This window comes from Chiloscyllium plagiosum, unplaced genomic scaffold, assembly GCF_037043375.1.
Source record: "Chiloscyllium plagiosum isolate Xiang-an unplaced genomic scaffold, Cpla_swu_hap1 HiC_scaffold_24, whole genome shotgun sequence".
NCBI lineage: Eukaryota > Metazoa > Chordata > Chondrichthyes > Orectolobiformes > Hemiscylliidae > Chiloscyllium > Chiloscyllium plagiosum.
The window spans coordinates 46,171,687-46,233,912 of NW_028270162.1; the positions used below are offsets into that span (position 1 = coordinate 46,171,687).

Consider the following 62,226-nt stretch of genomic DNA (forward strand, 5'->3'; position numbering starts at 1 on the left):
TTTACTGTAGAAAAGGATATGGAAGATATAGACTGTAGGGAAATTGATGGTGACATCTTGCAAAATGTCCAGATCACAGAGGAGGAAGTGCTAGATGTCTTGAAAAGGCTAAAGGTGGATAAATCCCCGGGACCTCATCAGGTGTACCAGAGAACTCTGTGGGAAGCTAGAGAATTGATTGCTGGGCCTCTTGCTGAGATATTTGTATCATCGATAGTCACAGGTGAGATGCCGGAAGACTGGAGGTTGGCAAATGTGGTGCCACTGTTTAAGAAGGGCAGTAAAGACAAGCCAGGGAACTATAGACTGGTGAGCCTGACCTCGGTGGTGGGCAAGTTGTTGGAGGGAATCCTGAGGGACAGGGTGTACATGAATTTGGAAGGGCAAGGACTGATTAGGGATAGTCAACATGGCCTTGTGCATGGGAAATCATGTCTCACAAACTCGATTGAGTTTTTTGAAGAAGTAACAAAGATGATTGATGAGGGCAGAGCAGTAGATGTGATTTATATGGACTTCAGTAAGGTGTTCGACAAGGTTCCCCATGGGAGACTGATTAGCAAGGTTAGATCTCATGGAATACAGGGAGAACTAGCCATTTGGATACAGAACTGGCTCAAAGGTAGAACACAGAGGGTGGTGGTGGAGGGTTGTTTTTCAGACTGGAGGCCTGTAACCAGTGGAGTGCCACAAAGATCTCTGGGTTCTCTACTTTTTGTCATTTACACAAAAGATTTGGATGCGAGCATAAGAGGTACAGTTAGTAAGTTTGCAGATGACACCAAAATTGGAGGTTTAGTGGACAGCGAAGAGGGTTACCTCAGATTACAACAGCATCTGGACCAGATGGGCCAATGGGCTGAGAAGTGGCAGATGGATTCTGGATCAGTGGTGCTGGAAGAGCACAGCAATTCAGGCAGCATCCGAGGACAGGCAAAATCACCTGAATTGCTGTGCTCTTCCAGCACCACTGATCCAGAATCTGGTTTCCAGCATCTGCAGTCATTGTTTTTACTAAGTGGCAGATGGAGTTTAATTCAGATAAATGTGGGGTGCTGCATTTTGGGAAAGCAAATCTTAGCAGGATTTGTACACTTAACAGTAAGGTCTAGGGAGTGTTGCTGACCAAAGAGACCTTGGAGTGCAGGTTCATAGCTCCTTGAAAGTATCGTCGCAGGTAAATAGGATAGTGAAGAAGGTGTTTGGTACGCTTTCCTTTATTGGTCAGGGTATTGAGTACAGGAGTTGGGAGGACGCGTTGTGGCTGTACAGGACATTGGTTAGGCCACTTTTGGAATATTGCGTGCAATTCTGGTCTCCTTCTTATCGGAAAGATGTTGTGAAACTTGAAAGGGTTCAGAAAAGATTTACAAGGATGTTGCCAGGGTTGGAAGATTTGAGCTATAGGGAGAGGCTGAACAGGCTGGGGCGGTTTTCCCTGGAGCTTTGGAGGCTGAGGGGTGACCTTAGAGGTTTATAAAATTATGAGGGGCATGGATAGGATAAATAGACAAAGTCTTTTCCCTGGGATTGGGGAGTCCAGAACTAGAGGGCATAGGTTTAGGGTGAGAGGGGAAAGATATAAAAGACACCTAAGGGGCAACGTTTTCACGCAGAGGGTGGTACGTGTATGGAATGAGCTGCCAGAGGATGTGGTGGAGGCTGGTACAATTGCAACATTTAAGAGGCATTTGGATGGGTATATGAATAGGAAGGGTTTGGAGAGATATGGGCCAGGTGCTGGCAGGTGGGACTAGATTGGGATGGGATATCTGGTCGGCATAGACGGGTTTGACCGAAGGGTCTGTTTCCATGCTGTACATCTCTATGACTCTATGACTCCAATTCACCAGAAGGTCTTCCTATCCTCTCACCACAACTTTGATTTATGAAAATGTTTTGGAGAAAGGTGAGCATCTGTGCATTATTTTCTCATGAACTAACCTCTGATCTTCCAATTCAAATCATTGGTTCAGTCAATGGGGAGGTTTGAAGATTCGGCTTTGCAGCTTTTCAGAGATTATACAACGACCAGTCACTAACTTGGTGCTAGGCAAAAGTGAGGACTGCAGATGCTGGAAACAGAGTTTAGATTCGAGCGGTGCTGGAAAAGCATAGCAGGTCGGGCAGCATCCGAGGAGCAGGAAAATTGACATTTCGGGCAAAGGGCGATTTTCCTGTTCCTCCGCGCTGCCTGACCTCCTGTGCTTTTCCAGCACCAATCTAATCTCGACACTAATTTGATGCTGAAAACCGCAGGCCAAATTTTTTGATCAAGGGTTGCGTTGTGAATTTACAGGAAACTATATCCTCTGGGACTTGGATGTCAACCACAGTGGGCAGAACCTGAATATCGGAGTGAGGCCATTCAGGTGTGGACTGGAAGTGCCTCTCAAAATCCCTAAAGCGTGGAAGCAGGCTATTCAGCCATCGAGTCCACACTGACCCTACAAAGAGCATTTCACCCAGACCTACCCACAGCCCCACCCCTATCCTTGTAAACTTGCATTTCCGATGGCTAATCCACCTTGCCTACACATTCCTGGACACTATGACCTAGTGATATTATTGCTGGACTGTTATTCCAGAGATCCAGATAATGTTCGGGGGACCTGGGTTCAGATCCTGCCAGAGCAGATGGTGGAATTCGAATTCAATAAGTATCTGCAATTAAGATTCTGATGACGAACTATAAATCTATTGCCCATCTGGTTCACTAATGTTCTTTAGGGAAGGAAATCTGCCATCCTTACCTGGTCTGGCCTACATGTAATTCCAGACCCACAGCAATGTGGTTGATGCTCAACTGCCATCTAGGCAATTAGGGATCAGAGTAAAAGCTTTCTAGCCAGGGACACCTTCATTTCCACGAATGAACTAAAAATATTTAGCAGGGCCAATCCACCTAACCTGCACATCTTTAGACTATGAGAGGAAACCACAGCATTCAGAGCAAACCTATACAGACACAGGGAGAATGCGCAAACTTCACATAGACAGTTGCCCAAGGGTGGATTGGACCCAATCCCTGGTATGGTGAGGCAGCAATGCTAACCAGTGAGCCACCGTGCCACATTAAGGATAGAGGAAACCGGGAACTCACTGCCCAACTGAAAACTTTGAAACAGAGATTGATAGATGTTTGTTAGGTCTGAGTATTTTGGGTTACAGAACCAAACGTGAGGAGATGGGCTTAAGATACAAATAAACCATGATCCAATAGAGTGGAAGAATAGACTTGAGAGGCTGAATAGTTTCTATGTTCCAAAGCTGTAGGATGTAACCTTGAAATGATCAGAACATTGTGTAGCACATTGACGTTGGCAGGAGTTCAGGAGTTACCAACATCCTGTATGTTGGAATGTTCCAGGTGTTCCACTTGCAAAGACTCCCATAATTGTACTGTCTGACCATAACTAATCCATAATTAATAGCCTAATTGTCACAACTACTGACATGCTTCCTTTGCAATTCAAAGAAGAATTACCTATATTTAATGTCTTACTTGCCTCCTTTGACTCCATCTTGTGCTTTTAAAATTGTTAGAACCTACATGGGTAGATGATCCGTTTGACTAGAATCTTCCATGATGACATCATTTCAGCAACAGGAACAAGTCTGACATAATTCTGCAAAAAAAAACAAAACACCAAATGATTCCCCTCATTTTTGTTTAATGATGAAGAGATTCATAATTCTGGAAAAATCCAGTCAAGAGCAGCACAGTTCAGAGGCAAATGCTTTGGGTCCATGTGTCTAAATCCCAACCATATCAGCTTTTAGCATTTAAATTCAATTAAATAAGTCTAGAACTAAAAACTAGTTGTGACTATGAAACCATTCGTGATTGTCATAAAAACCCATTTTGTTCACTTATGTTTAGGGAGAGAAGTCTGATGTCCTTACCCAACCTGACTTACGTATGATTCAAGACACACAACAATGTAATGGACTATTAGTTACCCTCTATTATAGCCAAGCAAATCACTCAATTCAAGAGGGACAGGCAACAAATACCAGTCTTGCCCATGTCCCACGCAAGGCCCATGTCCCACGCAAGAATAAACATTAAAAATCCACTTCAACATTTACAGAGGAACCTCGATTATCTGGCATTCAATTATCCAAATATTGCATTATCCAGTAAGATTGCTAGGTCCCGATGCTTGGCTAGACTACATTATCCGGCATTCAATTATCCGGAATTCGATTAACTGAATGAAATACTCCCCACCCGTGTCCTTCAGATAATCGAGATTCCTCTATATTGCGTTTAAAATCATCTTTTAAGCTGCAGCACAAAATGTTTTGAAAGAATCAATAAAAGCTTCACTAACTTAGAGTCATAGAGATGTACAGCATGGAAACAGACCCTTCAGTCCAACGCGTCCATGCCGACCAGATATCCCAACCTAATCTAGTCCCACTTGCCAACATCCGGCCCATATCCCTCCAAACCCTTCTGATTCATATACCCATCCAGATGTCTTTTAAATCTTGCAATTATACAAGCCTCTATCACTTCCTCTGGCAGCTCATTCCATACATGTACCACCCTCTGTGTGAAAAGGTTGCCCCAAGGTCTCTTTTATATCTTTCCCCTCTCACCCTAAACCTATGCCCTCTTGTTCCGGACTTCCCCACCCAGGGAAAAGATTTTGTCTATTTATGCCTCTCAATTTTATAAACGTCTTTAAGGTCACCCCTCAGCCTCTGACGCTCCAGGGAAAACAGCCCCAGCCTATTCAGCCTCTCCCTATAGCTCAATTCCTCCATCGTTGTAAATCTTTTCTGAAGCCTTTCAAGTTTCACAACATCTTTCCGATAGGAAGGAGACCAGAACTGCACACATTTTCCAAAGTGGCCAAACCAATGTCCTGTACAGCTGCAATATGGCCTCCCAACTCCTGTACTCAATACTCTCACCAATAAAGGAAAGCATACCAAACGCCTTCTTCACTATCCTGTCTACCTGTGACTCCATTTTCAAGGAGCTATGAACCTGCACTCCAAGGTCTCTTTGTTCAGCAACACTCCCGAGGCCCTTACCATTAAGTGTATAAGCCCTGCTAAGATTTGCTTTCCCAAAATGCAGTACCTCGCATTTATCTAAATTAAACTCCATCTGCCACTCCTCAGCCCATTGGTCCATCTGATCAAGATCCCGTTGTAATAAGAGGTAACCTCCTTTGCTGTCCACTATACCTCCAATTTTGATGTCATCTGCAAACTTACTAACTCTACCTCTTATGCTCATATCCAAGTCATTTATATAAATGACAAAAAGTAGTGGGCCCAGCACCGATCCTTGTGGCACTCCACTGGTCACAGGCCTCCAGCCTGAAAAATAACCCTCCACCAACATCCTCTGTCTTCTACCTTTGAGCCAGTTTTCTATCCAAATGGATAGTTCTCCCTGTATTCCATGTGATCCAACCTTGCCAACCATGGGGAACCTCGTCGAATGCCTTACTGAAGTCCACCGCTGCTCTTCAAAAAACTCAATCAAGTTGGTGAGACAATCTCCCACCCACAAAGCCATGTTGACTATCTCTAATTAGTCCTTGCCTTTCCAAACACATGTACTTACTTCACTAGCTTCTATGTTGAATACATCGCCGTAGAGGAAGAAATTCCTGGAACATAGGATAGATTTCAAGATCAATGTATTGCGGAACCAACTAGAAAACAGGTCATCCTAGACTGGTATTGTGTAATTAAAAGGGGATAATTGGTAATCTAGGTCTGCAGGGTCCCTTAGGGGAGAGTGACCATAATATGATAGAAATTTTCATGAAGGTGGGCAGTGTCGCAGTTGGTTCTGAACTCAGAGTACTGAATCTTAAATAAAGGAAAGTATGAGCGAGTTTTGAGAAGATTTGTATGATGGTATAAAACTATAATGGTATGACGCGCAACCTGCCCAAGATAAATTGGGGAACATTACTTAAAGGAGAGGTAATGGAGGAAATTTAACAAGCATGTGAAGGAACTGCAACAATTGTTCAGTCCTGTCTAGCACAAAAATAAAACGCAAAATATATCCCGACCATGGCTAATAAGGGAAATTAAAGATAGTTTATATTCATGAAAGGAACATACAAATTGCCCACAAAACGCAGTAGACTTGAGGACTGGGAGCAGTTTAGATTTCAACAAAGGAGGAAGAGGACAAAGACATTGAATAAGAGGGGGATCATAAACTTACATAAGAGTAAGTTTGTGGGAGAACATGCATAAGGGAAAGGTTTAAAGGAGATGTGCAAGGTTGGTTTTTCTTTATGTAGAAGGTGGTAGGTGCCTGAACATGCTGCCATGTGGGAGAAGCAAATATGTTAGCAACATTTAAAAGGCATTTGAACAGACACATGTACAGGCAGGACATAGAGGGATACAGAGCATGTGCAGGCAGAGGGGATTAGTTTAAAATGGCATCATGGTCAGCACAGAGAAGATGGGCCAATGGTCCTGTTCCTCTGCTGTACTGTTCTATGTTTGATGACAGTGTATGCTCCCTGTCTCAGTATCAGGGTTATCAAAACTGTGGACCATCATCTTCCCACCTCCCTTCCTCACAATTCTCACCGAGGGGTCATGGCAGTTTTCAAGTCTTGAAAATGAGTCACAGTAGGGACAAAGGTTTGGGAAATGGCAATCGCTTCTGGGTTGGAAGCCACTTCTAACTCAATGTAACTTTTTTAAAAAGCAATTCATTCAAACATATTCAGTGTACTACGCTCGTTCATTCTTTATGACGCATTACTGCAACAATGTCCAGTACTCTTACCATTGCTGTTAAATCTATCTTCTGTCACTCCCCATATTGAAGTAAATTTAATCCATTCATGATAAGTCAGCAGCAGCGCACTGAAGGCTAATTGAAACAACCGGCAGTCCAGAGAGTTCTTCCTGATGAGGGAGTCTTAAATCAACTAGACGTAATTAACAGTGTAACAAAAGTACAGTACACAGAACAGCACCCTCCTCCAGGCACGCAAGCATTTAAGGTATCCCTTAGAAGTTTGAGATAGGGAAGTTAGGTGTCGTGCACTTTGCCCTGAAATAAAGGATTTCTGGTTTCCAACTTCCTGTTCTCCTGGATCATGTGATGACTCGTTGGAATGTTTGCTGCACAGATCTAGGCATGTTCTGCCAGTTCAAATTAGCCAGCGCAAAATTAGATTTAGCTGACTGCTGAAACATGAATTATGTACAGCCCTTACAGGGGGAGCATTTTTAACTCTATCCCACTATATAAAGCAAAAGTTCCATTTGGCTGCCATCTGTTATGCCACCTACTGTACAAAAATGTAAAGTTTGTATTGAGTGCTGCTTTCCGATTTTTCTCAGCGTGTTCCTTTGCCAGGAACTTCCGCATCAGTGCGGAATATAATAGGTTGCAATCCTGGTCATAAATGCATGATCGTATTCACGCTAAAAAGTAAAGACCACAAATGTTAACTTTTTAAAAAATACATAGATAATTAGAATCTTGGTGGTAGAGTCATAGAGATGTACAGCACGGAATTAAACCTTTGGGTCCAACTTGTCCAGATATCCTAAACTAATCCAGTCCCATTTGCCAGCACTTGGCCCAAATCCCTCTAAAGCCTTCCTATTTAAATGTTGTAATAGAACCAGCCTCCACCGCTTCCTCTGGCAGCTCATTCCACACATGCACCACCACCCTCTGCATGAAAAAGTGGCTTCTTGAGGTGGATTTCAAATTTTTCCCCTCTCACTCTAAACCTACACCCTCCAGTTTTGGACTCCCCTATTACAGTGTCAAGAATATCAGGAAAACTCTCAGGTTCATCAGGTGGTCCCGTAAGTTCACAATCTAAAAACGGCAAACTCAAAACTGTAACCACAACATTTTATACTACTATAGCGCCTTTAAGATAAGGAAGGGGCGAGGCCACGGAGGGATTTGAAAACAAGGCTGAGAATTTTTCAAATCAAGATGTTGCCTGACTGGGAGTTAGTGCAGGTCAGCGAGCAAAGGGGGAAGAGTGAAACAGAACTTTTTCTAAGGCGAAAGTGAGGACTACAGATGCTGGAAACCAGAGTTTAGATCAGAGTGGTGCTGGAAAAGCACAGCAGGTCAGGCAGCATCCGAGGAGCAGGAAAATCGACGTTTCAGGTATAAGCTCTTCATCAGGAATGGAGGCAGGGAGCCTGCAGGGTGGAGAGATAAGTGGGGGGAAGGGTGCTGGGGAGAAGGTAGCAAAGAGTACTTTTTCCAAGTTAGGACACAAAGGCAGTAGAGTTTGGATGATCTCAAGTTTAAGTAGTATAGATTGTGGTAGATAAGCAGGAATGGGTTGCTGTAGCCAAAGCTGGAGATAATTGAGACGTGGATGAGGGTTTAAGCAGTACATAGACCAAGACAGGGGTAATTTTGAAATGTGTTTACTGCCGAGAATCCTTCTGACATACACGAGTAGGTCTCACGTTGTACTGTTAACAGTCAAATGATAGGATTTCTTCGAACAACCATAGAATTACATTGAATTCACAGAACAGAAACAAGCCATTCATCCTCACAGCTCAATGCTAAGTGAGTTGGCAGGACTGTGGCAGATGGAATTCAGTGTAAGCAAGTATGAGGTTATCCATTTTGGGCCAAGAAAGGATCGATCAGGGTACTTTCCAGATAGTATGGAGTCAAATACAGTGGTTGTCCAAAGACCCTTGGGTGTTTGGGTACATAAATCTTTAAAATGTCACAACCAACTGCAGAAAATAATCATGAAAGACGAATGAACTGTTGGCCTTTATATGTAGAGGCTTAGAGTACAAGGGTGCAGATGTTATGGTGCAGTTGTACAAAACCCTGGTTAGACCCCACTTGAAGTCCTGTAAGCAGATCTGGGCACCATACCCGAGGAAGGATAAATTGGCCTTGCAGGCAGGTTTACAGGAATGACACCTGAACTTTAGAGGTTAAGTTATGAGGAGAGATTATACAAATTAGGCCTCTTTTCTCTAGACTTCAGAACGTTAAGGGGTGATCTGATGAAACTCTTCAAGATATTAACAGGAAAAGACAGGGTAGATAAAGATGAATTATTTACATTAATTGGGGATTCTAGAACTCGATGCATAGTGCGAAAATTAGGGCCAGCCATTCAGTAGAGATGTTGTGAAGCAAAGGATAACAGATATTTGGAATTCTCTTCCACAAACAGCAGTGGATGCTCGATCAGTTGTTAATCTTAAATCTGAGATTGATAAACTATTGTTAAGCAAAGGTATTACAGGATCTGGGTCAAAGACAAGTCTATGGATTTAGGACATAGATCATTGAATGGTGGAACAGGCTAGAGAAACTGAATGGCCTATTCCTGTTCCAATTTTCCTGTGACTCCAACCAACAGAGAGTTTGCCCCTGGATACCCATTTTTTCCAGTTTTGCTAGGGCTCCTTGATACCACTCTCGAAAGAGACCTTGATGTCAAAGGCTGTCCCTCTCACTTTCCCTCTGAAATTCTGCTCTGAGATACAGGCTACTGGCCTAGATGGGATTGAGGTGACTAAGGAGGAGATGTTAGCAATTCTGGAAAGTGTAAAAATAAATAAATCCCCTGGACTGGATGGGATTTATTCTAGGATTCTCGGGGAAGCCAGGAAAGCGATTGCCAAGCCTTTGGCTTTGATCTTTATTTTGTCATTGTCTACAGGAATAGGGCCGGAAGACTGGAGGATAGCAAATGTTGTTCCCTTGTTCAAGAAGGGAGTAGAGACAACCCTGGAAATTATAGACCTATGAGCCTTACTTTGGTTGTGGGTAAAGTGTTGGAAAGGGTTATAAGAGATAGGATTTATAATAATCTAGAAAGGAATAAGTTGATTAGGGATAGTCAACATGGTGAAGGGTAGGTCATGCCTCACAAACCTTATTGAGTTCTTTGAGAATGTGACCAAACAAGTGGATGAGGGTGAAGCAATTGATGTGGTGTTTTGGATTTCAGTAAGATGTTTGATAAGATTCCCCATGGTAGGCTATTGCACAAAATATGGAGGCATGGGCTTGAGGGTGATTTAATGGTTTGGTTCAGAAATTGGCTCGCTGAGAGAAGACAGAGGGTGGTGGTTGATGGGAAATATTCATCCTGGAGTTCAGTTACTAGTGGGGTACGGCAAGGATCCGTTTTGGGTCCACTGTTGTTTGTCATTTTTATAAATGACCTGGATAAGGGCATGGAAGGATGGGTTAGTAAATTTGCGGATGACACTAAGGTCGATAGAGTTGTGGATAGTGACAAAGGATATTGTAGGTTACAGAGAGACCTAGATAAGCTGCAGAGGTGGCAAATGGAGTTTAATACAGGAAAGTGTGAGGTGATTCACTTTGGAAGGAGTAACAGGAATGCAGAGTACTGGGCTAATGGTCAGATTCTTGGTAGTGTAGATGAGCAGAGAGATCTCAGTGTTCAGATATGTAGATCCTTGAAAGTTGCCACCCAGGTCGATAGGGTTGTTAAGAATTCATACGGTGTGTTATCTTTTATTGGTAGAGAGATTGAGTTTTGGAACCGTGAAGTAATGCTGCAGCTGTACAAAACTCTGGTGCGGCCACATTTGGAGTATTGCATACAGTTCTGGTCACCGCATTATAGGAAAGATGTGGAAGCTTTGGAAAGGGTTCAGAGGAGATTTACTAGGATGTTGTCTGTTATGGAGGGAAGGTCTTACAAGAAAAAGCTGAGGCACCTGAGGCTGTTTTCATTGGAGAGAAGAAGGTTGAGAGGTGACTTGAGACATATAAGATAATCAGAGGGTTAAATAGGGTGGACAGTGAGAGACTTTTTCCTTGGATGATGATGGCTAGCACGAGGAGACATAGCTTTAAATTGAGGGGTGATCGATATAGGACAGATGTCAGAGGTAGTTTCTTTACTCGGAGAGTAGTAAGAGCTGAAAATGTGTTGCTGGAAAAGCGCAGCAGGTCAGGCAGCATCCAAGGAACAGGAGAATCGACGTTTCGGGCATAAGCCCTTCTTCAGGAATGAGGAAAGTGTGTCCAGCAGGCTAAGATAAAAGATAGGGAGGAGGGACTTGGGGGAGGGGCGTTGGAATTGCGATAGGTGGAGGGAGGTCAAGGTGAGGGTGATAGGCCGGAGTGGGGTGGGGGCGGAGAGGTCAGGAAGAAGATTGCAGGTTAAGAAGGCGGTGCTGAGTTCGAGGGATTTGACTGAGACAAGGTGGGGGGAGGGGAAATGAGGAAACTGGAGAAATCTGAGTTCATCCCTTGTGGTTGGAGGGTTCCCAGGCAGGAGATGAGGCGCTCTTCCTCCAACCGTCGTGTTGCCATGGTCTGGCGATGGAGGAGTCCAAGGACCTGCATGTCCTTGGTGGAGTGGGAGAGGGAGTTAAAGTGTTGGGCTACGGGGTGGTTGGGTTGGTTGGTCCGGGTGTCCCAGAGGTGTTCTCTGAAACGTTCCGCAAGTAGGCGGCCTGTCTCCCCAATATAGAGGAGGTCACATCGGGTGGCCACACCCGATGTGGCATCTTCTATATTGGGGCCCGATGTGGCCTTCTCTGTTGGGGCCCGATGTGGACGAGAGTGGAATAATGTAGGTTAGGTGGGCTTCAGATTGGTTCCACGAGTTGGCGCAACATCAAGGGCTGAAAGGCCTATATTGCGCTGTAATGTTCTATGTTCTCTCTTATCCACATGGAACCAAGGCTGTAATGAGGTCAGGAGCTGGGTAGCCCAAGTGGAACCCAAACTGAGTGTCAGTGAGCAGGTTATTGCTGAGCAGGTGTTGCATAATAGCACTATTGATTACACTTTCCAACACTTTACCGATGGGGTTGTAAATGGCCAGGTTGGATTTGTCCTGGTTTTTGCATACAGGATATTTTCCTGTGAAATTTTCCACACTGTCGTGTAGATGCCAGTCTTGTAACTGTACTGGAAGGGTAAGAGGTTAGGTTTAGACAACTGGGATAATGTGACTCTCTTGAAGAATATAAGGAGTGTGGGGGCATTCTTAACAGGGAAATCAGGAAGGGAGAAAGGAGATATGAGATAGCCTTGGCAGGTAAGGTTAAGGATAATCCAAAGGGATTCTACAAATACATTAAGAGCAAAAGAATAACTAGGGAGAGAATAAAGATCAACAAGATCATCTATGTGTGGAACCACAGGCAATGGGAGAGATACTAAACAAATATTTTGCATCAGATTTTACTGTGGAGAAAGACATGGAGGCTACAGAAATACATAAAAATTAAGGGAATTCAGAGAAATAATATTGATGGCTTGAAAACAGGCCACATTACAGAATGTGGACAATAAACATAAGGGTGGATAAATCTCTGGGACTGATCAAGTGTATCCCAGGATGTTGTGGGAAGTTAGGGAAGAAATTGTGAGGCCTCTAGCAGAGATATTTTTATCATCTACAGCCATAGGTGAGGTGCCAGAGGACTGGAAGGTAGCAAATTTGTGCCTTTATTCAAGAAAGGCTGTAATCAAAAGCCTGGGAATTATAGACCAGTGAGTTTGACATCACTAATGGGGATTCTGAAAGACATGCTTTGGAAAGGCACAGACTGATTATGAATAATCAGCATGACTTTGTGCATAGGAAATTGTGTCTCTCAAGCTTGATGGAGTTTTCTGAGGATATAACAAAAGAGATTGATGATGTCAACCTGATAGAAGGTATCTACATTGACTTTAGTAAAGTCTTTGACAAGGTTCCAAAAGGTCCCAGACTGATTAGTAAAGTTAGGTCACATGGGTATGAGAGCGCTAGCCAATTGGACACAAAATTGGTTTGAGGGTTGGAGATAGAGGGTTCTTTTACGAACTGGAAGCCTGTGACCAGCAGCCTTCTGCAGGGATTCTGCAGAAATTCCCTTAATTTTTATATAAATGATTTGGATGAGAATATAGGAGGCATGGTTAGTAAGTTTGCAGATCAAAATTGTGGTATAGTGGACAGGGAAGGAGGTTATTTAAGATTACAAAGGGATCTTAATCAATTGGGCCAATGGGCTGAGAAGTGACAGATGGAGTTTAATTTGGATAAATGCAAGGTATTGCATTTTGGTAAAACAAACTGGGACAGGATTTACACAGTGTGGGTGGTGTTGTAGAATAGAGAGACCAAGGGATTCAGGTACATAGTTCCTGAAAACTGCATCACAGGCAAACAGGGTAGTTAAGAAGTGTTTAGCACACTTGCCTTCATTACTCAGACCACTGAGTAAAGGAGTTGGGACCTCACGTTGAGGTTGAATAGGACATTGCTGAGGCCACTTATGGAGTGGTGTGTACATTTCTCCCACCCTGTTATTGGAAGGATATTATTAAATTGGAGGGGGTTCAGAAAGAATTCACCTGGATATTGCCTGGACTGGAGGGTTTGAGTTATAAGAAGAGGCTGGATAGGCTGGGACTTTTTTCACTGGAGCACAGGAGGTTGAGGGTTCACCTTATAGAGGTTTATAAAATCATAAGGGGCATAGATAAGGTGAAAAGCAAAGGACTTTTCCCTCGGGTGGGTGAGTTCAAAACTAGATGTCATATTTTTAGGGTGAGAGGAAAAAGATTGACGAGGGATCTGAGGGGCAATATCTTCACACAGAGAGTGGTTCATATGTGGAATGAATTGCCAGAGAAAATGGTAGATGCAGGTACAGCAGGATTAGGTGAATTGCTTTTGCAGAATTGAAACCATTCTATGATGGAATGAGCTGGCACAGGCATAAATGGCTTCTTGATAGGATGTATGGTTGTAAGGTTAAACAAAATAGCAAGCTAAATCTCAAGATTGATAAATTACAAGTGTAGGCTTGCATCTCCTTTCTTCATTGTGTGGTGTGTTAAATTGTTGCTGACTGTGGCTGCTTAAGGTGCTGCTTAGGATTGTAGCCCTCAGCAGAACATTTATAACACTGTCTACTAAACATGTATGTGCAACATCAGCTTTTAATGTTTCCAAAATTTAGAAACTTTAATTAACACTTTCAAGGAATTTATCCAAATACTAAATCTGACTCATTGATGACACTGACACTTTGAATGATCATGTTTATAATGAGCATTGCCGGAAATTGTATTTGATGACGACATAATCAACTGGTTTTGTTTTTTTTTGTTGTCAAGTGCTAAGATTGTGTTGATAAATCTTATTACGTTATGTATCCAGAAACTAAAATTACCACCAGACTGACCACAATTGTATCACGTCTAGGTGAGACCTCACCTCTGGAGTACAGTGTACAGTTTTAACATCCTGACCTGAGCAAGCGCATACTCACCTGAGAGGATGCATTGAAAGTTCATTAGACTGTGAGCTTAACTTTGGTGCTGGCAGACCTTCTGGAAAAAAATATTCAGGTTAGAATTAATAGTCATGTGGAAAAATGTGAGGTGATTTGGAGGAGTTAGCATGAATTTCTTAAATTATGCCAAACTAAATTGTTGGAAAATTTTGAAGAGTTAACCTTGGTGCAAGGTTTGTGAAGGTTTGTAGCTCAGGTTGAGGTTTAGGGTGTAGGTTTGCTCACTGAGCTGTAGGTTTGATATCCAGACGTTTCATTACCAAGCTAGGTAACATCATCAGTGGCGACCTCCAAGTGAAGCGAAGCTGTTGTCTCCTACTTTCTATTTATATGTTTGTCCTGGATGGGGTTCCTGGGGTTTGTGGTGATGTCATTTCCTGTTCGTTTTCTGAGGGGTTGATAGATGGTATCTAGATCTATGTGTTTGTTTATGGCGTTGTGGTTGGAGTGCCAGGCCTCTAGGAATTCTGTGGCATGTCTTTGCTTAGCCTGTCCCAGGATAGATGTGTTGTCCCACTCAAAATGGTGGTTTTTTTCCTCCGTGTATAGGGCTACGAGGGAGAGAGGGTCGTGTCTTTTTGTGGCTAGCTGGTGTTCGTGTATCCTGGTGGCTAACTTTCTTCCTGTTTGTCCTACGTAGTGTTTGTGGCAGTCCTTGCATGAAATTTTGTAGACGACGTTGGTTTTGTCCATGGGTTGTACTGGGACGTCAGCACTGATTGTTCTGCAGGTTTGCTTTTAAATATATTTTGTATAAGCCGAAGATCTTTCCAACTGCTTTCAATATCAAACATTTCCCCCTCAAATCTCTGTATTTAAAAGTTTTAGGTGTGCTGGTGTAATGTTCTGGGCAGATTGAGGTTGTCTAACCCAAGTCATCGATTGCACTGTCAATATTAGAGGCTATAACAGAGGGTCCAGGCAGTGTATCCCTGACCTCTGAGTTTAAGTTTCCCATCTGTACACATGCATGTGTGTGCATGTCAGGACTTCCTCTAGATCCCAACTCACAACAATGGCAAAAGATGTGATCTATATGGATTTCAGTAAGACATTCGACAAGATTCCCCATGGGAGACTGATTAGCAAAGTTAGATCTCACGGAACACAGGGAGACCTAGCCATTTGGATACAGAACTGGCTCAAAGGGTGGTGGTGGAGGATTGTTTTTCAGACTGAAGGCCTGTGACCATTGAAGAGCCACAAGGATCGGTGCTGGGTCCTCTACTTTTTGTCATTTACATAAATGATTTGGATGCGAGCATAAGAGGTACAGTTAATAAGTTTGCAGATGACACCAAAATTGGAGGTGTAGTGGACAGCGAAGAGGGTTACCTCAGATTATAACAGGATCTTGATCAGACGGGCCAATGGGCTAAGAAATGGCAGATGGAGTTTAATTCAGATAATTGCGAGGTGCTGCATTTTGGGAAAGCAAATCTCAGCAGGATGTATACACTTAATGTTAAAGTCCTAGGGAGTGTTGCTGAACAAAGAGACCTTGGAGTGCAGGTTCATAGCTCCTTGAAAGTGGAGTCACAGATAGATATGATAGTGAAGAAGGCGTTTAGTATGCTTTTGTTTATTGGTCAGAGTACTGAGTACAGGAGTTGGGAGGTCATGTTGCGGCTGTACAGGACATTGGTTAGGCCACTGTTAGAATATTGCATGCAATTCTGGTCTCCTTCCTATTGGAAAGATGTTGTGAAACTGGAAATGGTTCAGAAAAGATTTACAAGGATGTTGCCAAGGTTGGAGGATTTGAGCTATAGGGAGAGGTTGAATAGGCTGAGGCTGTTTTCACTGGAGCGTCGGAGGCTGAGAGGTGACCTTATGGAGGTTTACAAAATTATGAGGAGCATGGAAAGGATAAATAGACAAAGTCTTTTCCCTTCCCTAAACTAGAGGGCATAGGTTTAGAGCGAGAGGGGAAAGATATAAAAAAGACCTAAGGGACAACATTTTCACACAGAGGGTGGTATGAGTATGGAATGAGCTGCCAGAGGAAGTGGTACAATTGCAACATTTAAAAGGCATTTGGATGGGTATATGAATAGGAAGGGTTTGGAGGGATATGGGCCGGGTGCTGGCAGGTGGCAGGTGGGACTAGATTGGGTTGGGATATCTGGTCGGCATGGACGGGTTGGACAGAAGGGTCTGTTTCCATGCTGTACTTCTCTATGACTCTATGATGTCTCAACATTTGTGTATTACCCCAATTGGAGTATTGAGTCAGCTTGGTCGGGTACACCTTTGGACCAACCTGACCATGCTGACCAGATATCCTAACCTAATCTAGTCCCATTTGCCAGCACTTGGCCCATATTCGTCCAAACATTTTCAATTCATATACCCATCCAGATGCCTTTGAAATATTGTAATTGTACCAGCCTCCACCACTTCCTCTGGCAGCTCATTCTATACACACACCACCCTGTGCATGAAAAAGTTGCCCTGAAGGTCCCTTTTAAATCTTTCCCCTCTCACCCTAAACCTATGCCTTCTATTCTGGACTCCCCCATCCAGGGAAAAAACCTTGTCCGTTTACCCTATCCATGCACTGATTTCAGCTCACCTAAACAGTGTCCTTCTTAAACCCACTGTAAACCAGATATGTTTTTGTTTCCACCACTTTTCAGAGCATTAACCCCTTCTACACCTGTGGTTTGGATGGGAACTTGTAATTGACAATGTATGTATGTGCTGACAGCCCTTGCACAAGTTTGTAGAGATCATAGAGTGAGAATGTAATATTGAAGGCACCTTGACAAGGAGGCAGCAGTTCAACTTGTAAATGGTGTATTTTGTAGCCACATGCTGCTGGTGTTGGATGGAGTGAATGTTTAAGAAACAGGGTGAAATGTCAGTCAAGCAAGTTAGTTGATCTGGATGGTGTCGAAAATTCTTGAGTGTTGTTGGAGTTACACTCATCCAGGCTGGAGAGAATTCTTTCACACTCCTAAATGCTTTGTGGCAAACAGTGGAAAGTCTTTGGATTCTCTTGTCAGGTGTGTCACTGACTCTGAGCTACTCTTGTAACCACAATGTATAAAACCGCAGTAAAACATGATGACTAACTGTTCACCAAAATAGCACAGATATGCAAAATAATTGGTAAAGTAGCCAGGAGAGGATGGGAAGTTTTCTTTTAAAAAACAGTAATTTGCAATGAGCTGGAATGCTCTGTCAGAAAATTGACAAAGCAGATTCACTAGTAGTTTTTCAAATGAGAATTTGATTTCTATGTTATTTATTTATTTGTTTATTTTGTTCATTCATTGATATTCATTTAGGCAGAGTACTTCAACAGTAACCCCCTGGATGTAGATCGGTGGGAATTGGGCAAATGTAATACTATTGCACGTCAAGGAAATACACAAAGAGAAGGCAAAATGCCGTGGATGCTGGAAATCTGTTACCCAGCTGGTCTGGCTGCATTTGTGGAGAGAGAGTTAATGTTTCAAGTCCAGCAAAGACTTGTCCTCAGAACTCAAAATGTTAACTCTGTTTCTCTCTCCACGGGTATTGTCAATCTTTCTGAGTTTCTCTCCAGTGCTTTTTGTTGTTGAAGGTAATCAGTCTTGGTTGGTTTGGAAGTGGTCGTTGGCTGGCTTATGTAGAATGAATGTTAATTGCCATTTTTCAACCTGATCCTTGATGTTGCAAGGGGCAAAGGCTTCTTCAGTATCGAATACATTGCCTATGTTTCATCGACAATCATCAGTGAACATCCCCACTTCTGTCTTTACAATGGATGGAAAAATAAAGCAGTTGAAAATGGTGATTGGTCCTCATTGGTGTCATGAGGAACTCCTGCTGTGGTTCCCTGGAGTTGAGATGATTGGTGTCCAACAACCACAACAATCTTACTTGGTACTAGTTAGTTCTACAACCATTATAAATCAAAACGGTTACACACCAGTGATCCCCTTTATTGTCTTCAGATGCAAGTTTGGTATTATATATAGAACAACAAATGTAGGGTGGCACAGTGGTTAGCACTGCTGCCTCAGAGCGCCAGAGACCTGGGTTCGATTCTGGCCTTGGGTGACTGTGCAATCTCCATACAGACATTCTCCCAGTGTCTGCGTGAGTTTCCTCTGGGTGCCCTGGTTTCCTCCCACATTCCAGAAGATGTGCAGACCAGGTGAATTGGCCATGCTAAATTGCCCATAGTGTTAGGTGCATTAGTTAGAGGTAAATGTAGGGAAATGAGTCTGGGCAGGTTACTCTTCGGAGGGTTGGTGTGGACTTGTTGGGCTGAAGGGCCTATTTCCACACAGTAGGGAATCTAATTTAATCTTTTTGAAAAAGAATACTCAACATTGTCAGTTACAGAAAATCAACAGTTTTGGAGAAAAGCACTATTGAGTTGAATAACAAACCACAATTTAGGTTAGTAAGCTGCACAGCTCAATTTGCATATGAATTACTTAGTTGATTTTTAAACCTTATTTACACCAAAAACTGGGTCTAGTAGAAATGAGCATATTTCTGCAACTTGATTTTCTTTCATTCTGATTATAAAGATTTGATTCTACATTATACGTTACTGGATGGTTGTTATTCCTCTTTGGATTGAGGTTAATGCTGATCCTGATCCAAAATTTCTAGTGGAACTTTTGGTGGATTAAATCAATCAAGGATTTAATCCCAGAAATTACCACATTGCCAAATATAACGTATACACCATGGAAAAAAGACGACTTATTTAGTTTATACTTTTGCTTTGAACGTCAGGCTTCAGAATTCTCAGTTGGCCAAGCAAAGATTAAATATCTGTCTCCACCACAAGATCTTGCTTTATGGGCATGGGGCAGCAGTTTACTAGAGTATTGTAAACCTTGCTTCTTTTTCCTGTCTTCCAGACAACAACCATAGACACCTGAACTCCAAGATCCAAAGTTTCGGTAAGCATTCCTTCTTCATTCATTGGTCAGCCTTGGCTTTGTGATAAGAACTATTTTTCCTCAAATGTTCAAACCACATTTAAAATAAAAATTGAGCTCTTTAATAATCTGGGCTAATGTATTCAATACAATTCCAGTCACAGACTCTTCATACATTTGAATGGGACAAAATATTGAGTAAAACATGAATTTAAATAAGGCAATGTGCTTTACTTTAATAACTTTAGTATTTTGTCTGCCCGCAGTTTGGCAAAAATTTAACTCTACTGAATTACAAATACATCATTTCCTGTCTATACACAAGACTTTCTTTCAGTCAGTTTTTAACTTGTCTTGCTCATCGTGATGCCTAATTCTTGAATTCAGATAGTCTGTTATTAAGTCTGAGTTCTGATACATCAACACACCCGTTAGCGTTAGCCCGATTCCAGCGTAGCTTAACGCAGTCATCTCGCTGCCAAAGAGGACTTGTGAAATGACAAGGTTTCCAACCATGTTGAGGTTGCCCAGAACATGTAGAGTGACAGCAGAGGTAAGTGTGGTGACACAAAAGCTTGCCAGGTTGTACAGGACTGAGCCTAGGCAGCTAAGAAGGATGAATATCCAAAGTTTGTTGTCATACTTGGCCGATGATTCCCATTCATTGCCACCCTCCAGCAGTAAAGCAGCTGAAATAAGGATGCAGAAACTTGGGATGGACATCAAATAGAGCAGGATGACAGAGTTGATCTTTTCTTCCTGAAGCAGAATACCTGGAAAACATAGAAAATCATGAATGTTGCAATACAGGGCTCAATGTGGAATAGACAATTTTACATTAAACACCAACAAAATATTACTAATGGAGACAAAGGGGGAGCTTGAGGCAGAGGCACTGAGGAAGTGGACAAAGGACAGAATCTGAGGCAGAAGCAAAAAAAGGGAAGTGAAAAGTTCAGTGAGTGCTGAAAAAGAGATACTTAGAACTGACTTTTCCAGCATTTTTAACGGCAAATGTAAGCCTACACTTTGGAATCTATTTCAATTTTCAAATGAACCTGAGCAGTTTCCAAAGTGTGTCTTTCAAAGATCAAGGAATTCCTCATTAAAAAGTTTCTTTGAATCACCAGTCACTGCATCTAAGCTGTACGGTGTTTCCATAGCAATGACTCAGCACAGCAAAAGTTATGTTTCCCTCAAGGCACATAAAAAGTAAGTGTGGAAAAATATATGCTGACTATACCCAAGTTGAGAAATGTTTTATTCAATTCAGTAACCATGAAACCAAACTGTGTGGGAGGTGCTGTGGGTGAGATCCTTCCTGAAAATCAGGACTGTAACTTCATACATAACATCTGCTTTCACTAGCTGTTGATTTGCCAGTAATGGTAACAAGTTCCTTCCTGAATGATATTCAATGATGAAAGTGACTCAATAAATTTAAAAGCAAACATGTTTCTCATCTGTCAGTGTTGATTGTGAAATATAACTGCAATAGGACTTTGTTTGCTACAAGCAATTTTTCACAGTCAGGTCAATTAATTAAATTGTAACAATAATAAGCCCCATGCAAATAAGCAGAGCTGTTGTGTAAACAGGGATGGGACATGGATTATTGAAGACAAACCACCTGATGAGAACAACGATTGTCAACGGCAAAGTTTATGATTCCCAATTAGTATTACTTTGTTTTGATAAGTTTCAAACTATCCTTATCCAAGAATGGGAGATTGTGAGCAGAGGTGGAGTGGGTGAGAACATCCCTCAGAACACTGAGCCGGTCAATTTGACAAGGGGTGTCAACCAAGTCATGTTTCTTCGAGCCAGGGCTGTTCATACCCAAAGGGAAGACAACAGCACCACCACAATGCAACAACAGCCAATAAGAGAGTCATAGAGATGCACAGCCCTTCGGTTCAACTTATCCATGCCAACCAGATATTCTAAACTAATCGAGTCCCATTTGCCAGTATTTGGCCCATATCCCTCTTCAAAAAACTCAAGTTACTGAGACAAGATTTCCCTCCCAATAAGCCATGCAAACTATCCCTAATCAGTCCTTGCCTTTCCAAATACATGTAAATCCTGTTTCTCGGGATTCCCTCCAACAACATGCCCAACACCGATGTCAAGCTCACTGGTTCATAGTTCCCTGGCTTTTCCTTACCACCTTTCTTAAATAGTGGCACCACGTTAACCAACCTCCAGTCTTCCAGGACCTGTGACTATTGATGATATAAATATCTCAGGAAGGGCCCCAGCAATCACTTCTGTAGCTACCCACAGAGTTCTGGGCCACACCTGATCACGTCCTGGGAATTTATCCACCTTTATGCATTTTAAGACATCCAGCACCTCCTCCTTTGTAATATGGACATTTTTAAGATGTCACCATCAATTCCCCCACATTCTATATCTTCCATATCCTTCTCCACAGTAAACACCGATGCAAAAAACTCGTTTGGTATCTCCCCCATCTCCTGTGGCTCCACACAGCTGCTGCCTGCTGATCTTTGAAACACCCTATTCTCTCCCCAGTTACCATTTTGTCCTTAAATCTATTTATAAAATCCCTTTGAATTCTCCTTAACCCTATTTGCCAAAGCTATCTCATGTCCCCTTTTTGCCCTCCTGATTTCCCTCTTCAGTATTTTCCTACTGCCTTTATATTCTTTTAAGGATCCACTCAGTCTCTGCAGTCTATACATGACATTTGCTTCCTTCTTTTTCTTGACCAAAACCTCAATTTCTCTAGTCATCCAGAATTCCCTACACCTACTAGCCTTGCCTTTCACCCTAACAGGAACATACTGTCTCTGGACTCTTGTTCTCTCATTTTTGAAGGTTTCCCATTTTCTAGTTGCCCCTTTACCTGCGAACATCCACCCCAATCAACCTTTGAAAATTCTTGCCTCATACCATCAAAACTGGCCTCCCACCAATTTAGAACTTTAACTTTTGGATCTGGTCTAACCTTTTCCATCAGTACTTTCCAACTGATAGAATTATGGTTGCTGGCCCCAACGTGCTCCCCCACTGACATCGCTGTCACTTGCCCTGCCTTATTTCAGACTAATCCCTTTCTTCACTATCACCCTAGATCCCACCTCCCCCTCCCCTTACCAGTTTAAATGCTCCTGAGCAGCTCTCACAAATCTCCCTGCCAGTATATTGTCCCATTCCAATTCATGTACAATCCTTCCTTCTACCCCAGAAGAGATTCCAATGATCCAAAAATGTGAACATTTCTCCCCTGCACCGACTCCTCAGCCACACATTCATCTTCTCTATCCTCCTATTCCTACCCTCAGTAGCTCACAGCACTGGCAGTAATCAGATATTACTACCCTCGAGGACGTCTTTTTAAATTCCTGCCTAACTTTCTAATTTCTCCCTTCAGAATCTCATCCTTTTCCCTTCCTATGTCATTAATTCCAATGTGCATAATTCCAATGTGCTCTTCCCACTCCCCTTTGAGAATATTCTGCACTCTCTCAGAGATATCCTTGATCCTGGCAACAGGGAGGCAATACACCATTTTGATTTCTTGCTGTCGACTACAAAAATGTCTGTCTGTGCCTCTTACTAGAGTGTCCCCTATTATGAACAATCACTTGGAACTGACATAACCCTCATTACATTAGAGCCATTCTCGGTATCAGAAACTTGGCTATTCATGCTACATTCTCCTGAGAATCTATTACCCCCTACGTTTTCCAAAACAACATACTTGTTTTAGATGAGGATAGCCACAGGAGACTCCTGTGCTACCTGCCTCTCTCTCCTACCGTTCCTGGAGTTAACCCATCTACCTGACTGTATCCACAGTTTTTCTCCCCTCCTATAACTGCCACCATCACACCCCTAGCTCCTGTAAATTCCTCATTGCCTCCAACAGCTGCTCCAACCAATCCATGCGAGCTGATAGGACCTGCAACTAACGACATTGCCTGCAGACATAATCATCAGTAACATGGAAATTTTCGCTTATCACCCACATCCAACAGGAACAGCACATCACTCCATTAAAGGGCATCTTTGCTCCTTAACAATCTATACACTCAGAAAATAGCACTGTCTTACAGTGTTCCAGGCTAATTTAGCACTACGTTTTATATTTTAAAAATTTAATCAAGAGTCAAATCTCAATAAAACATATAATCAAAAAAAGAACCCACTGTACTCGCTAGTGTAAATTTACAGCAAGGATACACTTAAATACTATGTACTACTCTCTCGTGCTGTGAGCTCTCCCCCACAGGTTCCTCCAAGGTCAAGTGTGATTTTCGCTGTTGTTAATTTTTCTTAGATGCACTGCAATGTCCAGAGATACTTGAACCCAAACAGCAAAGGCAGTAGATGTGCAGATTCACTGCTGTGTCAGACAACAGTGTAGGTTTCTTTCTCGCATCATGTGGTCTCTGCCTTTGTCTCTCTTCCTCCTTTTTAAAGTGCCACTGTTTGGATCTATTCTCACCCAAAGTTTCAAAACAATGTAACAGCTTATAAAACAGTAATTACCGCTCCTGAAATTCAAGGAAATCATCTTCAACACCTAAAATACCTCAAAAAAAAAAGGAGCGACTGCTACAGCCACAACTTTTTCCCATCCTCTATCTTGGATTACCCAGAATCCAATGGGATGTATCTGTAGAAGAACAGGAGCTTCCGGAAGTCTAGCAGACTATACCAAAAAATGTTTCTGAGACAAGGAGACGATTATCTTGGAATCACCATCCCGCTGAGAGACTGATCGTGACAACATAGACAATGAAAGGTCATTTTCTTTTTCAGGTTAGCTGCAATGCCTGTATAACAGTCATGTGTTATCTGAATATTATATTTCATTATGGGGAGTCATGAAATAAGGGGTGGGGGAGGGGTGTTATATAAGTAGTTGGGTATGAGTTGCCCCTTTAAGAGAGTGAACCAGGTGACCCAGAGGCAGGAGCTGGGGAGTAAGTCTAAAATCTGACTGTGGAGCTGAGGACCCACAATAAAGTATCCCCTGTTTAAGTTTATTGTCTGCCTGTGTTGTGTTCTATTTACATTTCTAGTGGATTACAAACATAATACTTCTTTAAATATCTTAAAATAGTGGTCATAGACAGGCATTAACCATTCCAGTCATTAAAATGGTCATGTTTCACATTTGTGATGACTTGTGGAAAAGTGTGGGTTCATTTCTAATGTACTAATTCCACAAAGATGAAGAAGTGAATGTAGAGAAAACATTGCGCTAGGACAGGAATGAATTAGCTGTGTAGTATGGAGTACTTTAGTAGATTTCAAGCCAGTTAGACTGATCAAAATCAAAGTTTATATGCTTTTTTCTTTTGAGGAGAGAGTGTTTATCAACTCCCTCTGTCTTTTCTCCCTCATTCCACATACAGTATTACAGGTGTTTCCTATATATGTGTGTATGTAAGTAAAGTTGCTATATTCCCACAAGATCACAGAGCGATTCTCTCACTAGAAAGAGAAAGAGAGAGAGACAGACATTGGTGAGGTTGAGAAGGCAGGATTTTCATGGTAGTCTCAGCTAGTAGAGGATGTGCACAGACAATTAATAATCACTACCTGTTTATTCTTAACCCACAAAAAGACATTATCAATGTGATTAACGAGACAGACACATGAAGAACTTTGACCAGGCGCAGGAAATAGAGGCACCAGACAGTATTTTTATTAATTGTCACTGCCTTCAGGAGATATAGGAAGAAAGTTGAAAAAAAAGTGTTGCTCTGAAAGAGTGCTTGTTTGTTGTTGATGGGTGATTAGATGAGATTCAGCACACTAAATGACTAATATTTATTTCCTGACCAATATTTATTTATAAGAACATACAATTCGAATGAGTGTGCTCTAAATATACTCACTGAATATCAAATCTCTGCCAGAGGGAAAGTGACCTTACGTCATGTGATTACTTTGAATCACAGACTATGTATAGGTTGGTTAAAGTTGCAGCAGTACAGATTCTAATGCATGGCATGAGTGAGTAGGAAAGAAACTATTTGCAACAATAATCACACACTCAGTTGCTATTCAGTTAGAGAGTTGTACAGCATGGAAATAGCCCACCAGGTATCCTAAATTAATATAGTCCCATTTGCCAGCATTTAACCCGAATCCCCCTAAACCCTTCCAAATATTTCCTATTCATATACCCATCCAGATGTCTTTTAAATTCTGTTATTTACCAGTCTTCACCACTTCCTCTGGTAGCTCATTCCACACACAAACCACCCTCTGTGTGAAAAAGTTGCTCATTAGGTCCCTTTTACATCTTTTCCCTTCTCACCTTAAAACAATGCTGTCTAGTTTCCCCTACCTTGGGAAAAGACCTTGCCTTTTCACCCTATCAATGCCCCTCATGATTTTATAAAACTTTTTCTGTTGTACTCTGAGATAACCTTCTTCACTGTTTGCTACACCACCAATTTTGGTGTCAACTTACTAACCATTCCTCCTATGTTCACATCAAAATTATTTATACAAATGACAAAAAGCAGTGTACTCCGCATCAATCCTTGTGAGACACCACTGGCTGTCAATCCAAAAAACAATCCTCCACCATCTGTTATTGTGTTAGCTGCTGCAGCTTACTGAATTAAGATGGGAAATGTTGAACTAGGTAAACAGTAGTCAGCCTTCCAAGACCACAAGGTGACATTACAATAATGCTAGAAAATAACATTCAAAATATTTTGCTTTCCATTTAACAGTAATGATAGAGTCATAGAGATGTACAGCATGGAAACAGACCCTCTATAAGGTCACCCCTCAGCCTCCGATGCTCCAGGGAAAACAGCCTCTGCCTGTTAAGCCTCTCCCAATAGCTCAAATCCTCCAACCCTGGCAACATCCTTGTAAATCTTTTCTGAACCCTTTCAAGTTTCACAACATCTTTCACATAGGAAGGAGACCAGAATTGCACGCAAATATGTAATTTGCAATTTCATCTTGGGATATATAACTCCAGAATCTGTTGGGAAAATAACTTAAAAGTTTAATGGGGACATTTATATTCATGTGTAAATAGCTCAGCAATTTTATTGCAAAGAAATATACACAAATCTGCAAATAACCCAAAATTGATAGATGATCCATACCATTCTGAAAAACTGACGCTTGCCAACAATCTCCCCACAAATTTCAAAGATTGCTGTGTTACTGAACTGGCAAAACATATTGCATCAGCCACAGAATGTTAAGGGTCATGTTTGACTATATAAGATTCCTGTTAACAATAGGATTTACATTACTGCAATGATACTCAACCAGAAAGAACTAAAAATTATGGATTGATGTTCCTACTGATAATAAAAAGGTATTCAAAGTACAGACTTAAATCATACAGGATAGTTACACCCATTTTCTTCTACTACCATGATGTTATCGAAATAACTGGAACTACTCAATCTTTCATTTTCTACTTTGGTCTTTTCTAAATAAGTTGTGCGTTGAATGTTTAATTCCTGGTCCTGATTTTTCTGTAGTCATGTCTCAGTCAGTTTCCAACCTGATCAGCTTGTATGAATCAACCATGTCAGACTTATGTGTCCAGGCTTTTGATTCAAAGCCAGTTTCTGACAGATGGAAAGAGCTGATCCCATATCTAAATTAAAAATGAGAGAAAGATGGAAAGACAGGCTTTTCAAAGGTGAGGATATGATATGCTTAGTAAATCAAAGGTAAGTTGTATTAACTGAGTAAAAGTAATATTAAAAGAATGAAATAAGACAGAAAATGGAGAGAGGAAGAAGGGGAAGTATGTTTGGCTTTATGATTCTAATATTCAAATATTTAAAATACAATTTTATACATATATGCCTTTTATTTTGTAGCTAACAGTTAAAATGCCTTAACGAGAGCTACTTCAAACAATGAAGCAGTGTTATCGTGTTGCATTAATATTCATAACAGTATTACAGAATGTCAGACCCAGGGACAAATTTAGCAGTATGACATTTAAAATAGACAAAGCAGGAAGGAAACAATTAGATTAATAGTGTGCTTATTTTTAGCTGATGTTAAAAATTCACACAACTGAAAATTTGTGTGAAAGTATTAACAACTGTGAGTAGATATTACAAGAGCATTCAGCAGTCAATGAGAAGCAACTACTCCATGAATGGAGCTTTAAAACACTGATATCCTCCATAACAAAATTCAAAAAGATGATCTTTTAAAATTACATGATGGGATTTTACAGTGGCAGTGACCCCATTTGGCAGCACAAAGGTCAGTTCACAACCAGCCTCACAGTTGTCCCAACTTTATTTTATGTTCATACCTGCTGTAGTTGGGGGCCTCTTTTATAAAAAGAGCTGCCCCCAAGGAACTGCTAACCAATTCAAGGGACACTGGTGAGGCTACTTTTAGAATACTGTGCTAGAGAAAAGATTATATTAAATTTGAAAGGGTTCAGAAAAGGTTTCCAAGGATGTCTTCAGGATTGCTAGGTTTGAGCTATAGGGGGAGGCTGAATAGGTTGGGGCTGTTTTCCCTGGAGCCCCGGAGGCTGAGGGATGACGTTTTAGAGGTTCATAAAATCATTAGGGGCCTGGATAGGGTACATAGACAAGGTCTTTTTCCCAGAGTAGGAGAATCCAAAACTAAAGAGCATAGGTTAAAGGTGAGAAGGGAAAGATTTAAAAGGGACCGAAGGGGCAATATTTTCACACAGAGGGTTGTGTGTATGGAATGAGCTGCAAAAGGAGATGGATACAATTACAACACTTAAAAGGCAACTGGCTGGGTACATGAATAGGAAGGGTTTAGAGACATAAGGGCCAAAAGCTGGCAAATGGAACTAGATCATTTTAGGATATCTGGTCAGAATGGATAAGTTGGACTGATGGGACTGTTTCTGTGTTGTATAATTCAATGACTCTCCGACTTATACAACCTGCAAACTACTGAGGTCTTTTTCACAACATGCCTTCCTCTGCATTTTTGTCTCATCTGCAAATTTAGCTACAATGTTATTGCTCCACTCATCTAAGAATTTTATTTAAATTGTAAGATGTTGAGACATGAACACAAACCCTTGCAGGACTCTACACATAACATCCTGCAAATCAGACAAGGACCCAATAATGCATACTCTTGGTTTTCCTGCCAACCAGCCAATCTTCTATCTATGCTAATATGTTAATCCCTACACTGTGAGCTCTTATTTTCTGCAGTAATCTTTTATGTGCCAACTTATCAAATGCCTTGTGCAAATACAAATACTGTACATTACATCCTCCCCTTTATACAGTTTAATACTGCATCCCCTGGGAGATTTTCCTTTCAGAGCTGAAAATGTGTTGCTGGAAAAGCGCAGCAGGTCAGGCAGCATCCAGGGAACAGGAGAATCGACGTTTCGGGCATAAGCCCTTCTTCAGGAATGAGGAAAGTTTGTCCAGCAGGCTAAGATAAAAGGTAGGGAGGAGGGACTTGGGGGAGGGGCGTCGGAAATGCGATAGGTGGAAAGAGGTCAAGGTGAGGGTGATAGGTCAGACTGGGGTGGGGGCGGAGAGGTCAGGAAGAAGATTGCAGGTTAGGAAGGCGGTGCTGAGTTCGATGGATTTGACTGAGACAAGGTGGGGGGAGGGGAAATGAGGAAACTGGTGAAAACCGAGTTCATCCCTTGTGGTTGGAGGGTTCCTAGGCGGAAGATGAGGTGCTCTTCCTCCAACCATCGTGTTGTTGTGGTCTGGCGATGGAGGAGCCAAAGACCTGCATATCCTTGGTGGAGTGGGAGGGGGAGTTGAAGTGTTGAGCCACAGAGTGGTTGGGTTGGTTGGTCCGGGTGTCCCAGAGGTGTTCTCTGAAACGCTCCGCAAGTAGGCGGCCTTTCCTTTCGCAAAACCTTGCTGCCTTTTCTTGATTAATTTGAGTGTTTTTAAGTATTCAATGATAACCTCTTTAATGGTCAATTCTGACACCTTTTCAATAACAAACTTCAAGTTAACTAACCTATACTTTTTTTTTTTGTTTGCCAATTCTCTTGTTACTTGAATAGAGGAATTATAGAGGTATCAACTCAACTTTAAGTCATGAGGAAAGAAAACTGAATAATCAGCAATTTTTGTGTCAAGTTCTAATTGTCAACATTTACGAGTATGGAAGTCTAACCTAAATGATTTTAGTTAGGTGTCTAACAGCTTACTTCTTTATTAGGAGCAGAGGTTCTTCAATTGTTTCATACATTTTTAAAACCTTCCTCATGCTGGATGATCATAGAATACATAATGTCTGCCTTTATGCTGGGGCTGCATATTCTTGACTTGTTGGCATCCTCCTACACTAAGTCTGTTTGAGAGTTTCCATCATGCTCTTTGGTGGCATGAATCTGGAATCTTTGCCTGAATCAAACATAACAACTGGCCGAGAGAGAATGCCAACTACAATACTGCATTCTCTAGGAGATTGTATGCAGCCAACATGCCTCTTCCATGGCAGCTGTGTCCCCCACTCTGAGTTCTCAACCTGGCCAAAGACTAGATAGGCAAAACTCACTTTCTTTTGAGTAATCTTTCCAACAAAGGGGAGTGAGGGGGCTTTAAAATTATCTTTCTGAAGCGGAGATCATTTCCACAACAGCATGGGTGATTTTTCAGCCTTTGCAGACAACCAGCGAGTCTATCGTATACATGAAAATGACATGGTACTATGATAGCACGTCATACACTCAATGTTGGAAATGTCCAGGATTGCACACATGGGTTTTCAGGGATGCTATTTTTCATTTATCAGTTGCTTTTATTTCTATTAGCCCAATGAACATCTATTTCTAGTAAAAAATACATACAAATAGCCTCATAAAAAATACATTCGCTAAAGGAAAAAAAAAACAACAGGCAGGATTTTCCCAAACCTGAAGTAGTTTGATAATGGTAAGAAAGTTGGGAAAATAAGAGGAGAATGAAAATAGTCAGACTCATTACGTTTAGAAATTGTTTCCAAATTTTCCTCTTCACCTTTGAATGATAACTTCAGAATGCCCTATTATGCAGTAACTATCTTATTTCCATGGTATTTGTATCTCATTAATGATCTAGCTCATCTGATTTTTACAGCACTTCTAATTCTCCACTCCTCCCTGAAAACTTAGATAGTGTAAATTCCCAACAAAAAAAATCATAGCAGATATAATATCTGCAGGTCACCAAATGCTGGTCCTGGCCATCACCCAATCTGTCTTCATCATAATGTCCCTGCATCTACCATAGTCACCATATTCCTTGACATTTTGCCCACAAAAGGGGCACAGCCAAACCACCAGACTTACCACATTATCATGCCTGATCTCAGTCCAATTCAAACCCACTTCAGCCCTTCAGGTCTTTATTTTGGAGCTCAGGGACAACTATTGCTTGTATGCCTCAGTCAGGTCACTTTGTATGTAGGTACACACACATATCTGAACAGAATGCATCTTATGGCTCTTAGCTCACTTTCTTAGCAGTCACTCACTTTGTGGTTACTTGGAGGCTTCCAGCCTATGCAGCATGCATTGCCTATATTAGCACAAAGAGTCTTCTTCAGTGCTCAGTTGCAGGCTGCCAGCCACTGCAGGTATGCACTTTGCAGAGGGAGAGGCATGCAACTTGTCACACTGAGGAGTACTGAACAGGAGGTGTACAAGTAGCTCTGGTGCATACCCTCAATGTCAGAGCTACAGCATGTACCAGCAGTTTATGCAGCAAACACACTGAACATGATTTAAGCAAATAGCCATATCTGAAAGTCAAGGGGGAGTAATCCTTACTGGGGTTAAGGGAGATTATAGGTCATCAAGGGATCCAGTCACTGTTTGTTAAGGGGCTTATCCGATTCCGGTTCAAGTGGATGGCCATAGTTGATCCTGCAAATTAGTGTAACCAGTTCAGGGATTACAGTGATATTAGTGGAGACATCAGTCTGGTGATGAGACAAAGTGGACAATGATTATTGAGTATGAAAATTCATATTACACCACATTTTCTGGATTGCCTTTATCTGAGGTACAAATTATGTTGCGATAATACTATGGCTTTAAGAGGTGTATTTTGTCCCTTTTTTACATGAAGCAAGGTTGAAACAAAGGTGTCAAGTGGTCTGTTCCAAGCCAATAAAGTAAACAATTTGCGAGGTCTTGTCTTTTCTTAAGTTGGAACAATAGAACCAGCATGAGGTGGGGTCATACTCCTGCAGAACCATCATTTTAATTTAACTTTCAATAGCCATTGGGGTTTGGAAGGGGATATGCATCTCTCCCTGTTACAGCAAAATGCTTGAGTTCTCTCTCTCACTCAGAATTTTATATTGATGTTCTTTCCACCTGGACTGGAGAATTGCATTTGAGACAATCTATTTGACTGAATTTGCCTTTGCCAAGAGTGTGTTTATGGTATGCTACTGTATTGGAACAGTTGCTGTTTAGTAATTAAATTGTCTACTAGAGTTAAACTATTCCAATTCTTCTTTCTTTTGTTTGTGTTTTAACTATAATTGTGAGAATAAAGTGTGCTTTGCTTCAATCAAATTACAACCAAACACAACGCCTTACACTTGCCTTTAAAAATAAGAAAATGTTGGCGTCTACACTACCTTCTTAGTATATTTTGAGGTGGTTTGATTTGGCACAAAACAATATCTTCAAAGTAAAAACTCCATGTTTGTCAAACATAATTTCCCTTTCAAACATCTGTGTTAATTCTGTCTACTTTTAATATTACTTTCTAAGTGTCTAGTTAGCATATCCTTCATAACATTCCTGCTACTAATGTCAAATTAACAGGTCTGTAGTTCTCTATTCTTCCTATTCCATCTTTCTTAAATAGTGTAGTTACATTTATATTTTCCAGAATAGAGGAACAATTCCAGAAAATATAGATTTTTTAAAAAGATAACTACCAATACATTAATTATCTCTATAGCCACCTATTTTAACAGTCTAAAATATAATTTGTCTGGTCCAGCGGGGTTACAGAATCAAAGAATTAGTATGGTGCAGCAGTGAGTATTTCATTTAGTGCCATTTCCTGGTTTTCTCCCTCTAAACTTGTACATTAGCTCCCAGGCAGGAAACAGTGAGCAGGGATAGGGTGTTCTTTCTCAGGTTGGCAGTATGTGACCAGTGGGGTTACAAAAGGATCAGTGCTGAGACCACAACTGTTTACATTATATATTAATGACTTGGAGGAAGCAAGTGAATATACAGTAGCCAAATGTTCAGATAACATAAAAATAGTAGAAAGGCAGGATGTGAGAGGGACAGAAACAGAATACAGAGAAAGGAAAGAAGGGTTCAGAAAAGATTTACAAGGATGTTGCCAGGGTTGGAGGATTTGAACTATAGGGAGAGGCTGAACAGGCTGGGGCTGTTTCCCCTGAAGCGTCAGAGGCTGAGGGGTGACCTTATAGAGGTTTACAAAATTATGAGGGAGATGGATAGGATAAATAGACAAAGTCTTTTCCCTGGGGTTGGGGAGTCCAGAACGAGAGGGCATAGGTTTAGGGTGAGAGGGGTAAGATAGAAAAAAGACCTAAGGGACAACCTTTTCAAAAAGAGGATGGTACGTGTATGGAATGAGCTGCCAGAGGAAGTGGTGGAGGCTGGTACAATTGCAACATTTAAAAGGCATCTGGATGGGTATATGAATAGGAAGGGTTTGAAAGGATATGGGCTGGGTGCTGGCAGGTGGGACTAGATTGGGTTGGGATATCTGGTCGGCATGGATGGGTTGGACCGAAGGATCTGTTTCAAAGCTGTATATCTCTATGACTCTATAAGTGAGCAAAAAGTTGGTAAATCGAGTACAATATGGGAAAATGTGAAGTTGTTCATTCTGGAACAGAGAACAAAAGAACAAACTATTACTTAAATGTAGAAAATTCCAAGAAGTTTTAACACAACTGGAGTTTGGAAATACTTGAACATAAAACACAGAAAGCTCACATACAGGTGCAGCAAGACATCTGGAGGGTTAATGCAATGTTGACTCTTATACTCCAACCATCTTGAAATAAGAGCAGGGAAGTCTAACTGCAACTGTACAAGGTGCTGGTAAGATCACATTTATAGCATTCTGAGCAGTGTTGGATGTATATTTAGGGGGAGATATTTTATTGAAGGTAGTTCAAAGAAGGTTCACTCAGATGTTCTCTGGTATGGAGGGATTGTCCTATTAGCAAGGGCTAAACAAGTTGATACTGTACTAGTGGAATGAGAGATGATCTCATTGAAAAGCATACAGGATTCGTAAGGGGCTTGGCAGGGTAAATTCTAAGAGGTTGTTTCCCCTCATAGGACAGTCAAGGTACAGAGGAACAGTGTCAGAATAAAGGGGTACTAATTTAAGATTGAGATGAGGAGACATTTTTTTCCCCCTCAGAGGGCTGAGAATCTTTGGAAGTCCTTGCCATGGAGAACATTGGCTTGTACCTTGTATAGATTTAAAGCTGTGATTGATAGATCCTTGATCGGTAGGAGAATCAAGGGTTATGGGGAAAGGACAGATTTAAGGAATAGTGTATTATCCATGATCTTGTTGAATGGCAGAGCAGATGTGAAGGGGGTGAACAGCCTACTCCTGTTCCTATTTCTTATGATCTTATTAGGCATTTTAAATTATTCTTCTAATATCCTTCTAATGCTCAAATCAACCTACCTCCACTACAGTCTCAAGCAGAGCATTCCAGACTCTAATCCCCTGCTACATTAAAAAAAAGATTTTCTTTACATCAATTTGCTTTCTTACAAATTATTTTAAATCTGTGCTCATTCATTCTCAATATTTACATCAGTGGGAACACTTCTCCTGAGATACTTTGTCCAGACCTTTCATAATTTTGAGTACAAGGACACCCAGCTCCTTTTGAACATCAACTCTTCCCAGCCTCTTACAATTTAAGAAATATTGTGTCTTTCCATTTTTTTTCTACCAACAAATAACTTCGCATGTATTCACATATATTTCACTTGTCATGTTGTTGCAAATTCACTTCGTATATCCCAGACCACACCTTACATCTTCCTCACAACTTACTATCCTAACTAATTTTGGTTCATCAGCAAAGTATTACAATTGGTATCAGATCTTCTCCAAATTCTTTTCTTTGCCAAGGTAAACAGCTTCAACATCTCCAATCTATCTTCATAACTGAAATTCCAAATCCTTGGAACCATTCTTGCTAACCTTTCCGACACTTTCACCAATGCCCTCACATCCTTCCTAAAGGTAACGCCCAGAAATGGACACAACATTAGACACTCAGCTCTATTTTCCCTGACTGAACTGACAAAGAAGTTTTCTCAGGCACTCCAGAGGAAAGTCAAGAGTCAACCAGGTTTGATATGTCACCTTAGTCCTGACTAGGTAAGGTGGTGATGATGGTGGTGGTAGGTATTGATGAAACAGTTAAGATTTTATAATAATTTGCAAGTTTCATGATTTGGTGAATTTTTTTTAGAAAATTGAATTCAATTCCTCCAGCTACCATAGTGGCACATGCACTGCACCTATTATTGTCTCTGTATTCTCACATATAAAATAAAGTGTTGTATAAACAAGTGAATGATTTCAATAATGTAAATACTTCAGTGGTGATGATATTGCATAAGCGTGGAGACTGAATTCATAATTGTAAACTAGTGGAAAATAATTCTTGATCATCTTTTTCTTATAAAAAGATGATAAAATGCCTGGAAGAATCATCTTGATCGACAATTGAGATACAGGCTTTAAGCACGTTCAAAACAAAGATGGATACCTGGTTGATGATTTGCAGCACTAAAAGGAAGAGGTTCACAGCTGACTGCCCATTTTTCACCCTTGACTTGCGAACTTGCATCATTCCTGGCTGTGAATCATGAGACTATTATTCTGCAACCATGGTGTCACAATTGGATTTTCACTTGTGCTTTATGTAACCATCTACACCTCAGAGTATTTGTTAAGTGATATTGTCTGAGCCATATATTATTAACATTCTGGTGGAGATTAAGAAAATGTTAATCTGGAGAGTGGAGCAGGAGTGTAATCTCACTCAATTTCATGATGCATTCTACCTCAATAGACTTCTATCAAGACAGGCTTGTGATAATTTTCTCTTTTCATCACAAAGCAAAACTCTTTTTGCCCATCTTAATGGTTATGCACCCACCCACCTATCCAACATCCCCATCCCCAACTGTCCACGGTACTGTTAGTAAATCAGAGAAGAACAAGCTGACTCACTTTGTTGGATAGACTTCACTCCTCTCAACATAGTTGCAGCAAAAATGTAGAGGCATCCTTTGTGATCAAACTGCACCTCACCCATGAGACTGAATGATGCTCCCAGGCAGATGGGCATCATGGCAGTGTACTTGAGGATGTGATGGTCCTTACCCAGAAAGAGCTTTGATATGGCTATAGTAAATAGAGGAGTAGTGGTGGAGATCACTTGTGCAAAGGAGAGCTGCACGCAATTCAGTCCCATGTTGCCAAAGCCGATGGTGGCACAGAAGGTCAAGCTGAGCAGGAACACTTTGAATTTAGCAGCAGCAGGTAACCCGGTGACTTCTTTAATCTCCAGGTTGACGAATCCCATCCGGATCAAAGCGTAGTCGATAACAATGGCTGTCAGCATGTGAAGCGCCGACAGCAGGAGGGGGTACCGGAAATTGTAGACGGCGAAGATGCATTTGTTGAGGCTGGTTATGGTGGTGCCGGTGGCGAGAAGGACAGCCACTGCCGCCAGAGTGTGCAGCATCCGCCGCTTCTTGTGGGCCGGCCCGGCGGCTGGCTCGCATATTGGCGGAGCAAACTCCGGGAACACATCAGTAGTTGTCATGGTAACTCCATCGCCGGCTGAAAAAAGATAGTCTTTGGGTTCCCCTTCTCCTCTCTGTGTCCTCTAACGCCCCTCGGCTGTGAAATTCCAGGCAGATCCTCGCAGCTCTCCCGCAATGACAAGTGTTCAATATTTCGACAGTCACCGCCCATTGAACATAACGTGTGTGTTAACCTTTCGATTAATCTTTCCTTCTCCCTATAGGATGCTACCTTGGATCCCGCCTGGAGCAGCTGAAGTGAAGTGTAAAATAAGTATGCAGTAACGCGGTTCCTGAACTCACCACGCCTCGCTGTTGTCAGATGCTGTCTGATGAATCAGCCTCTGCCTTGTAACGTCTTACTAATGTCTTCCTACTTCGCTCACTTCGGCCTCCAGCAAACTGCTCGCAGCCTCGGCTGCTCCAATGAATCAAGCGCAGAAATCCGCAGGATCACACACTAGACGTCAGATTTCCAAATTTAGACTTTGATGAGGCGGTTCCAGCTTCTGGGCAGCTTCCAATGTACGAAACAAAAACCCAAATCGGGTGCAGAAGGGTTTTTATTTTCCTTTTCATGAATTGTGCAGAATTACAACACACACATGTTGTTTTTGTTTGATGACGACGACCATCAGGCATTTAAATATATGACGGTGGGGTCCTGCAGTAATTCACACGCATTGCAAAGTGCTAGGTTTTTACTTACACTGAAGCCGTATACATTTCACATGATATTTATAACACCATTTATATCCTTTTTACAAACGTTGCAACACTTAATGTCGCCTATAAACAAAATCCATCAGAATTTTTAAAATGTTCATTAATTCTTGTGCAAAATTGAAAATTCTGAGGAAGGGTCATTGGACTCGAACAACGTTAATTTGATTTGTCTTCACATATCTGCTGAACTTTTCCAGCAACTTTTGTTTTTGTTCGTGAAAATTCTCGATGATTTCCTTATATTTAAAAAATCCGCATAAAACACATTAAATCGAACCTTTACTTTCTTGAAATAAAATTCACATGGTTAAGGTCACAATTTGCAGGTATTGAATTGTACGTGGAAATTTGCAGAGGACACAAATTTAGGTAGACACAGTTAATTATTCAGCTGGAGACAGAAAGTTGTAGAACGACATAAAGACCAAGCGAGTAGGTAAGTCTGAGGCAGATGTTCAATTTGGGAAGATGCGATTTTTTGAATCAGAGAACGATATACCAGAAGACTTGTAAAAGATGAAAGACGAGGACTCGTGCAGAATAGAAATTTAAAGATATCGAACATTTTATACACCACAATTAGATGGGCTCTCAAGCTTTCCACGTGAATGGAACATAAATCAAGTTAATGCAGGCTGGGCAAATAAATTAACCCTTTAAGCATATGGATAATTCTAGTGAATCTACACTGCACTACACCAAGTCCAAAATATTTGTTAAGAAATCTGCTTGACTCAACGAAATTTTTGATGTAGCTACCATTCCAGAATCCCACACACAACATTAATTTCAATATTGGAATTGAAAACACAAACACATCTGCTATGATCTCACTGAGTAGCCTTACTTCCTCAACTAATTTGTCTGTTTGAATGAATTCTGATCATATCCCCCCCCCCCCGGGCAGGTAATGTTTCATACTTTATGTCCATACTTTATTTCTTGTCTCATTATTATTCCTCCTTTGCCTTACACCATCATCCCCTTCGTCATTTCATCGATCCTGCCTTTGACTATTCCACATTCTCTGCACTTTCCCTGTCTCCGTTTTTGCTCGAAACCTGTAGCATCTTTAATCTCTTTCGTGTAAAATGTTGACGGTTTCTCGCTCAGCGGTTGTTGCCCGAGCTACCAAGCATTTCCAGCACATTCTGCTTTTATGTTTTTTCATGTATGAAGGCTCCACAGCCCATATAACGTCTTCTGGTTCTCCACATGTATTTATTTTAAGGCGTATCAGAGTAATTATTTAAGATTTAGTATGTTTGTATAATATTTAAATACATTTTATGAGCGATTCTACATTATTCATAGAGTTAAAGTCTCACCTTCAGTAGACCCACGACAGTATGAGGAAGGGTTCTTGCAGAAGGATATGTGCCCACTCCTGATGCTGCACCAAGTACAGTATCCAACCGCTTCCCTGGATGCTGTTGCCAAGGCCAGATTCCGTTGGCATGGGAAGGTTGACGCATACCATCATGTGACATGGTGTTCACGACACCCAACCGCGATTGTCGAAAGGCTTCATGGACGTTGTAGTCTCCCCTCGTGACGTCATGTCATTCACGTCCACGCCTTTTGACTACATCTCCCATGGGGCCGCGCGGCACACTGCGCCTGCGTCCTGAGGACAACCGCGAACATTGCGTGGGGAGATTGAAGATGGCGGCGGCCAGTGTGGAGTCTGATTCAGATTCTGACAGTGTGGAGGAGCTGACGCGCCTCAAAGAGGCTACATGGAATGTCGGCAACACCAGTTCCCACAAAAAAATAGGCAGTGGGCGCTTTGTTTGTAAGATTTACCAAGTTTCATTCTTTGCTGAAACCAAAACAAATTTCTGGAGAGACTCAGGTGTTGTGGCAGCATCTGTGGAGACAAAAATTAGTTTTTAACTGAATCTTTAACTCAAAATTCTCACCACAGATGCTGCCAGTTTCTCCAGCAAGTTCTGGTTTTGTTTCAGATGTTTAGCATCTCAGTTCTTTGTTTTACCCGTCTATTGGTTCTAGTTTCAATCTGTTTTATGCATTGCACTGGGAGAAGTCAACTCAATTCCACTCTTGGAAATGAAAAAAAATGCTCAGCAGTTTTGACAGTATCCAAGAAGATAAGAACAGAGTTAACATTTCACGTTAATTATGTTCTTCTGCATCATAGAAATTTTATTTCTGCAAAGGATTATGTTAGTGACAAATGGCCTAAGGAAGGCAATCCAATTCAGGACCACTGCAAAAACAAACTTATTAGTTTTAAGCTAGTAGAGAGCTAACGGGGAGGAGAGCAAAGTTGAAAGGTGAGGGGGAAGGAGGAATTAAATGATAATGCAATGTGCAAAGCAAAAGGAGATGATGGGACACAAGTAAAAGAACAAATGACTTATCTGCACTGTGTCATTGTTATTTGCAACAGTTGCAGTCTGAGAAAATAAAATTGCTAGTTATTATTTGAAATTGGGTGAAGTCAATGTTGGACCTGGAAGGCTATAAAGAGCTTAATCAAAAAAAGAAAAGATGTTCTGTTCACAATTGCAGAATTGTTACAAAACAGTCAAAGGCCATTTAGCACATAATGTCAAGCACCAGCAGTCTGAACAAGTATTTCCTTAGGTGACATTCTCCTGCATTCAGAGCTGAAAATGTGTTGCTGGAAAAGCGCAGCAGGTCAGGCAGCATCCAAGGAACAGGAGAAACGACGTTTCGGGCATAAGCCCTTCTTCAGGAATTCTCCTGCATTCACCCTGTAACTCTGCATGTCCTTTTTTGGGCAAAAAAAATGTCTAACTCCCTTTGCTGAGATTGGAAGGGTTGAGCTATAGGGAGAGGCTGAATACATTGGGTCTTCTTTTTTTCCTGGAGTATTAGAGGCTAAGGGGTGACCTTATAGAGGTTAATGAAATCATGATGAGCATGAATACTGTGAATAGCCAAGGTCTTTTTCCCAGGGCAGGTGAGGGGAAAGATTTAAAAAGCCTGAGGGCAACTTTTTCATGCAGAGGGTGGAGCGAGTTAGGGACAAGCTGCCAGTGGTGGTGGAGGCAGGTGCAATTGCAACATTTAAAAGGCACTTGAATGTGTACATGAACAGCAAGGGTTTAGATGGATATGCGCCAAATGCTGGCAAATGTGAATAGATCAGTTTAGAATATCTGGTCGGCATGAATGAGTTGGACTGAAGCATCTGTTTCCATGCTGTACAAATCTGACTTTGACTGCTTTGAACTTGCCTCCACAACACACTTAGGCATTTCAGACCTTAACCACTTGTTTCACAAAAGAGTTTTTCTTATTGCTTTTGTTTCTTTTGCCAATTGCTTTAAACCTGTGATCTCTTGCTGTCAATCTTTTCGCAAGTGGGTATCGTTTCTCTTTATGATATTTGCTCCATCCACATTCCTTATAATTTTGAATACCTCTTTCAGATCTCTTAGCTTTCCCTTTCCCAAGAAATACTGTAATAACATCACCAATCTGGCAGAATAAATGAAGTCCACTGTGTTAAGTCTGAGTCTAAGTGAAGTACAGTTGAAGGTAGGTGGTCACATGAGCACATCTCCAGGAATGCGTGAAACCAAACTTGACAACCCTGAATTATTGGAAACAGCAGTTATGTATCATTGACTTTTGTTTCAATGAAATTCCTCTCTCATTTTCTTTAAAGAAACAAACCAAGGGGTCATGTTGCAGCTGTACAGGACATTGGTTCGGCCACTGTTGGAATATTGCGTGCAATTCTGGTCTCCTTCCTATCGGAAAGATGTTGTGAAACTTGAAAGGGTTCAGAAAAGATTTATAAGGATGTTGCCAGGGTTGGAGGATTTGAGCTACAGGGAGAGGCTGAACAGGCTGGGGCTGGTTTCCCTGGAGCGTCGGAGGCTGAGGGGTGACCTTATAGAGGTTTATAAAATTATGAGGGGCATGGATAGGGTAAATAGACAAAGTCTTTTCCCTGGGGTCAGGGGGTCCAGAGCTAGAGGGTATAGGTTTAGGGTGAGAATGGAAAGATATAAAAGAGACCTAAGGGGCAACGTTTTCACACAGAGGGTGGTACGAGTATGGAGTGAGTTGCCAGAGGAAGTGGTGGAGGCTGGTACAATTGCAACATTTAAGAGGCATTTGGATGGGTATATGAATAGGAAAGGTTTGGAGGGATGTGGGCCGGGTGCTGGCAGGTGGGACTAGATTGGGTTGGGATATCTGGTCGGCATGGACAGGTTGGACCGAAGGATCTGTTTCCATGCTGTACATCTCTGACTCTACAGCATCACAGAATCCTCCATTTTGCTCTAACTTTACTGTCCAAAGCGCAATGACAAGACAAATCTGCATTTGAAATAATTGTTGATTTTAATTTATTCACTGGATTTGAGCATTAGATATTTTCAGGCAAATGATCTGGTTTAAATTAGTGAAATTACATGGTAGGAGTTTTGTTTGCATCCAGTTGGGCATGTGCATAATCTTTCAGTGACTCAACTGAACCTTCCTGCCACATTTCTCAGCAGCAGTCAATAATTTATTGATGGGTGTGTCTGACTACTTTCTCAAGTGCGGTGGTGAACACTGATGTCAGGCATCTGTCATAACACAAAGGCTACTTCCCAGAGGCTGGTACAATTACAACATTTAAAAGGCATTTGGATGGGTAAATGAATAGTAAAGATTTAGAGGGATATGGGCTAAATGCTGGCAAATGCAACTAGATTTATATAGGATGTCTGATCAGCATGGACAAGTTGGACCGAAGGGTCTCTTTCCATGTTGTACAGCTCAGTGACTGTATTTCTAGGTGCTGTCTATAAGGTTTCCAGAGATAGAAAGGATGCTTAGTTACAAACGGATTGTTAGCCCACATTGATGGTTACAGTGGAGTAAGAGACATCTCCTTGTTGTGGAAGTAACAATGTTGTGCCTTTTCACTTTTTTTTTAAATTGCATGTTCATGTATCTTACTCCCCACTCTGCAGCATACAGTTGAACTTGCAGGCTCAGCTGACCCTCTCTTCCATATATTGGAAATGACGTTGTGCAAGTTCACTCTCAGCAGGGATAATTAAAATGCTATAGGTGAACTCAAAGCTTGCAAGGATCCTGCCAGCTGACACTCTGAGATAGGCCCACTGTTACCCATTTCAGTGGGCCTATCCTTATTTTCTTGCCTGAAGTATCTGTCGTCTTCACATCTGGGATATCTCATCCTTTCCACTTTACTGTTGCATGCCCCCATATCACCCCATTATCTTTCTTCCCTTGAATCCCTCTCTGTTTCTCCGTTGCATTAAGCCAGTTTTGCAGACCTCATTTCATCATTTTGCTGGTCCAGAGTCTCTACGAAAGCTATCTTGCTGCGGTTCCCCTCTGTTGTGGTATACAGTTCATCAAAGAAACTGATGACCTCAGATACAGCTACCTGATGTCGCTTAGTGCATGCGACCTGTTTTAAAAAAAATGGGATGCCAAAGAGCACTGATGTTATCTTGAAAACAGGACGTCATTAAAAAATCATTCTAAGCTAATGTCTGTAAATTTACTACACGTTTAAACCTCCCACAGGCTAGTTAAGTGTGACGTGCTGCTGTCTGTATCTCAGTCCACCACCAGGAAATTTAAATTTTGCATCCCACCTAATTCAGCCACCCTCCACTATGCTTCCTGCCCTTTCAGGCTTCATCTCACCACCACCTCCAACAATCATTCATCAACATTAAAATTTCATTACGTTATAGAAATGCGCAAAAACGAAGGCAGCTCACCACTACCTTCTCAAGAGCAACTAGGGACAGGCAATAAATATTGACCAGCCAGCAACACCTATGATCCATAAGTTTAAAAACAAAAATAAAATTATTTGTACCAGATTATCAAACCACACAAACATTCTATAAAAATTGCCTGTTTGTTTTCGTCAATATTATTCTACATTTCTTGCAAACTTGCTTCCTATTTTCGTTTCCGTTGCTTCTTTCCAAAAATTCTAAAGGGGATCTGTTTATTGGAGTATGTCTTTGTTTACAACAGATGTAATGCATATTATGGTGTAGCTTCCCATTGACAACCTTGGTAACTGTGTTCTTTTTTTTCCCTTTTGTTAGCTGAGACCAATGAAGACAAGCATATTTCGGTTTCAATTCGACCAAGTCTGAGGTATCTGCACACAACTTTTTTTTCAACTATTAGAGGGTATTTGACCGTATGGAATGTATAAATGCTGCAGCAACTGTGTTCATGTTTTATTGTTCAGTTAGCACCAAAAAGAACATGTTAAACTTTTCAGTATCTTGGACATGCTTCAGTATCTGATGAGTTACGAATAACATGCCCACTTTTGACCTTATGTTAGAATGCAAGTCATTGATGAAGCAGCTAAAGGTGGTTGGGCCGAGGACACTCTCCTATGGAACACCTGAGATAATGTTCTAGACCTGACTTGCAACAACCACGACCATTATCCTGTACGCCAGAAGCAATAACAGAATTTGTTGGAGAGAAAGCAAAGTTCCGTGACCCTTGTTCAGCAATTTCTGTTTTAGTTTCTGATTTTCAGCATGTGCAGTTCTTTGGGGTTTTTTTAAACTTAGTGCCAGGTGTGATTCCAACCAACAGACATTTTACCCCCCCCCCCCCCAATTCCAGTTGCTACCTGTTTTGTTAGGCTTCTTAGTGGTCGCATGCAGCCTTGATGTCAAAGGCTGTCGCTCTCGCCTGACCTCTGGAGTTCAGCACTTTTGACCATTTTTGAAGCAAGGCTATAATGAGGTCAGGAGCTGAGTGGCCTTGACAGAGCCCAAACTGCATGTCACTGCGCAGATGCTTAGGTGCTGCTTGATAGCACTGTTTGTGACACTTTCCATCACTACACTGATGATCGAGAGTAGACCGATGGGAAGGTAATTGTCTGGGTTGAATTTGTCTTGCTTATTATATACAGGGCATATGTGGGCAATTTGCCACATTGTCAGGTAGTTGCAAATAGTGCACTTCTGCACTTTCCATTGAACCAGGGTCGATCCCCTGGCTTGATTGTCATGGATGAGTGGGGGATATATTGCACCATGGGGTTGCAGATTGTGCTGGAATACAATTCTGCTACTTTTGCTGGCCCACAGCACCTCATGTTTGCCCAGTCTTGAGTTGCTAGATCTGTTCGAAATCTATCCGTTTAGCATTGCGATAGTGTCACATGATATGATGGTGGGTATTCTCAAAGTGAAGGCAGGACTTCATCTACAGAAGGACCATGTGGTGGTATCTCTTATGGAAACTGACATGGATAGATGCATCTGCAGCCAGCAGATTGGTGAGGGTGAGATCAAATTTTTCCCACTTGTTAGTTCCCTTAATACTTCGCACAAATCCAGTCTAGCTGTTACGTCCTTTAGGACACAACCAGCTTGATTGGTAGTACTACTACTGAACTACTCCTGGTGATGGACCTTGATTCACAGTACATTTTGCACCCTTGCCACTTAGTGTTTCCTCCAAGTGTTGTTCATTATGGAGGAAAACTGGTTCATGATCCGAGGAAGGATGTGGTAAGCAACAGGAGTTTTCTTTGCCCATGTTTAACATGAATCCATGAGACACTGTGCAGTCTAGAGTCAATGTTGACCATGGCAACTCCTGACCGATTGTATACCCCTGTTCTGCCACCTGTGCTGGGTTTGTCCTGCTGGTGGACAGGAGATATCCAGGGATGGTGATGCTGGTGGGACACTACCTGTAAGGTTTGGTAAAGAAAAGACTATTGTTTGACTCATTTATGAGACAACTAGAAGCACTAGCCCCTAGATGTTAGTAAGGAGGATTTTATGGGGTCGACAGGGCTGTTTCTGCATTGTCTTTTCTGAAACCTAGGTTGATGCCAGTTGGCCTGTCTGATCTGAGACTTCATAGCAATTGATACAACTGAGCGGGCATTTCGGGGGCAGGTGAGAGTCAACCAGATTCCTGTTCATCTGGAGACACATGTCGGCCAGACCAGGTGAGGATAGCAGATTTCCTTCCCTGAGGACTTTAGTGAACAGATGAGTTTTTCGGACAATCAACAGTGATTTCAGTCATTTTCTGGTCTTAATTAGAGATTTTGTTTTATCGAATTCAAATGGCACCATCTGCCATGGTGAGATTGGACCCCGGAACCCTAGAATGTTAGCTGAGTTTCTGGACTAACAGTCTAGCAATAATATCACAGAGCCATTGCCTCCCCAAGGCTTACTTCATGCTGCATGTTTAAAAATACATTCTGAATTTCATAATGAATGAGCATCACAAAATGGAACTTGACAAATTAACCGGATGAATTAATTATTAATTCATGCTATTGGAATGCAACCTAAGTAATACATATAAATATTACTTTTGATGTGATAATGCAAGCAGTGTCCTAAATATTTGTAAAAGTTCGCAATTTCTATTGAGTTCCTTAATGAGAAACATGGATGCACGATTATGGCTCCCTTACACGTCCTTTACATTTTTTGTGATTTATTTTATTCCTGATTTTTTTCCCTCTCCTATAGGCAGAAAGTAGATGATCACCAGCATGATGGAAATGAGCTGCAAACAACACCTGAATTTCGATGTCATGTTGCAAAAAGGCTGGGTGCCTTGCTAGATAGGTAGGAAGAGTTAATGCTCTTATAGTTCTTGGCTGTGAATGTAACATGTACTCATGTCACATTACATTCCCAGGCAACCTGATTTTGTTTTTAATGCTGCTGTTTGCTGGAGTTAAGTATTTCTTTGCTTACTGTGGAGCAATAGTGGCGGTTATAATCAATTAAGTCTAACTTAAGAATTAACAGTTCTGTTTGGTAAAAATGGTTGTTCAGTCAAAATTGAAAAACTATCTTTTAATGTTTTAAGTTTGTAAATGTATAAAAGTGTCAAATTTATTGGTAATATCAAAACTAGGTGATATTTTCTCTTGCAGCATCTGATTTCTGTTACTTTGAGTATGCTGTAGAATTTGCAAAGCTCATTTCAACATAAAGTGATGAAAATTAGGCACTCCAGTAGCTGTAAAATATTGAACATTTATCACTTTGATCTTGTTACATATTTAGTGAGCTTTTAACTTTCTGAAGGCATCTGCCTCCACTTGAGTACATAGCAGAGGTCTTCATTTATCCTCTGCGCTACATTGACTCCTTGTCAAATGACAATGTTTCTCTCGTTGTGACCCTCACTTTCTACTCATTATGACCCTGTAAAGCACTCCTGAATGTTTTGGTGCATTGTATTAAAACAGGTGTTCTACAGCTCAAGGGATCAGTGACCAAAAGAGAAAGTAAATCATACTAGTTTTTTAAGTGCATAAGAATTTTACTTATCTTAACTTGGTTTTGCAAAGTACATCTAAGATGCTTTTCAATGTATTTATAAGTAATATTTGTCATTTCATCTGGTACAGTTTAGTGAGTATGTAATTCTATTATTTGTCTTTGGTCAGGACAGTGACAAGAGCAGATTTCAGGGCTCAGAGACCAGCATGACTTGATCTGCCATATTTTTCTTTAAAAATTACAAAATGTGTATCTAATCTTTTTGTCCTAACAATTTGATTAATTTATGTAGACCAATCAGAAACAAAAACAAACCTCTGTGAAATTAAGTGTAAGAAGACCATCCATTCATGAGCCACTTTCATTATATCATGGAGTTTTATTCCCCTACCGTTTCCTTTGTGTAATATATGGGGAGATAGGGGTGTGGTGATAAAGTAATATTCCAAAAAAAACTAATTCTCAGAGAGTACATATTCAAATCTCACCATGGCAGAAATGATGTAGAAATGAAATGTGATCGATTTTTTTAAAAAAGTGGATTGAAAGTTAGTATCAATAATGGTGACCATGACAATTATCATTAATTATTGTAAAAATGTCCTGTGGAGGGAATGGAATCTGAAATTATCTGATCAGACGTCCATGTGATTCAAGTCTACAGCAGTGTCCTTGACTCTTAAGTGCTGTCTGAAATGGCAAGTCATAAGCAATTAAGAATGGGTGACAAATACTGTCCTTGATAGCAACACTCACATCCCATAAAAGAATAAATATTTTTAAAAATGAGATCGCACTGCAGAACAGTTTTATTTTGTTCCTCCTACGATGATCAAAACATTGGTAGAGAAAAGGAATTAGAAAGGCTGGTGTAAAAGCTGAGAAGTCACCACAATCAGATGGGGTGTATCTGAAGCCTCTGAGGGAAGTCAGATGGAAATTGCAAAAACACCAACTGGCCATAAACTTCTAATTCTTCTTTGATACTGGGATGATGCCAGAGGACTGGTAAATTACTAATGTTACACCTTTATTGATTTAAAAAAAAATGTAAGATCAAGCCAAAATCAGTCAGTTTAATCGCCATCAAAGGAAAGCTTTTAGAAATAATAATCTGGGACAAAGTTAACACTCAATTGGACAAGTGTGGCTGATTCACAGGGCAAAAGGTATTTCATTAATTTGATGGAGTTCTGATGAGGTAACAGGGATGTTCGATTGAATCATGCAATTGATGTGGCATGCACAACTTCCAAAACCGAAGTGAAAAGTGCCGCATTATACTCTTGTTCACAAAGTTGAAACTAACGTAGTGAGAAAAGCAGTGGCAGCCTATGTATTGCTACAGGAAAGAAAGAGAAGTGGTGAAAGGTTGTTTCTCAGACCAAAAGAAGGTATATAGTGGGGTTTCCCAGGGTCAGAATTGGGGCTTGTGTTTTTCTTGATCAATCTAGATGACGTGTTATTTGGTAAATAACATGGGTATTAACTTTGTGGCATACTGTAAGACATTACAGTCACGATTGACAATCACATAGTAGTGTAGAACTTAAACTTCTGAAAAGAGATACAAATTGTTGAAACTTTTGGTCTTACACTCAGCAGGACATATGCAAGGCTGCTAAATTTTAAATAATCACAAGATATGCTACAATTAAGGAGGTGCTGATTGATTGGCAAGTCGAATCTGGTCAAGGTTTTGCCATGGAGAAAGCATGGGGAAACTATTGTGTCCCCATGCTTTCAGATAATTCAAAAAAGACACAAGGTTTGAACTTTTTTTTTGTTTGCAAATTACTGGTTCCTGCATGTGAGTATTTACCGCTGCTATCAAATATAAATCAGCCACCTTATGAGCGTGATTGATTATCTTAAATTTGTTTTCAGTGTGGTTAGTAACTCTGTCAGGGTTGTTCAGCAAGTGTTGCTCAATTACAAACTCACACCCAACAGTAGATAATTTGTTTGTAAGCATGAGCTGTTAGTGTGACCTGATTCTGCCTATTATGAACAGATGGAGGAACATGCTGTTTGATTGATCAGTGAATTGTTGGGATATTTGGCCTATGTACCTGATATTGCAGCAGCACAGAAATTCACACGGGGCATGACTCAAAACTGTTTTAGGCAGAAGGTCCTTATCATTGATGGTACCATTCTATTTGTAAAAAAAAACCTCTCGTGTCATGACTGCAGTGTAGCAGTGTGAAAGTTTCAGCAACATGTCTGTCTTTTCAGCAATGAACAGTCAATTCACACCTGTATAAGTGTAGAATGTGATCTTTTTTCAGAATGAGAACAAGTAAAGCTTCAAATGACTAACATACTATATACAATCATGATCCATAGTCAATCCGCAACAGATGTTGCTTTGAACTAGATAGAAGCTATATGAAAATAGAAGTACAATTCAATCATATTCTTAATGACAGTATATTTTACTTTTCAGTATCATTACTGTTGACAGTTCTGTGCAGTCTTCACAGCAACAAGTAGAGGATGGTGATGAAGAAGGTAATTTGATTATCTCCCTGTTTACACTATGAAAATGAGGTAGATGATCAGCCATGAGTCTGTGGAATATATGGGTTGATTAGCTTATTCCTACTCCTGTTGCTGGTGCTGCAAAAATACGTTATTTTAATGCAGCTTCAAGAAAACTATTTTTGGCTAAATATATTAATTTATAGTGTACCATTGCATTATTGCTTTTAGAAGTTGTGAATGCTATACTTCTGGTGAAAGATTGGAGAATAGTTCATTTTTTGTTAAGGTACTGTCATCAAGGCCAGGTAAAGTTAGCACAGAATAGCTGCTTGTTGTAAATGCTATTGCAATAGTGTGACATGGTGCCATTTCCCTTACAATCCATCCCATAGCTTCTGAATTAAATTAGCTGATTCATGCTGACTAAGTTATATCGGCTGGAAATTAAATTGTGCAAGAATGTGCAAGTCCACTGCAGAAGCCCTTCATCTTTCAGATCTATATTGCATTTTTTTAAGATTTAAAGGGCCCCGACCCTAAGATTTGTTTTTCTTTTGCAGGGTTTCGTTTATTCTCCACATCTGTTCCAGGGGATTGTGGAAAAGTAGAATCCTCACCTGCAGTTAAACAGAGACGTCCATCCAGTTCAAGGTAGTGTCTGATTCTTCAATAGACCTGCTACTTAGGTCATAAATTTCTGGACCATATTGGATTCTTGTGAAAATCATAAAAAGAGAACTCCCACAGTTCAAAGATAGGCAGTTTAGGGTGGATTGGCCATGCTAAATTGCCCATAGTGTCCAGGGATGTGCAGGCTAGGTGGGTTAGCCATGGTACAGGGATAGGGTAGGTCCAGGTGGGATGCTCTTGAAAGGGGGGGACTCAATAGGCCGAATGGTCTGCTTCCACACTGTAGAAATTCTATGATTCCATGAAAACTAAATTATAGACCAGGTATTTCCAACTTTTTTTCTCATTGCAACCCAAAATAGGTTGGCACTTTCAATTGTTAAATTGGGTCCCATGTTAGATTTAGAACCATACACAAATTTGGGTCTCAGTGAGATGCTCTAGAATAGTGCTTCTTCACTATGTACCTCTGACGACTTGATGTTTGTACTTGTCTTCCCTGCAGCCTGCTCACGCTGTCCCAGTATTGGCCTCTCTGCCCCACCACCACCACCACCACCTCCATCCTGGTCATTTCTCTCGCAGGCTTTCTGCCCACAGCTTCTCACCATACACTCTGGTTCGCTCCTCTTACTCTCTGTCATCATTCTTCCCTTCACTTCCCACCCTGAGCCTGCCATTCACTCTCTCTTGCTGCCTCGTTTCCTTCCTTCCCCTCCCTGCCTTTTACTCAAGCCTTTGTTCACATCAAAGATTTTAGAGAAGGAAGCCGTGTGCAAGAGAGCAGGTTGTTAAACAGAGGATGGGTCACAGAGGGAAGTGGCAAGTGGTAACATAATAGAACATAATAACTAATTTTTATTTTTTCGTTCTCTGATTTATTGAAGACTGTTAATCTGATGTAGATTTGTTAATATGGCTGAGAGCACCTTATTAATCACAAAACATGCAAGCTCAATAAGAGTCATAGAGATTTTTAACTCTATGATATGGAATATATTCCATAACCACCTACTGAAGGAACAGCGCTCTGAAAGCTAGTGCTTCCACATAAACCTGTTGGACTATAACCTGGTGTTGTGTGATTTTGTACTTTGTTCACCCCAGTCCAACACCAGCATTTCCAAATCAAGAATCATCGAGTCATACAGCACAGAAACAGACTCTTCGGTCTAACCAGTCCAAGCCAAACATAATCCCAAGCTCAGCTAGTCCTGCCTGCCTGCTCCTGACCCATACCCCTCCAAATCTTTCCGTTTCATATACTTGTCTAAGTGCCTTTTAAATATTGTAACTGTGCCCACCACTTGCTCAGAGTGTCAAGTCCTCTGCTGGATATTAACCTTGTTTAACATAATTGAAAATGGCTTCATAATACTGTAGTCGAGAGTGTGTTGCTGGAAAAGCACAGCAGGTCAGGCAGCATCCGAGGAGTAGGAGAATCGACATTTCGGTCTGGAGCCCTTCATCAGGATCATCCTGATGATTCTCCTGCTCCTCGGATGCTGCCTGACCTGCTGTGCTTTTCCAGCACCACACTCTCGAACTCTGATCTCCAGCATCTGCAGACCTCACTTTCTCCTTCATAATACTGTAGCAAATCATTTAATAGTTCAATTTCTGTACACTTCTCAGTTTCTTAGTAGGCACATTTTGAATCGAAGAAATTCTGAGACATCCGAGAAAATGCTTGTGATCCTCAAAATAAGTGCAACTCAAAAAGCTTTCCTGAAAGCAGAAATGTTCACAGACGCTCTCATTTCTGAGAAATAATTAATGTAAATATTGGAAAGATTATCATTTGTTCCCAAAGGTTAAACAATGAACTGCTACAATCACCATCGGTTAAAAGGCAAGAGTATAGTATATGAGAAAAAGTAGAGAATTTATACTCCATATTTATGAAATGTTGTTTAGGTCATTCTTTGCATACATTATACAGTTCCTAACTTGTTTATCTTGTTTGTAAATGTATCAAATATTGTAATTAAGTCTATAAATAAATTCTACTAGTGACCCAACTAAATCTCCAATATCCCTAATGGCCTGCATTTTTAGTGAATAGAATGGCCTAGCCAACAGTCCTAGAAGTGACTGCTGCAGATCAGCTCAAAAATAAACTGAAAATTATAGTCCTGCTAATATTTATGTGGGCAGAAGGAGTATAAATATATCCAAAACAATGTACAGCTTGTACATTATTCTGAGATGTATCCATTGTTGTAATGCTTGTTCACCTGACTGTTTACTTCTCAAGGACAATTGTTCAAAATAGTAACATTTTCCTCTCTGCCAGTGTTGACTCCCCAAATGGGTGTTCCAGCTTTTTCTGTTTTTCAGTCAAATTAACGTCTTTACTGTAGCCATAATTAATGTCTCTGAGTTTTCTATCTTGAATAGTTTTGCTTTACTATTGTGGCTCAGCACCTTTAGATGTTCACTTCTTTAACCATTTGTTATCTCTGGCTTTTGGAATCGAAAAATATTAAGTTTCAATGAGGATTTGGCAGTGAGCTTCAGCTGGGAATCTGGCAACTCTGTTGACCTTTCTGCTTAGTAATCAGCCACAGCATCACATGTGTACTACCAAATATAAGCTATGTTCCCTAGAATTTTCAGTCATAATGCCTCTATAATTTATAATTAATTTGTAAAATCTTTGGCTTTCACTGCTTGACAACTAAAAAAGGATCTGTATGATAGATTGTGAGACTCTTGTGGAGCAGTGGTAGTGTCCCTACCTCCAGGCCAAAAGGCCTGAGTTTGAGTCCCACTTGCTCCAGAGATTTGCTATAACACCCCTAAACAGGGTTGCTTAGAAAATATCAATAATGAAATCATTCAGGACCATCAAGTCTATCTCTTGATGGCAAACCTCCTTTTTGATCACCAGCATCACCAACTGCAATTTGGCTACTGACCTGGCTGGCGAAGTCATAGGAAAATCTAGGAAACTCTCAACGACTTGAGGACAGACCTTGGAATAGTTGGCCACTTGCTCCATAAGTGGAACTGTTCAAGTTATGACTGTAATCACCCATGTCGGGCTCTTGTCCACCGATTGATCTCCTGCCCTATGTGTTCCATGATGACTGCCCTGAAAGCACCATAGCCATTCACACTGTGTCAGCTGAAGTCTAACATCAAACTGTTGCTGCTTTGTCAGCAAATTGCAGTGCTGACCTGAACTAGGCCTGAGGTAAAAATTTGCTCCATAGAATTTAGCTTTAAAGAAATCAACTGAACAGCTTTTGATTTCCAAGTCAGGGTAACCACTCATCCCAAGTTTTAAGGGACTGTCCAACATTTGAGGCACCTGGTTTGTTTCCCATCCCGTTGCCAGCATTCAGCAGGAGCCCACCTCTCAAATCCCAGCCCCACCATCCCTTATTCTTTGATAGTTTATGGTCAGCATATCAGCTAATGAAGCTTATTAATTTTTTGGCAGTTCTTCGAGCAATATGTGAATAATAAAGTATCTTCGATGCAGTGGAAATTTGAGAACTTGTGCTTAATTTCTGACAAATATGAAGACTGTGTTGATAAATCAGCAGAGCTGCAGTTTGAAAAGAGCTGCTAGAGGGAGCTATGCAACAATGTCGAGAAGGCCTCTGAGTTTTGTTGGTTCAGAAAATCACCTGCTTTTACTCATAATACAGTCCACACAGATTTGTTCTATATCTAAAGTGTTGGTGAATAAACTAAAAAAAGGGAAAGAGAGTCTGATTTGGGAATCCTTTTCCTCTTATCTTATTCCCCTGGATTCTTGCTTATTCCCACACTCTCTGTTACACAATCTAAAGATCATAGAATCATAAAATCCCTACAGTATGGACGCAGGCTGTTTGGCCAATTGAGTCTCACCGACCCTCTGAAGAACATTCCACCCATACCCAGCCCTGTACTTCCACCTAACCTAGCTAATCCACCTAACCTGCACATCCCTGGACACCATGAGGCAATTTAGCATGGCCAAACCACCTAACCTGCAGATCTTTGGACAGTGGGACGAAACCAGAGCAACCAGAAGAAACCCATGCAGACATGGGGAGAATGTGCAAATTCCACACAGATGGTTGCCCGAGGATAAAATTGAACCCATGTCCCTCACACTGTGAAGCAGCAGTGCTAATCACTGAGCCACTGTGCTGCCTGGCCACATGGAAATGTTCCTTAGAGTGCACAGAGGTTTGTTATGTAGTACGTGAGGAAGTTTAACAGGTGAATTTAGCAGCTAGTGATTTTCAGAAACACCATTCTTCATCTGTCTGAAAAGCAAATGTTTCAAAACAGTTTGAAGAAGCAGTTATGAAGCTGTTACATCTTCCAAATGTGCCTCCTTACTACTAAAGGGTCAGGACATTTGTTGGGGAATTGGATTATCAGCGCTGACATATCGCTTTCATATGTTGTTGATTGGGAAATTGGCAGCAATCACAATCTACCCCATCACTAGCCCCAGGCTTTTTTCACCTGAAGTTTTCTTTGGAGTTCTTACTTTGCTCTTCAGTGAAGTCTGCTTAGGCATGGAATATTAACCACATTACAATTCCATGCTGCAACGTTTCATCCCCCTTTTCTCTCCAGCAAAACAAGACCAGAAATTGCTGACTCAATTATCTTAAGGTAAACTAAGAGTTCCTATATAAAACAGGAAGAATCTATTACCCTATAGTTTTCTTTCTTCCTGTTCATGTGGAACTGTCCCCTTCAGGGGTATTATTGAAATAAGGGGTACGCTGTGAGATTGCGCAGGAGCACATCTGCATCTTGTTACCACATGCATAAATGTTCTTGATGTAGGCCCAGGAGCAAGAATCCAGGTTGTATTGTAGAACTTCACAAAGAAGTTGTAATATGACAAGGAAACATCCTCCCACCTACAGTGAATGATCTCCACAAAGGTAGGACAAGGAGCTGAGACCCCAGTGCATTCTAGCCAGAGCAGAGACAACATGCATTTTTATATACAAGATGTAGTCTATAGCCATGAATAGTTACAGTAAAGGTTCCAATTTTTTTCGAACTGTTGGTTGGAAATCACATCGCATAGCTGATCAGGATTGTATTCCACATTCACCATCTGACATTGTGAGATGTTACTTGTTACTTGTTACTGTTTGACAGGGTTGTGAGTGCGCCTTCCTTGGTCGTCGAGTCCTGGAGTGGGTCTTGAACCCAGAGCTTTTGGCTCAGAGGGCGAGCCAGTCCCCAGTACTCAAAGCAGGGAAACTAATGATGAATAATGGAGCTTAGATCTGTCCAGGCCTTTGTAGTTTGATTTAAGTGAAGAACACTATCCTTTAGTAATTGGTGAGTTGAACCTGATAAACATTTTTGCTTAAATTAGTTTTAACCCTCAAGTGTATTTTTAAAAAAATGACTTCATAGCTGTGAGATGAATGTTTATTGCAATGAGGGTGTTTGACTGGTAGGTAGCAGTATGTGCTGATGTTGTTTATTATCTGACCAGTTTTTGCTGTAGCAGTAATGTTCAGTGTCTGTTTTCGCGATATAAAATCAGTAATAGCAATTAGTGCTATGTTTAGGTCATTGACATTGTGGCCTCCAGCACAGCTGTAAAGTGCTGATCCAAGACAATTGTCAATTGATGTGACAACACCCTAGTATGAATTTGACTGATTTGTATGGCAAATGCTTGAAATCTAATTAATGGGAGATGGGCAATTGTATTATTGAACTGATTATATCACATTGAGGTCCGGCAGCATCAATTAGGAGAGAAATACATTTGACATTTTGAGTCCAATATGACTCCTCTTCAGTTCTGAAGCATTAACTCTGTTTCTTGCTCCATAGATGCTGTGATTTCCAGCATCCACAGTTTTTTTGCTTTTATATAACCAAGAGGCTTGCTAATACCCACCCAAGCTGAAGTGGCAGCACTATAAGTGAGCAGTATTGCTGTCAGTGGAGAAGCCTTAAAGTGGTGACTGTCTGAGGAACTTTAAATGGGCACTTGTGCCAGTGACAAACCTAAATATTTGCTGCTGACACCTGATGCAAGGGCTGTTATTTTTCCAGGGCTACCAGTATGGTAACCCACCCAGACAGGGAGGATTTGAATTTACATTTGACCTTTTCTGACCTCTGGATGTCTCAAAGTATTTCATAACTAATGAAGCACTTTTGAACTGTAGTCACTAGTAAGGAAAGTGCTCAGCAAGATCAATGTAGATACCTATATTCCCACTCACTGCAATGATATAAGTGACTTGGAGTAATCTGTTTAGTCATGTTTGTTTGAGTGATAAATTATGCCTAAGGCTTAGAAGCCCCCTCACAGCTCTTGAGATCTTTGAGACTGCAAATGGGGCCTTGGTGTAATATCCCAATCTGAAAGAAGAAGCTCAAACCATACAGTGTTTCCTAAATACTGAAGTGTCAGTCTGGAGTATGCATACAAGTGTCTGGAACATATTGTACATGAATCTCGTCACCATCTGACTCAGGCAAGTATACCCTGACAGCTGAAATGGGTTTATTAATCCATAAGTGACCTCCACCATTAGAAGCTCGACAGCCAGAGCTAAGTCATGATATAAAAATGATGTGGAGGAGCCAGTGTTGGACTGGCATGTACAAAGTTAAAATTCTCACAACACCAGGTTATAGTCCAACAGGTTTATTTGTAAGCACTAGCTTTCGAAGCGCTGCTCCTTCTTCAGATGGTTGTAGAGTAGGACCATAAGACATAGAATTTATAGCAAAAGATTACAGTGTCATGCAAGTAAAATGATATGTTTAACAAACCTAGATTGTCGTTAAGTCTTTCATCTTTTAGACAACACAACCTACTCCACAACCATCTGAAGAAGGAGCGGTACTCTGAAAGCTAGTGCTTCCAAATGAACCTGTTGGACTATAACCTAGTGTTGTGTGAATTTTAACGACATAAAAACATAAAGCAACATTGAAACATCAGGCAGGTGTCTGTGATGCAAGCTTGTGAGTACTATATATTGGGACTTGCACAGAAGAATCTATTATCAGGGCCTTCTCTGATCAGTTCAGATTGCTCAATGTCAGGTAATTAGTTAATCATTCATATCAGGTTGCTTTTACTTGCTTGAATTGTTATTTTTCAAGCAAATGTGGCATCTGTTTCATTGAGGCAATTTTTTGAAGTGCTTGTGATTGCCGTTTATCATTGTCGGAGCATCAGTGCAGAGACTAGTGCATCTATTGCCACTCCGAGGTATGATTAGATTCCCTACAGTGTGGAAACAGGCCCTTCAGCCCAATCAGTCCACACTGATCCTCCGAAGAATAACCCACCCAGACCCATTTCCCTCTGACTAATGCACCTAATGCTATGGGCAATTTAGCATGGCCAATTCACCTGACCTGCACATCTTTGGATTGTGGAAACCGGAGTACCTGGAGGAAACCCACGCAGATAGTTGCCCGAGGCTGGAATCGAACCTGGGACCCTGGTGCTGTGAGGTAGCCAGTGTGCCGCCTCAAAGTTTTTTAGATTATATTAGATTCCCTACAGTGTGGAAACAGGCCCTTTGGCCCAACAACGACCCTCCGGAGAGCAACCCACCCTGACCCATTCCCCTACATTTTACTCCTGACTAATGCACACCTTTGGACTGTGGGAGGAAACCGGACCAAACCCACGCAGACACAGGAGAATGTGCAAACTCCACACAGACTGTTGTCCGAGGTGGGAATTGAACCCAGGACCCTGGCGCTGTGAGGCAGCAGTGCTAACCACTGAGCCACCGTGCCGCCCCTATCTTCCCTATATCTGTGGAACCCCTGCTTAAGACTGAGAAGTAACAGTTTACATGGGTTAAGAGTGTCTACTTTCATTATCTGGCTGAAAATTATAATTCATTTGATTATCCTTTGAGTAGAATTACACAACTCAAGATCAGCATATAAGAAGCACAAAGTGTTTTTGCTAGAGAAGTTAAGAAAACATCTTGGTCATCTGATGATGTTCAAATCTCCATCAGATCCTTTACTGGACTGAGTACATATCATTAGACTTTCGGATGGTTCTAAATGCATAAAATGATTGCACAGTTTTATGGGGTTTGTTTCACTTCTGTTTTAACTGATGCACACAAGTCCTCAACTATTTTGTGTCAAATATTACAGTGATTCAGACAGTGAATGGGAGCGGCTGAAGGAAGCAGCAGTTACGAGTAGTGATATACTCCAACAAAGTTCCCTCTTCAGCACACAGTTGGAGATAAACCAGTCTGAAAATCTCATCAAGGATGAAGACAAAGGAAAGAAGAGAAAGAGGAAGAAGAAGAAAAAGAGAAAGGTAATCATGGAAAGTGAAGATAATTTAGTCAAAGGCAGCGATCAGAAAGGAGTTGAACAAATGTCTGATGTCGATGTAAAAGGGAAATCAGAGCAGGTGTGCAAAGTCGTGGCAAAAGGACAGGAACAAACTAAACAGGCTGACCTTGAAAGGAGCAAAAAGAAAAAAATGAACCACAAAACTGCTAGTTGTGAACTTGAAAGTGTTAAAACAAGCTTTTCTCAAACAAAGAGAAAGAAAGTTCCTTTAACAGATGGGTCATAACAGGGCACTACAGTTCTATGTGCTCTTATCTTTCAAAGAATTGTTTATTTCAAGTGCTTTCAAATAAACCAGTTGGAATATAACCTGATGTGTGATTTTTAACTTTATTTCAAGCGACAGTTTGCAAGCTCCTTTGTTCCTCTCATTTTGTATACTTTTGTTTTGGCAGTTACTTTGAAGTAAAACAATTTTCAAAAGAGATGAGGAAATAATGATTTCCTGCTTGCTGCTGTCCTGCCTTTGGGAGAATGTCTTTGAATGGAGAGCTGCTAGGGCTGATTCAGCTGAACTGTGTATAACCAGCTGTCACTGGAGGGAATTCACACTGTAAAAATCATTGTTCCATGTATCTCCATTGTACCTTCTCAAAAGGATAATGGATCCTTAATTCATTGGTTTTTGCACTTGCTTTAGTTTGATTTATGTTTGAAATTTGTACAAAAGAACAAAGAACAAAAGAGAAGTACCGTACAGGAGCAGGCCCTTCAGCCATCCAAGCCTGTGCTGATCATCATGCTGGAACTAAACTAATAAACAAACTTTCCTTTTTTGGTCCATATCCCTCAATTCGCTCCTTATTTATGTAACCATCCAGATGCATCTTAAATGTCACTGATGTGCCCGCTTCCACCACCCCTTCTAGCAGTGTGTTCCAGGATACAGCCACTCTCTGCGTAAAAGACTTGTCTCGCACACCTCCCTTAAACTTTCCCCCTCTCACCTTGAACCTATGCCCCTTTGTAATTGAAACTTCAACCATGAAAAAGCCTCTGTCTATCCACCTTATCTGTGCCCCTCATAATTTTGTGGACCTCTATCTGGTCTCCTCTCAGCCATGTGGGGTCAGCGAGTGACAAAAATGGCCTCTTTTATCATAGCACAGCACTAGTTTGAGGTGGCAATAGAATCCCAAAATAAACTTCTTAAAAGAGCCCTTTTATGCACAGTTCCTACGTATATTACAATTCTGTTATTATGGTGTTACATTTTTTTATCTATAGTACACAAAGGTTTGAGGGGCTTCTGTCCTGGGAGACAGGAGATGGGTTAAAACATGTGCTAAGTGCTAGCTGCTACTTCTGATGGGATAAAGAGTGTCTGTCTGGTCTGCTTGCATAATTAAGAGGTGTTAGTCCTTTTGTCTTTTAAGTTAGTAAAAATACTAGGCTATATGTTCTAAATAAGTTAGAAGTTGTACCTGTGTCTATTAAAAGAATAAAGGATATTCAACTGATTACTGCAGCTGAGTTCTGAGATTTGTTTACCATTTGCCAGAATGAGTTTCATTCATTCATGCAATTTCATGGAAGTGCGGTATTGTCAGTTAGTTCCTTAAAGGGGTAATGACCCAGTTAAACTAATTGGGGAAACTGTTTGGTGTTCTGTAATCTATTCAGATCCAGGAGATGGTTGGTAAGGACTGATTAATATCATAATGTTTCGTGGAGACGTAATGACAGGGATGGTATTGTTCTGTAGGCTGCATTTATTCAGAGGTAAACACTGCTTGTAGCAAGGGCTGATAAGGTGTGAAAGTGCAGTAATGGGTTTGAAAGGGTTGTTTTGATTAGAAAGGGTTGTTTTAAATTTGATCTAATGATAGTAAAATATGCTACAGAACTGTGGTTTAATGAATGAATGAATGAAAGTGTGTTATGGTAAATAACGGGTTAGTAAAGCATTATGAATGAATGAACAGGAACCTGAATATATGAATATAGCGAGCTGGTGAGTGAATTAATAAAGGTAAACTATAATGCAATATCTCATAACACAGTATCTCTCAGTTGTCATATTTCCAGTGAAAACAATTCCAGTTTTTTTTAACCTTGCCTCATAGCCAATGTCCTCGAGACCAGGCAACATCCTAGTGAACCTTCTCTGCACTCTCTCTACAGCTTCCACACCCTTCTGGTAGTGTGACGACCAAAAGTGCACACAGTACTCCAAGTGCAGCCTAACAAGGGTTTTATATTGCTGCAACATGATTTTGCCAACTCTTGTACTCCAAATGAAGGACAGTGTGTCATACGCCGCCTTAATCACCTTGGCCATCCATGTTGCCACTCTTAAGGAACTGTGGACCTGGATGCCCAGACCTGTCTGTATGTTAATGTTTCTAAGGATTTTGCCATTTAAAGTATAATTCACACCTCCGAAATGCTTCACCTTGCGTTTGTCGGGATTAAACTCCATCTGCCATTTTTGTGCCCAAGTCGCCAATCTATCTATATCCAGTTGTGTCCTTTTGCAATCGTCGGCACTATCAGCAACTCCACAAATCTTCGCGTCATCTGCAAATTTATTAATTAGACCACCCACATTTTCCTCCAGGTCATTTTTATCTACTACAAACAACAGAGGACCTAAGACTGATCCCTGTGAAATGCTGCCAATTACCGGTTTCCATTCTGAAAAATTACCTTTCACTACTACCCTCTGTCTTCTATGACCGAGCCAGTTTTGTATCCATCTAGCCAGCCCACCCTAAGTTCTGTGTGATTTTAGTTTTTGTCCACGTGTGCCCCTTCATAAGGACAAAGTGGATAGCGATTGGGAGCCAAACTTCAGCTGATCATTTTTTTTCTTGAAATAATTTCTCAATGATACAGGAAAGCTTAGTAAATTTTCATTTCTGTGCTTCTGGGATCAAATGTACTTGAACAAATTACAGTTGAGAAGGAGAAGGTATTACTGTTTTCAGCAGCCTTAAAATTGGTTAAGTCCCCGGGGCCTGATGAGATGTATTCCAAGCTCCTGTAAGAGGCAAAGGAGAAGGTTATAGAGGCCCTGACTTTAATATTTAAACCTTATCTGGACATCGGAGATGTGCCAGAGGATTGGAGGACAGCTGATGTGATACCAGCAATGTTAGCATTCATTTCAGGAGGATAAGAATACAAAAGCAGGGATGTTTTGATGAGGCTGTAAAAGGCTCTAGTCAGGCCTCATTTGGAATATTTTGAGCAGTTTTGGGCCGCATATCTCAAGAAGGTTTTGGATGAGGTCCAGAAGAGGTTCACAAGAATGATCTCTTGTCATATGAGGAGCATTTGAGCACTCGGGTATTGTACTCAATGGAATTTAGAAGGATGAGAGAAGAATCTTATTGAAACTTAAAGAATACTGAGAGGTCTGGATAGAATTGACATGGAGAAGATGTTTCCAGTAGTAGGAGAGACTAGGATTCGAGGATACAGCTGAAGAGTGAATGATGACCCTTCAGAACTGTGATGAGATGGAATTTCTTCAGCAAGAGGGTGTTGAATCTATGGAACTCATTGGTGCAGAAAGCTGTGGAGGGATCTTCAATTCTTCATTAATAAGCAGATCAAGGGTAATGGGGAGAAGGTAGGAGAATGGAATTGAGAAATATATCAGCCACGGTCAAATGATGAAACAGACTCAAGTTGCTGGAAAAGCTCAGCAGGTCTGGCAGCTAAATCAGAGTTAATGTTTTGGGTCAAATGATCCTTTCTCAGATGGAAGAGACTCGATGGGCTGAACAGCCCAATTTTGCTCCTCTATCTTATAGTCTTTAAAGAAGTATGGCAAGGATAAACTAGGGAACTGTAGACTAGTGAGTCCAATATCAGTGGTACAGTAGCTATTGGAAAAAGGGTTGAAGGACAGATTAATTTCTAAAAGAAAAGGCAAGGGTTAATAAAGGATAGTAAGTGTGGCTTTGTCTGGGAGATCATGTCTGACAGGTTTGATTGAGCTTTTTGAGGAGATAGCTAGATTTGTAGATGAAGGTAGTGCAGTGGATGCAGTCTCCATGGATTTTAGTAAGGCTTTTGACAAGTTCTCGCATGGAAGACTGGCCAAGAATGTAAGAACTCAGGGGATTCAGAACAATTTATTAAATTCGATCCAAAATTGGCTTCCTAGTGAGAGGCAGAGGATAATGGCTGAAGGTTGTTTTTCAGACTGGAAGTGGAGTACCATTAGATTTGGTGGTGGGTCTTTTATTGTTTGTTGTGACCATTAATGAATTGGACATGAAGGTGGGAAGTTTGATTAATAAGTTTGAGCTGACACAAAGATCGGTATGGTAAATAGTAAGAAGGAAAACTTTAGACAATGGGACAATACCGAAGGGCTGGTCAGATGGGCAGAACAGTGGCAATGGAATTTAATATTGAGAAGTGTGATGTCATTTTGGGAGGACTAATAAGTTGGGGTATACACATTTAATGGGAGGTCCCTAGGAAGTACAGTAGCACCTCGACATACAAACGACCCCGTTCATGAACAAATCTGTTTACGAACAGGATTGTACGTAAACTTTTGCTTCAATATACATATGAAATTCAAGGTACGAACAAAGGTGAACATTTTAAATGACAATGTGAGTCCCATTTTCGGAAAATTCTGCAACAAAGAAAAAAACAAGTTTCTCTGGATCGTTTTCTTGTGGCATCACCAACCTCCAAGAGACAAAAAAGAGAAAAGACTCCGGAAATATCTGAACAATGGGAAAATTGATTCAGTTCGCGAACCGGGTCCCGGAATGGATTAAGTTCGTAAGTCGAGGCG

The 62,226-nt window shown here is 41.0% G+C and overlaps 3 protein-coding genes across 5 annotated transcripts in view; 1 reads left to right on the forward strand and 2 right to left on the reverse strand.

Moving 5' to 3' along the window:
* Positions 1-7,151, reverse strand: part of LOC122562764 (synergin gamma-like) — a 35,135-nt gene extending 27,984 nt beyond the window's left edge. Inside the window, exons 1-3 of one of the 3 annotated variants that reach the window (XM_088000127.1) lie at positions 6,788-7,151; positions 5,591-5,636; positions 3,506-3,629 (exon numbers count right to left, since the gene is read on the reverse strand). Coding sequence is in view for 2 of the 3 variants with exons in the window: in XM_043715921.2 (XP_043571856.2) it covers positions 3,510-3,524 (15 nt within the window). In the remaining variant the exon portion in view is untranslated. The remainder of the gene's footprint in view (positions 1-3,505; positions 3,630-5,590; positions 5,637-6,787) is intronic. The other 2 variants (XM_043715921.2, XM_043715920.2) reach the window with 2 other exon arrangements.
* A 12,103-nt stretch (positions 7,152-19,254) lies between these two features.
* Positions 19,255-36,604, reverse strand: slc35e4 (solute carrier family 35 member E4). Its single transcript, XM_043715929.2, has 2 exons — positions 35,414-36,604; positions 19,255-19,966 (listed from the first exon to the last, which is right to left on the reverse strand). The coding sequence occupies exons 1-2, from the start codon at positions 36,009-36,011 to the stop codon at positions 19,527-19,529; spliced, it is 1,038 nt and encodes a 345-aa protein (XP_043571864.1). The 5' UTR covers positions 36,012-36,604; the 3' UTR covers positions 19,255-19,526.
* A 1,753-nt stretch (positions 36,605-38,357) lies between these two features.
* On the forward strand, positions 38,358-57,770 carry cunh12orf43 (chromosome unknown C12orf43 homolog). The gene is made up of 6 exons (XM_043715930.2): positions 38,358-38,512; positions 42,810-42,861; positions 45,237-45,335; positions 48,451-48,515; positions 49,049-49,139; positions 57,252-57,770. Exons 1-6 carry the CDS (start codon positions 38,383-38,385, stop codon positions 57,685-57,687), a joined length of 873 nt encoding a protein of 290 aa, XP_043571865.2. The 5' UTR covers positions 38,358-38,382; the 3' UTR covers positions 57,688-57,770.
* Positions 57,771-62,226: the final 4,456 nt, after the last annotated feature.

Bases quoted from the DNA above. Each gene is read 5' to 3' on its own strand.
- slc35e4 (XM_043715929.2), bottom strand. From the start codon at position 36,011: ATGACAACTACTGATGTGTTCCCGGAGTTTGCTCCGCCAATATGCGAG. The intron at 19,967-35,413 runs GTGAGTCAGCTT...TATGTTTTCCAG, and splicing joins AGTGAAGTCTATCCAACAAA to GTATTCTGCTTCAGGAAGAA.
- cunh12orf43 (XM_043715930.2), top strand. From the start codon at position 38,383: ATGGCGGCGGCCAGTGTGGAGTCTGATTCAGATTCTGACAGTGTGGAG. The intron at 42,862-45,236 runs GTATCTGCACAC...CCTCTCCTATAG, and splicing joins TCAATTCGACCAAGTCTGAG to GCAGAAAGTAGATGATCACC. The intron at 49,140-57,251 runs GTAGTGTCTGAT...CAAATATTACAG, and splicing joins AGACGTCCATCCAGTTCAAG to TGATTCAGACAGTGAATGGG.